The sequence below is a fragment of the Stenella coeruleoalba genome, assembly GCF_951394435.1.
Source record: "Stenella coeruleoalba genome assembly, chromosome: 9".
Taxonomy (NCBI): Eukaryota; Metazoa; Chordata; class Mammalia; order Artiodactyla; family Delphinidae; genus Stenella; species Stenella coeruleoalba.
The window spans coordinates 36227237-36299325 of NC_137155.1; the positions used below are offsets into that span (position 1 = coordinate 36227237).

General features: G+C 39.7%; 2 protein-coding genes across 2 annotated transcripts; one reads left to right on the top strand and one right to left on the bottom strand.

Moving 5' to 3' along the window:
• Positions 1-5423: 5423 nt before the first annotated feature.
• On the top strand, positions 5424-14232 carry AGR2 (anterior gradient 2, protein disulphide isomerase family member; the record flags this gene model as incomplete). Its single annotated transcript, XM_079931769.1, has 7 exons — positions 5424-5695; positions 5958-6021; positions 6140-6192; positions 7521-7594; positions 10533-10596; positions 12919-13002; positions 14183-14232. Exons 1-7 carry the CDS (start codon positions 5557-5559, stop codon positions 14230-14232), a joined length of 528 nt encoding a protein of 175 aa, XP_079787895.1. The 5' UTR covers positions 5424-5556.
• A 5874-nt stretch (positions 14233-20106) lies between these two features.
• On the bottom strand, positions 20107-54382 carry TSPAN13 (tetraspanin 13). The gene is made up of 6 exons (XM_079931771.1): positions 53979-54382; positions 32015-32182; positions 30939-31019; positions 29965-30078; positions 28534-28647; positions 20107-21424 (listed from the first exon to the last, which is right to left on the bottom strand). The coding sequence occupies exons 1-6, from the start codon at positions 54039-54041 to the stop codon at positions 21350-21352; spliced, it is 615 nt and encodes a 204-aa protein (XP_079787897.1). The 5' UTR covers positions 54042-54382; the 3' UTR covers positions 20107-21349.
• Positions 54383-72089: the final 17707 nt, after the last annotated feature.

Below are 72089 nucleotides of genomic sequence, written 5' to 3' on the forward strand. Positions count from 1 at the left end.
CGCGTCCGGAGCCTGTGCTCCGCAACGGGAGAGACCACAACAGTGAGAGGCCCGCGTACAGCAAAAAAAAAAAAAAAAAAAAAAAGTTTAAAAGAATTAGATGTACTGGTATTAAATTTGTAAATGTAGGTAAAGATACTTAGGGGCATTTCATTAAAGAATTTTGTACAAGCAGCTATTTAATATATTAAGTTTAATATATTGAAATGTAATCAATGGATTAAATTTACCTAATTTAGGTAAATTTAATCCATTGATATTCATTTTAATTTCATTTAATTAAACATCAAGAAACAAGTTCTAGAGATCTGATATACAGCATCATGTTTATAGTTCACAATACTGTATTGCACACTTAACAATTTGTTAAGAGGGTAGATCTCACATGATATGTTTTTATCACAATAAAAAAAATTCAGACATTGAAATCCTAACTCCTGTACCTCAAAATATGAGTATATTTGGAGATAGTCTTTAAAGATGTAATTAAGTAAAATATGTCATTAAGATGGGCACTAATCCAAGATGACCAGTGTCCTAACAAGAAGAGGAAATTAGAACACAGATAGGTACAGAGGGATGACCGTGGGAAGACATAGGAAGAAGGTGGCATCTAGAAGCCAAGGAGGGAGGCCTCAGATGAAATCAAACTCGCTGATACCTTGATCTCAGACTTTCAGTCTCTAGGACTGTGAGAAAATAAGTTGCTGTTGTTTAAGTCAGACAGTCTATAGTATTTTGCTATATACCAGCCTAGCAAATGAATGTACCAAGTACTTTCCCAGTTCTTATTTCATTAAAATCTCAACGTACTCAAAACAGACATGTATGGTAATCTTATCCCCGTTTTGTAGATAAGGAAACTGTAGTTTCAGAGATGTTAAATGATGTCTCTGAGATCATCCAGCAAGTGAACACAGGATGCAGGACTGAGACAAGAATCTTATGGAGCCCACATGCTACCCACTTTCCATTCTTAGCAGGTGACAGACTAGAGGACACCACAGGTTTGGTCTCAGCAATGCCCTTAACAAGTTGTGAGATCTTCACACAGTCATTTATTTTTTAACATCATTTTTTTCATCTGCAAAATGAGGGGGTTGAATTGGCTATTCTAAAGACTAAATAGACTGAGTCTATATAAAAGGCTTATCAGTTTTAAAAGTTGAGCTCAAATCATTGCTTTCACTCAAACTCCTAAAGAAATGATCTCTGTAAACTCATTTCTAATGAAAATTTACTGTTTTGGGAATCACTTCATATTTTGCCTGCAGAAATTAAGGCTCTATCCAAAAATTTAAATACTTTAAAATGTTTTGAAATATTATCTTAACTCATTTCAAAAGTTATTTTTATAGGGCTTGCATCCCATTAGTTAATTTTCTGTTGTTAAAGATTTCTCTATTCTGAACTTTTAAGGATTGTGCATAGTTTCAAGAACAAAACACAGGGGGCTTCCCTGGTGGCCCAGTGGTTAAGAATCCACCTGCCAATGCAGGGGACACGGGTTTGAGCCCTGGTCCGGGAAGATCCCACATGCTGCGGAGCAACTGAGCCCGTGCGCCACAGCTGCTGAGCCTGCGCTCTAGAGCCCGCGAGCCACAACTACTGAAGCCCGTGTGCTTGGAGCCCGTGCTCCACAACAAGAGAAGCCACCTCAATGAGAAGCCCACGCACCGCAAAGAAGAGCAGCCCCCGCTCGCCACAATTAGAGAAAGCCCGCGTGCAGCAATGAAGACCCAACACAGCCAAAAATAAATAAATAAAATTTATAAAAAAAAAAAAAAAAGAACAGGATTAAAATTTTTTTACAGAAAACCCAAGTCCAGTCTTAAAATGTTGAGCGAATAATTGTATAACCCTGAATGAGAAAGTAGTTGCAGACCTTACTTTCTAGGTCTGAAAAATTATGTAAATACTTTCCTGCAGGCCTAGCAGGAAAGTCTGCCATTAAATAAAAGAATAGCTGTGAAATACCTTTGAATTCTTTTGAGGGAAGTTGCTGCAAGGTAATTAATAAAAACTCATAGTGTTAGGATATCTTTTTTCAATAAGTTCCTTAGTTTTAAAATATGATGTGAATGCTTGGTTTGGATTGTTTTCATACCTATAGTGACTATACATTTCGTTTGCCAGAAAGAGGAAGTACATTGTGTAAAGTAATTTATACCATAATGGAGGATAGCAGCTTATATCACTGTAGGGGTTAGAATTGTGCATCACCTCTTGTGTGTTTCCAACTAAACAGAGGCAGTCTCGCCAGGAGGGAGAAAAAAAAATTCTACAAACCACAAACTCCATCCAATCACAAAAAGACAAATCAGCCTTCAGGCAAATCAAATGTCTTCAGTTAAAGCTTACCTGGATTTGGCACTCTGCCCATCTTTTCTCAATCTCTTAACAATCTACTTTCACAAACAGTTAAAAACATGCATACTGAAAGGCATTCCTTTGCAACCTTATTCTTAAAAACAAGGAACTCTTTAGCCCAGGGAAGACTTGGGAAAAGAACAGTTCCTCTCGGACTTTGCAACATGTGAATATGGGATTAGTGGGTGGGATTGAGGTGTGCTCAGGTACATAAATACAGGCTTGGGCTGAGCCAGCATACTAGGAAGCTTGGACTGCATTGAGGCCACCTGGCTCACACAGACAGGTGGGTGGGAAAATCCAGGTAAGGCTCCTGACAGCAGTGTCGGAAGGGCACTTATTGAATGAGCTTTGGCCTTTGGTTCCTGTGTAAAGTTGCAGGCAATCCACAGGCAGAGGAGTGCAGGGTAGTTCCATGGGCAGTGAAATGGGATTTGGAGAAGGAATCATGGGATTTCCACCAGAGGCTTACTTTGGCAGAGCTATGCTCCAGAGCTGGTTGAAGGTAATGCTTTCTCGGTCAGGAAATGAAAGGTTTAAGAGTGAGCGAACTCCAGGAGTTTTCAAGCCCGGCACAGGGCCCAGGGTCCCCTGTCTTAGTTACTGAGCCCTGATCACCATCTAATGCTCTGTTTCTTTCCCACTGGCAAAGCAAAGACCCGCAGGACTGTGAAAGCTCAGCTCAGATTGGCTGCTTGGAATTACAGTTCAGAATATTATTGCAAATCAGAAAACAGTTTTCTTTCTGTGTCTAATATAAAGATATCCTTGTTGCTTCTTCAATCTTTAAATTCATGGGATAGGCTGTACAAGGAGAGATCTGGTTGCTTTCCTGAGGCATTCATGAACAGGGACACTGAAACCTCTTGCAAGGCATTCCTTGCTGAAGATAAGAAGACAGAGATATAATGAAAAGTGAGAAGTTCTGGTTTTGAAGGATGTGTGTGTGTGTGTGTGTGTGTGTGTCTCTCCAAATGATCAATGTCCTCGGTGGTTAGCTTTCTATTTTGAGGTGGTTTATGCAGGCAGTTTGCAGATCACAGTCTATTCAGTAATGAAAACTCAGTACAGTGAATCTCAGAAAGTCAGCTCAGAGCAGGATGTTTGTACAGCAGGAGTTTTATTCGGCTCCCTTGAGTCATTCTGCCATAAAACACGTATAAGATATCAATAGCTCCAGGGCTTTCCTGGTGGCGTAGTGGTTGAGAGTCCGCCTGCCAATGCAGGGGACACGGATTCGTGCCCCGGTCCAGGAAGATCCCACATGCCGCGGAGCGGCTGGGCCCGTGAGCCATGGCCACTGAGCCTGCACGTCCGGAGCCCGTGCTCCGCAATGGGAGAGGCCACAACAGTGAGAGGCCTGCGTACCACAAAAAAAAAAAGAAGTCTTTGTACCAAAAAGGCTGGAAGACTTGGAGCACACTTGTTTCTTTAAAATGCTGGATAGGGCTTCCCTGGTGGCGCAGTGGTTGAGAGTCCGCCTGCCGATGCAGGGGACACGGGTTCGTGCCCCGGTCTGGGAAGATCCCACATGCCGCGGAGCGGCTGGGCCCGTGAGCCATGGCCGCTGAGCCTGTGCGTCCGGAGCCTGTGCTCCGCAACGGGAGAGGCCACAACAGTGAGAGGCCCATATACCGCAAAAAAAAAAATGCTGGATAATAAAAATTGGTATTGGCATTTCCATATCTTTATGGGTACAGAAAACGAACAAAGTGTATCCCTGTTTTTTGGCTTTTGTCTTTTTTGAGTGAGATGTTGTGTGGCTACGTACTATAACACAGGTAATAATTGGTCAGTTTAATACAAGGCATCGTCTGGATTTGGTGACTTAGCAATGTCTTTTTTTAGAATTGGCTAATGCTTAACAAAGGTTCCCACTTGCTCTATCAGAACATGAGAAACTTTACTCCCTAAAAATACTAAGCATTGATGGTCCATCCTGCTTCCCTTGCAGAGTTCAGTTGATTTAATTTGAAACATACACGAATATTAGAGTTAGGTGTTTCTTTTTAGGAAATTTCAGTCTTTGGCTTTATTGGCATCCCAAGTATCCAGCTTTGCATGTTATGGTCCCTGGATAACCCTAGTGATTGGCTAGTGCGATTCACTTTGCTAGCTAGCTAGCTCACTTCCTCACTCATTCATGGATCTTACCTTGTCATTCACTTTGCCATTCATAAGCATCTGCTTCACAGTAGTGTAACATTCCCTGAGAATTAAATTTGGAATACTGGGAAGGAAAAAAAAATAACAAAGAGACATCCATGGGGTTGGTTTCTCTGTGTTATGAGTCCCATAGAATATTTTTTGTGCACTGAAGTACATGCCTACAACCACCTACCCTAACAGGCCTGCACTGAGAGTCAAAGAATTAGTTCACTGAAAGAAACCTGCACTGATGTATTTTAACCAATATATAGAATTTGAGTAAATATTACACTAGGGAGAGAGTTTTCTGGGTGCAAGTTTTTAGTTAAAAGATAAAGCTGGCAGTTTCTAAATGAAATAAATCATTTTACTCAGATCTTATTCTTCAATGGCAGTGTCCTCATTTTAACAAAATGTTAAAGAAGTATGTATGTTTAGGGTAATTTTTTCAGGATGGGAAGATGGGAGCCAGCATTGCAAAACGGCACAATCCAAAAGCCTTGGCTCTATGCCCATCTCATGAGTCTTCACTTCTCTGAACTTCAGATTCTTCATCTACAAAATGAGACAATGGGGAGGTGGGAAAAGAGGATATAACCCTTAAGGTGTTTTCCAGTACTACAATTTTTTAAATATAAATTTAAAAGCAAATTCCCTTAGCTATAAGAATATATACATCTATCTACTTATTTTCTTAAAATATATCTATTTCTATATAGATATATATCTATAGAAATATATCTATTTCTATATTGTCGATTTCTATGGAGATCTTCATATTTTATCTATAGCATATAGAGGTAGAAGATGATATAGATAGATAGATAGATGGTAGATAGATATTCATACTATGTATTCTTAGGAAAATTCTGTGGAAGGTAGTTTTTGACTCCAATTGCACGTGTTCAATCTCATCTAAGCCTCAGTTCCTGTTGTATCCCATGGTTGTGCTACAATCTGAAGATTTCGAACACTGCTAATTCTCTTTTGTTTTATTGACTTTTTGCTCATCTGTTTGTCTTCCATATCAGATTTGCCATGGAGAAGATTTCAGTGTCAGCATTCTTGCTACTTGTGGCCCTCTCCTACACTCTGGCCAAAGAAACCACAGTCAAACCAGGAGCTAAGAAGGACACAAAGGACTCTCAACCCAAACTGCCCCAGACCCTCTCCAGAGGTAGGAGTCAGCTTCTTGTCGGCCTCCAGTTATACTCAATTGGTAAAGATTTAACACTCAGAGCCGAGAGTTGTGTGCTGAGCATATTTTTTATGTGTTGGTCCTAGATTGATACAAGTTTATCATTGTTTCTGCTTTCTCTAGAGGTTTTTGCTCTTCTTTAGCATCAAGTACATACTGATCCCAGCTTTACCAGTGCTTTTCAACAGCTTTGGACCTGAGAATATAATCACTTTAAATATACTGGTTCATTTTGTTCTAGGTTGGGGCGATCAACTCATCTGGACTCAGACATATGAAGAAGCTTTACACAAATCCAGGACAAGGTAAAGACAAGTTTTACAGAATTCCCTCGAAGCTCTCAAGAGCACCATCTAGTGATCTTTAGCTACACATGATATCCTACTCATTAAAGATGATCCAATCTCTCTTTGTCTCTTAAAGCAATAAACCCTTGATGATTATTCATCACTTGGACGAATGCCCACACAGTCAAGGTAATTTATACTTCTAAATATAATTTCCTTTATAGGCTTTTAGCTCTAGGGCCAGGGTCCAGCTCACTCATCTTTACATCCTTAGCACCTAGCACAGCTGAATTTAAAAGAATATTTTATGTAGTAAAAACATATTTTAAAGGAACTTCAAATATTTCCACAGTTTGTATTAGCCATTGGTTCAAATTTTGAAAAAACAAGCTCTAGAATTCATCCTTGACTTCTTGTTTTCTCTTTCATCTCATATCCAATACATCAGCAAATACCATTGCTTTATCTTCAGCATCTATCTGAAAGCCAGCACCTGCCTCATGGGCACACCACCTGTGCAGTCACACAGGACCCAGTGCTTCCTATGCTTGTAAAGCTCTGTTGTTGCTGTCTTAAAATTCGTAATCATTTTTGAACAAGAGGCTCCGTATTTTCATTTTGCAATGGGCCCCATATATTATGTAGGTCCTGCCCAAATCCAGCCACCTCCGATTGCCTCACTGCTACTGCCCTCATCCAAACCAAGTTTAGATCTTGCCTTGAGCTGTAACAGGCACCTACCTGGTCACCCGACAGTCAGTTCTCCACACGGAAGCCATCATATCCTAACACCCATGTGCTCAAGTGGCTTCTCATCACAGGTTAAAATTAAATCCAGATTCCTGATCATGGCCCGAATGGCTGGACATGACCTGGCCCCTGGCTGCCTTTCCTTTCTTACCACTCTCGCCGTGTTTTCCCTCCACTGCATCTAGCCTGGCCATTGTGCTTTCCCTCAACGCATCCAAACCCATTCCCAGCTCAGGGCTATTGCTCTTGCAGTCCCCTCTGCCATGTGTGACATATCCCTAACATCTTAGACTGCAGCACCCTCTCATTTCTATGTCACCTCCTCAAAGAAGTCGACCCTAACCACTCTGTAGCTTTTAAACCTCTTGCTTTGCTTTATTTTTCTTCAAAGTACTGTTATCTCCACCTAAAATTATTTCCTTGTTTATGACCTGTCTCCTACACAAGCATTTGAGCTCTATGAAGCAAGCACATTATTTTTTTTTCCCCCACTGCTCTATTCCCAGTACATGAAACAGTCCTGCCACATAGTAACCACTCAGTAAATATAGGTTAAAAAAATTAAGGGATGAATGAATGAATGATTGGATGGGTCAGTAGCGAAGCAAAGCTAGTCAATGGCCTAGATATTACTTCACTAACCATTTGCAGAAAGGGCGGAGTTGAATATTATATTACAAATATAGTTCAACTTCAAATCCAACGGAGAATAATGGTTTTAACTGGTGATGAAATGAATGCTTAACAATCTTTTCTTTACATTATAGCTTTAAAGAAGGCATTTGCTGAAAATAAAGAAATCCAGAAATTGGCAGAGCAGTTTGTCCTCCTCAATCTAGTTGTAAGTTTACTCTTCATCCTGCCATTTCTCTGTGGCTTACAATTTGAAATGGATGGTTCATTTTCCCTATACATCTTAATCATACTGCATTAACGGGGATGTGCTCCAAATATCTCATCTCATAGATTACAATGAGGAAAGATTTTATTTCTTGCATGTCTACATTTTTATTTAGCAATTAATAATTTTAAGTTGTCTGAAAAATACTCTCCTGTGGTCCAGAATTTCTCTGCTGCTGTAATAAGTGGAACGTTTTTGTCATTAAAAATTCCTTGCTGTGCCCCTTTCGCCTGCAGTCCTGGCTGCTCTCCACCCATTCTTAGTCCGTGTGCCGTCTCTCCCCAGAAGAGATGGCTCTCCAGGCGTCCAAATCTAATCCTTCCACACGTGCTGTGGCCTCATGCTTTCCCGTCCTACTTCACCATCACCACCCCTCCTGATGGTCAAGCTTTCTGCCTTTACAAGTTCTTCTGCTTGGTATATAAACGGTATCCACTTTCCTTCCGAGAGCAAACAATCAGTAAACTACTCAGAAAACTACTCTCCCTAACTGTATGTCCCTGAAGCTTCTCTCTGTCATCCTCTTTCCAGGTTGACAAGTTGGCTTTTTCAAGGGGCATCCACGCCAGTGGTTCTTCCTCACCTCCCTTCCAAGGCACTGCTTCCTCTTTCTACCCCTTAATATGAGTGACTTCATGAGTCTCTACTTGACCTACTTCTCTTTTTATATTCTATATTCCCTATGGACAATTTCATCGGCCATTAATCAATGCCTGCTTACCGATAACTCCCACATCTTCCCCAAACACGCAACAGCTTCCAACTTATGCACACAGCCTAGTTCCAGAAATCTCGTAATCAGCTTCAACTCAACACGTTCAACACTGAATTGATCAGCGAGGCCCAGGTTTTTCAAAAAGCTCTTTTTTCTCTATTCCTTATTCCATTAGAGTGTTATTCTAGATGTGAGCCTCCCACTCACCTCCGGCAGTCAAGAAGCCCTGCGGTTCTAACTTCGAAATATTCCTGCTATTGGTCACTTCCCTATCAGTTGAGGACCGCTGTTTTAGCCTAAGAGTTTTTCACCTTGCCTAGCTTACTGCAGTATTACTAAGTGGCTCCCTGCCTACAAAATAAATCCCATCTAATCCCACATGATTGTCGGGGGTAACCACTCTAAAAACCAAACTGCAATCATGGCGCCTCTAACACCCCTCCAGTGGTTCTTTTTTTCTATATACTTTTTCTTTTTATTGTGATAAAAGTCACATAATATACAACATAGTATTTTAACCATATTTAATTGTACAGCTCAGTGGCACTAAGTACATTCACATTGTTGTGCAACTCTTATCATCGTCCATCTCCCGAATTTTTCACCTTCCTAAACTGAAGCTCTGTCCCCGTTGAACACTAACTCCCCATTCCCCCTCCCCCCTCCCCACACTGTCCCCCTTTGTCCCCTGGCATCTACCAACGTACTTTCTGACTCTATGAATTTGACTACTGTAGGTACCTCACATAAGTGGAATCAAACAGTATTTGTCTGCCCCTAATGTATACTGGAATGCATTTCTAAGGTTAACTTAATATGTGTCCTACAAACAGATTGGACCTTCTTTTTTCTTCCCCCTGTGCTATATAGTAGGCCCTCACCAGCCATCTACTTCATACGTAGTAGTGTACATTTTTATGTCAACCCCAATCTCCCAATCCATCCCATCCCCCTCTCCCCACTTGGTGTCCATACATCTGTTCTCTATGTCTGTGTCTCTATTTCTGCTTTGCAAATAGGTTCATCTGTACCATTTTTCTAAATTCCACATATATGCGTTACTATATGATAGTTGTTTTTCTCTTTCTGACTTACTTCACTCTGTATGACAGTCTCAGTGGTTCTTATTTATTTATGAGCAGACATAAACACTGTGGCATGGCGTGCAAGGCCAGTCACAAGCCAGCCCCTGAAGTAGCTTTCTAGCATCTTCTCTCACTACCGCCTCAGGTATCCCTATCCTTTAGTCCCATCCAAACACTTGGTTATATAAAGTGCTAGGCCTTTCCTCTACCTTTGTATAATCTTCCCCCCTCCACTGCCTGGAGTGACCTCCTTTTCTATATAACTGACTCCTATTTACTTTTTAAAGATTCCTCTTTACCCACTTCAGAAAGTCCTAGCGGGACCTGCAGATAAAGCTAAATGTCCTGCTCTGGGCATCCAATGCCCCTGTATATCCTTCATCATAACATTTCACCCCCTGGATCCTAAATATTCCTTTTCCTACCTGTATCTCCCTGTTAAACAAAGAAAATTTAAAAATGATAAATGGATAAACGAATTCTCAAGATAATCCTGTTTTTGCAGATTCTCTAAAAATGACTTTCTTTTTTTTTTCATTATGCTAGCTCCTCCTACCTCATCCAAGCTCCTTCCCCAAACACTGTATTCCTTCCAAATTCTCCCTTACTGAGTTTTCTGGCTCTTTGTTCACCACATGCATCAGCTTTTTACCTCATGTTCTACCTCACAGTCTGCTCTGTCTTATTATTTCATGCATGTAACTTGTCTCCCCATCTATATTATAAACTCTCTGTGTTAGAGATGTGCCTTATAGTGTCTTAAGATGCCTAGCCCAGGGCTTCCCTGGTGGCGCAGTGGTTGAGAGTCCACCTGCCGATGCAGGGGACACGGGTTCGTGCCCCAGTCCGGGAAGATCCCACATGCCGCAGAGCGGCTGGGCCCGTGAGCCATAGCCGCTGAGCCTGCGTGTCCAGAGCCTGTGCTCCGCAACAGGAGAGGCCACGGCAGTGAGAGGTCCGCGTACCGCAAAAAAAAAAAAAAAAGATGCCTAGCCCAGGAATGGACACACTGTTTTAACAAGTTTGAAATAACTGAAGAATATAAACAAACTGAAAGCTGCTTTTTTTTAAATCTTAGTATGAAACAACTGACAAACACCTTTCTCCTGATGGCCAGTACGTCCCCAGGATTATGTTTGTTGGTAAGTAAAAGTGACAATGAGATGAAACACACCCTGAACATTACACAAGTGCCGCCACATCTCTGCCTCTGTCCTCCACACCGTCACGTGCTGCTCCACCATGGCCAAGGCCACGACGAAGCTCTACTGGGGAGGTTTAACTTTCAGCTTCACAACCTATTTTCATTAGGAAATGCAAGCTTCTACCTATTTCCATACATGACATTTTTTCTTCATCTGCTAATTCTAACTTCTCATCTTCTGCCACAAGTACACCTGAGAAAGAAGCACCCTGTTAACTGTTTAAACGTATTAATCATGTCCCCGAATTGTATCAGGTCTGTAAATATTTAATCAGGCAAACTTTTGATTCCTGTGCTGGATTTTTCTTTCTGACATTTTCTGATCATTATTTCTAGGCAAGTTATGAATATGGGCTGAAAGAAACAAAAATCAAAGGAGACATGCTCCTTCCGGCCACTGGTACTTTTCACGTGCCGTTCCCTCTGCTGGAAAGCTTTTCTGCTTACCCCCTCGGTACCCCCAGGTCACCTGGTTAATCACTGTCATTCACTGACCTGCTCAAACTCCCACGATGTGCTCTTGTGGCACCATGTTCCTCTCAATGGTCACTCTTTCCTCAGTCTTAATTTTGTATTTATTGGGTGATTGTTGGATAAATATTGCCCCCCATGTGGCAGGGACTAGATCTTCTTCAGCTCGCCATCATATTTTCAGCATGACCCTGTGGTAGGCTCGCAATAAGTATTTGTTAAATGACTGAACAAATGAATTGAGTTTGGCTTTGATCGAAGTGATACTGATAAAAGGGCAATCCATAATTAAATCCGTCACATAGCAGAGCTCACTCTGATCGAGCAGATCACCTCTGTAAGGCATCCAAGTTCACACTAACCTATAAAACGGGGGCAAGAAAAAGTGAAGGGAGAAAAGGAGGAAGGCTGAACTAGAGCTAATCTTACAGATTTGGTTTTGTTACGATTTAGAAAATTTAGACCCTTAAATGAAAGGGCCCTTATAGGTCATCCAGTCACACCCTGTGCAGGAGTTCTTTTCAGAGTGCTCCTGTCTAAGGGCTTTTTAACCCCTGTTCAATTCCTTTCGTCATAAGAACTAGGTCCCAGGCAGCTTGCTCCTTCCGGCTCAGTAGTTCTCCACGAGGCCTGCACATGTGAATTGCCTGGAAGATCTTAAACATCAAGCTGCCCAGGTTACACCTCAAACCAATTAAATCAGAATCTCAGTGGCTAGGACGCAGGTGGCAGTCTTTGAAAGCTCTGCAGATGACTCCACTGTGCAGCTGAGGCTGTAAGCCAATGCGTGGGAGGTGAAAAAGCTTTTCTGATGTCACTGTATTATGAAGATGAGACCCTGTGTCTGTATCCTCTACACCGAGCAGAAGTAGAGTAGGTCTTAAGTCTTTCTTGAACAAATGAAAGTCCTGTAATTTAAGTCTGCTGGTCCTAGTCCAACATTCTGAAACGACAGGGATTGTCCAGCAGGTTCAGGTGACAGACTTGGCATCCATGTGGCTGGGCCTCATCTTTCCTCCTCATCTAATTCTCAGGACACGGCCCATAGCCTCCTTCAATCACTTATCTCAAGGCAAGGTTGCTAGGCCTTTGCATATCCTACTACCTCCCTTCTGGATGCATCTTATTTATACCTGTTTTTTCCTCATTAACTGATAACTTCAAGTAAATATAAAACACACACACAAAAAAAGGATTTAAACCTTTAGGAATATATGTATAAGGGAAGATGCCTAAATCTCTATTTTTAAAATGCAGCTACTTAACAATAAAGTAAAAAAACTACACACTTACTTCACCTTGGCTGGTCTTAAGGGCTTGCATTCTTTTATTCATTTAAAAAACAAACCAAAAAAAACTTTGGTTTGGAAAACTAGCATTTGATGTGAGTTCCTAATTATCCAGGTTGCTCTTGGTAACATATTTCAATTACAATATAATCATTTCAAAAATTTAAAATAATTCTTTAGTAGAGAATGCCAATGTTTTCACCAAAAAAACAAAACACCATCCCAAGAATGTATATTATCCTATTTTCAGGTTACTATAGATAGGACAGCAGGGTTCTTAACCTTTTCCACAAATAGCACTGCACGGCTGTTGAATGCTCCCAGTTTGGCTTTGCGTACCAGCTGCAGAGGCCAGGTTGCAGACTGGATGGAGTAGAATCTCAACCAGCAGGACACATTGTGTTCTTTTCATGGGATGTGGATAAACATGTAGGCTTCATCATGCAATAGGGGTTATTTTGAAACATAGTACTCCATTCCCTTTGGCTTTTTCTTTGTAGACCCATCCCTGACGGTTAGAGCCGACATCACTGGAAGATACTCAAATCGTCTCTATGCTTACGAACCTTCGGATATGGCTCTATGTAAGTGTTACCTCCTTTGAACATCTGTTTCACTGCTGTACTGGAAGGAGAGCTCACATGGGGAGGGGAGAAAAAGCTGTGCTCAGAGACCCCAGAGAACCAGTCTGACCCTAACTGGCCTTGTGTCCTCCAGCAAATTACATTCAAGCATTGATCTCACTTTTTTAAAAACTCAATTAAAGATGAGTTATTTAGATTACGTATCTTTTCCTCTAGGAGAATCCTAGGACCACATTACCTCCTTTTCAGGTTTCTCTTAGGCTCACTTAACTCCTTCTACCACAGACCTGAGCGCAACAGTAATCGTACCATTACAATAGCAATAGTAGCAATCTCAATGCTTTGTTCAATGCTTTTCTCCAAGTAACAAAAGTGAAATCATTTAGTCCAGCTTATTAAAGTTGAATTCAAGTTCAATTTTAAAGATCAGTAGGAAAGATGGTTCCAAATATTTGCCAAGATACTGACTTCCCCCGGGGTCACCATAACATGAAAAAAAAAAAAAAGTGTGAGACTCAAGGCAGATGAAGAGCCTCAATGGGAGACTGTACCTAGCTGTGACATCTAATTAGTCCTTCTGGGAAGAAAATTGAGTCTTGTCATAAGAACCAATTCACTCAATGACTAGTGACTATGTAGACCTGCACTGCCCAATATGTCAGCCATTAGTCACATGTAGCTGTTTTAATTAAGGTTTTAAAATTCAGATCCTCAGACACGGTAACCACATTTAAAGTACTCAGTGAATAGGCACTGACTATTTTTCATCATCACAGAAATTTCCGTTGGGTGGCACCAACCTAGAACGTTATGCTGGGAAGGATTATGAGGTTGTGTCTGGGCAGCAGGAAAGAATGTCCCGGTCCATTATCAATGTCTCCAGTAGGTTCTGGGTGCGCCAAGGGAAGCACATTCCAAATGTATTGACCATTCTTGAGATAACAGTATAGATCTTAATAAGACTTTGGGTTCCTTAAAGGCAGGTATTCCGCACAGGTAATATCACCGTGCCTTGTAAAAAAAGGCAGTTAATAAACATTGGAAGAGAACAAGATTATAATAATAAAAGCCGTTTCACATACTTTTAGAAAAAAATTTACAAGGTTCCCAACATTCATGCTATATCTATCAATGTGATTTCTGATGATGTGCTGATTCTCATAACTTTTTCCCACATTAGTGCTTGACAACATGAGGAAAGCTCTCAAGTTCCTGAAGACTGAATTGTAGAGAAAAAACAAAATCTGCAAGCTCCTCCCTTTGTGTTGGGCCTTGAGACTTGGAACCAGAGGAGATTTTAGAAGACTGTGGAGAAGGCAGAAGCACTGGTGAACCTACTGATTAGATGATGGGTTCATGTTACAACAGCTTTTTTTAAAATTTTGTCTTAAGTATACATGCATGAAAACAATATCTTATACTACGATAGTGAGCCATGATTTTTTTAAAAATAAATCCTTTTAGGGGTGTTCAAACTGTTCTTTTTTCCCTCAATTTGGTCTTTCACAGAAAAGCTATTCTGTTCGTTCACCAAATAGGATTTTCAGACACACAAAATGTTCCAAAAGAGGACAAGACAAACCTAGTTCAAGCAACAAAGCCCAAAAACAAAGTTATCATCTCATCTCGCTACAGTTTCTCACTGGGTGACTAAAAGTAGACATGAGCTTGAACAACAGAAGTATCAAACAATACGCTCTAGTGTGAAAGAATATCTACAAAGGCATCCCAGGAAAATCAATACCTAATTGAAGACCCCTCCTCACCCTGGCCAGAAACCCCAATGGACACTCTTGAATTTAGCAATCCAGTTTTAGTTTAGATTTTGCTCTCTGAGAAAGCCTCTGGCAGGTAGCTTTCTCCTTCAGAAGACTAATTTTGTAAAAAAAAGTTCATTCAGGGCTTCCCAGGTGACGCAGTGGTTGAGAGTCTGCCTGCTGATGCAGGGGACACGGGTTCGTGACCCGGTCTGGGAAGATCCCACATGCCACGGAGCTGCTGGGCCCGTAAGCCATGGCCGCTGAGCCTGTGCATCTGAAGCCTGTGCTCCACAACGGGAGAGGCCACAGTCGTGAGAGGCCCGAGTACCGCACAAAAAAAAAAAAAGGTCATTCAAAGAACATCTGTATCCTTAAACACACCCTAATGAAATTGTGAAAATTAAACTCATAATATATTTGTTTTCTTAAGGTTTTAGAGTACTGGCCGGGAATAAATTCAGTTGATATGTTCCCATCTTCTTCACCCAAATGTGACCTGCTGGGTCAAGAGCAAAGGGCACTGACATCATGTCCATGGGGTAGAGATCAGAGGTTACTGCTTATCTTTGGAAGAGGTGAGAGAGGAGGTGCCATCAGATAGGGGAGCAGCTAACTACTTTTAACTCTTTATTCTGCTGCCAAAAGTTAGAACCATGTATTCACTACTTCACTACATATTTACTCTCACGTTCATTGTTAGATAAAATTCCTTTATCACCCCAACCCCACTGCCTTCTTTGGTCCCCGAATGGCTGCGACAGTCTGTGCAATGCTTTGTCTATTGGTTATCTATTGCTTGTCTTAATTAACTTTGTTTGTTTGTTTGTTTGGATACAGGCTTTTCTGAATGGCATTATTAACTTTCCCCAGTTAATACTTTTTAAAATACTTTTCCCTCACACAGTACCGTCAAAGAGCTCTGCAACAGAAACCTATGTTGTTGATTTAATGACATATAAATTCTCAGCAAAAATATCACCAGAGGGACTGGGTGCCCTCCTTGTAAGTAGGTAAGCTACATGTACTTAAAAAGGTAAAATATCCCATTTAGAAAGCTCTCTGAGGGTTAACTGGAGGAAAACAACAGTTTCCACGTGTATAAACAAATATTTTGAATGACAACTTCTAAGCTCTTCAGGTTTCCTTTATTGTACAGCAAAATAGTTTTTTTTTTTAATTGGGCTGATGTGAAATAAGATTAAATCCTTAAAATTTATTGAATGACATGCTATTTTAGCCACCCATATACTTTTTAAAATATAAATACATCTCTGAGAAGTCAAATGTCAAGGCTGCAAGGAAAATGAGTCTCCCTTAGAAAAGTGACAGAGCAATAGTCATTAAAAAAAAAAATTGATCAACTTTGACCCAGTCTCCTCTACTTCTGAGAATTTGTCCTAAGAAAATCATTCAAGAGAAACTGTTCTGTGAAGATGCCAATGGCAACATTATTTAAACATACCCAAAGAAAGGGGCCACCTCCAAATCTAATGAATACATAATTAACACAAAGTGCACTATGTTGTCATCTATAAGTTATAAACATCACAGAGAAACAAAAAGGGTAAGTGAAAAAGAACTTAAGAATTTCTATGCTATAATTGCAACTACAGGACATGTGTACTTAACAAAGGTTAGAAAGAGAAGTTGCAAACATAAAAATGGTTGTTTTAAGCTCATGGAAATGTTAACAATGCCTGCTCTTTCTACCAAACCCTTTACTGTCATCTCACAATCTTTCCTTTGTGTTTAAATAAATTTAAGTGAGAGCATATCTTGAGAGAGAAATGGAAGAATGCCTTAAGACTAGAGTATTATTTTGAACAGCTGAATTAAAATGTTGGTAACCTAGGGGGGATGTAAAATGGTACAGCCACTATGAAAAAAATATAACCGTTCCTCTAAAAACAAATACAGAATTACCATACAATCTGATAATTCCACTTCTGAGTAGGTACCCAAAAAGATATCTGTATACTCACATTCACAGCACCATTGTTGACAATAGCTGGGAGGTAGAAGCAAACCAAATAGCCACTGATGGATGAATGTGTAAACAAAATGTGCTTTACATAGAATGGAATATTCCGTAGCCTTTAAAAGAAGGAAATTCTGACATATGGATGAACATGGAGGACATTATGCTAAGTGAAATAAACCAGTCACAAAAGGACAAATACTGTCTGATTTCACTAAGATGAGGTATCTAGAGCAGGCAAGTTCATACAGATAAAGTGGAATGGTAGTTGCCAGCAGCTGAGGGGAGGGAGGAATGAGGGGGTTACTGTTTAACAGATACAAAGTTTCAGTTTGGGAAGATGAAAACCTTCTAGAAATGGATGGTGGTGACAGTTGTGCAACAATGTGAATGTACTTAATAACACTGAACTACCTATGCACTTAAGATAGTTAAAATGATACATTTTATTCTATGTATATGTTACCACCTTAATTTTTTTTTTTATCGGTTTTATCTGAGGGTAGGAGGGAGAGGACTAACTTTGACAAATGAGTAACAAAAGTCATCTGTAAAAGTCATTTACGTAGATGATCAACATACCTGACTAAACCTTTATTACCTGTTTTAGAACCATGGTCTTCTTCAAACGATCACCTATAACCAGCTATCTCTGCTTTGGTTTTTTGCTGGTTCGATGCCTTCAGTAATCCTAAGTAGGTACTGAGGTCCTCGTATTAGTAATCACTGTTGAGAATGGGAGCTGGAGGGAGAAAAGAAAGAGCTCGAAGGCAAGCACGAAACTTTCCAGCACCCCACCAGTGAGGCAGACTTCAAAGTCCAGATGAAGTCAGCCTAACTCATTAAGAGGCCACCTGGCAAGTTGTGACGTCATCGACCTGTCAAAAGCAAGATCCCAAAAGTAAGCAGAAATGGTTTCACCCTCCAAGTGATGTCAAAGTCCGTTCTTTGACATATATTTTCACTCACAGGGAACTCCCTCAAGCCTTTCTTTGAAAATGAATTCCAAAAGCTGAGTTTCCTCAGCAGAGGAGAGGACCGGAGAAGCAGCCTGGCACATGGTATAGGGGGGGCTGCTCTTCCCCTTTCCCATTGTTTCAACGACTACAATTGTGATCATGACATTCCAGATAAACTTCAACATGAAAAGCTGTGGTCTCTTTTCTCTTTCTCTTTCTCCCTCCCTCTCCCTCTGGAGTCAGGTGGAGGTGTGGGGTGAAGGGCACTGCCCCTTTAAAATTGTTTAGAAAACATTCATTGAAAACCCACCTTGTAATTGCATCTGGCATAGAGAGCCTGGTGTAAAAGTGAACTGCTAGACCCAAACATACCAAGTGCAGAACAAATTTACACAAATCCCTTCACTTATCCAGAAACCTGGACAACTTGGTCTTTAACCTTATTGTAATAAAGCAACTGATTGCAATAAAACCTTATTGCAACAAAACAACTGATATGTGAATGATCCTATTGGTATAATCATGATGCCCAAAAGTGGTTTTCCCCTAGAAAATACTATGTAAAAATGTGATTCTAACTTTCTCAGTACCAGCTAAATGGTGAAACAGTTTCATATATTTAGTCAGTGCATTTTCAAAAGGATGAAAAACTCAAACAGGGTTAAACAAATATTTAGAAAAACTGTGGGAGGAGGTTTTTGGCTGAAGAAACTAAGAACTAAAAGCCACCCTTCTGGTTTCTTTTTCTCCTGAAAGGTTCCATTCAGCAGCATATTACTTAGGTTGAACATGCATAACTGGTTTTCACAAACTCACTGTCGCTTAGATAACACAGTACCTGAAATGAATTTAAGCTATATGAGCTTGGATTTCCAGAATTTATAACCTTTTTGTTTCCCTTTGTATTAGCCTTATATTTTCTAAAATTTCAACTTTAACATCAAGGCTGACTGGGTAAATGTTCTGAGAAACATTTCTCTAAATGAAATAAGTCCACAGAGAATGAAAGAATTTTTTAAAATAGGTTTTTTGTTTGTCTGCTTTTTAATAAATGCTAGGTTTAGAAGAAAGAAGCTCTGGAGTCTTGAGTTGGCCTTACAGACATTTGTTACCGCTCCAGGACAGACCCTGATTTGAAACGTACCCTCCTCTGAGGACACAAAACGTGTTTGTGGCAACATTTTGCACACAAGAGGCAGTGGCCCTCCTGTCATCCTGGGATCAGCCTGACCTCGGCAGGCTCACCAGCAGCCATTCGGAACTCGGGACAGTATTCAGAGTTTAGTAGTCCTAAAGATTCTTGCTTCTCAGTCCCTGGTCTGTAACTAGGGTGACCTAAATAAGGCCATTGCAATTAGAGCACAAACCAAGGCTATGGGTTGGTTCTCTCTGGAACAGCCCTTGCCACATAAAATCATTCACACCAAGAAAAGTATTCTAGTAGGAGATTCCAGAACTTCATGGAAACTTCAAAATGCAACAAAGCAAACCGGGAAAATACAAAATGCCTTAAAGGCAGACGGAGTCCAAAAATCTCACTTCTTTCATGAGTCACTTACAATCTCATCTTATGGCACAAGTGGCAACACTTATACGGTCGCCCAGAGCTCAATATGAAATCGAAGGAGGGCAGAATACGCCACCCCACAATATGCCTCTTCGGCATTAAGATTATTTTGAGTTGATTATTTTTGAGAAAGAACAGACAGGAGAAGCTCTGAAAACAGAGTAGAAATTTACTCTCTGTAAGGTAAATTTACACTTAAATCTCCATTTGTGAAGGTGTCTCCTTCTCTGTACCAGGAAGAAAAGGATGATTCCAAATCACAAGAAACTCTTTTATCAATGGCACTGGCTTGAAACTGTTAAAAAACCTTATCCTTATTTACTGTGTCTTTCCTAGTAACCTCCCATAACTGGCTTCCTGACAGCCCCCCTCCCATACACACACACCTTTCTTTTGCCTTTAGCTGAAGATGGTATTTAAGATGATGGCTTGAGCCATCTCGAGGAGTTAATCAGTTTTTCTGGATATTTCCTATGTATACATGAGGTATACATGTTAATAAATTTCTGTTGTTTCTCTTGTTATCTGTCATTTGCTACACGGGGTCTCAGTCAAGAACTCAGAAGAACAGAGAAAAAATTATTTTTCTTCCCCTACAACAGCATGGGAATTGCACCAAGGGAATTTAGTTTTCTTGAAAGATAAGCCAGTCTTCCAGAGCCATGTAAGTGACCCACCCTCAATGCTCTAAAATTCTATAGATTAACTATTTATCCTCTTTCTTGGTCTAAAAGCCATCAAAACGATTACTAATGAAATACCATATACTACATAAAATATAAGACAGGAAATTAGTAATTTTTAGTAACAGGAAAGAACTTTTACATATTTTTCCCCCCAAAATGAGCGACTTCTCTTTTAAAAAACAATTTTCCCTATGGAGAAAATATCAGACACTGAAACATTTCAAGAAAAGATTTTGGGATGACTACTGGTGCTGGAAGTTAATTCCATGGCTGGATTATACACTGAAATAGCAACACTCAGCTCTAGGTCAGTCAAATGGAACCCGAAGCAAAAAAGAGAAGAATTCCACTTCACTTAATTCATTTATCAATCCTTCCATTACGTTCTTTTAATTCAAACATTCATAGACGAAGAAAGGTTTCCATACTTAATTTTTTAACATAATATACAGAACCACGATACTATTTAAATTCCAAATTATGGGAGATCACATTCAAATACGCTTGGATTTGATGACTTGCTGTGACAATACAGAGAAATTTCACGGAAAAGGTATTTAGAATTTGTAAGATAGTCAAATATCTTTTTGCTATGTGGGCCAATGCATTAATAGTAACTTGATTAAAAAGGCAGTCTTTTGGACTTCAAATTATTATAAAAGAATATCAAGATTATACAGATATACTTTCTGAATTTCTCAAACTGATTTCATTTTGAAGGCTGAAGGCAAATGTTACATATTAGAACATTCATGAAACCATTTCTCCTTTGCACTTACCTGTAAAAATCAAAAACTAAACCACAATTTCCTAAAGACCTAGCTATTTCTAGAGTACATTAGTGTAATCAGAAGGACTACTAGAACTAAATTATCACTTTTATGTTAACAATTTTCACCACAACATCTTTCCTAATAAAAGGACAAAAAAATTGGGGAATTTAGATTTCCCTTATTGAACTTAACAGAATAGAATCTCATACTTTCTGGCTTTAATAAACTTCAACTCTTTTTTCCAGTGGGAACTATCTACACAGCACAGTGCCACATACAATTAATTATTCCAGTGAGATGTACATTTAGGGTCACAATATGATCAACAGAATAGTGCCATACAAAGTTTTTCTGCAGGTAAAAACGCTAAGAAAGGCCACAGTGGACAGTGCCAGACACTGTGAAAAACAGTAGATTACAAGGTACCACTGAGGTTCAGAGGAGACCACAAGTTTCAGATTTTTTCAGCAATGGAAAAAGAAAAACATTTAGAGAAACATAAAAATATATCATTCACTGTCAATTATGTAATTTTTCATATACTGTTTCCTTAAACAGGCAAATTAGCTTAACTTAGAGGAAATGTACAAGATCAGAATATGAAAGATTTTTCTTGTTTTCTCATCAAAGGAATGCACTAGGATTAGCACGAGGATCTTTCTGGTTCCTGTATCTGTAGGTCAGCCAAACACCCAGGATCTGGAACGGGAAAAAGAAAAGAAGAAAGAGAAAGTAACAGTTGCGTGTATTTATTCAGTTTATCAGCAAAATAATCTGGAACCTCTGAAGCACTTTGTATTATTTGTTCAAAGAGGAAGAGATTTCTTTTTAAAATGTAGTATGGGGCTTCCCTGGTGGTGCAGTGGTTGAGAGTCTGCCTGCTGATGCAGGGGACACAGGTTCGTGCCCCGGTCTGGGAAGATCCCACATGCCGCGGAGCGGCTGGACCCGTGAGCCACGGCCGCTGAGCCAGCGCGTCCGGAGCCTGTGCTCCACAACGGAAGAGGCCACAACAGTGAGAGGCCCGCGTACCGCAAAAAAAAAAAAAAAGTAGTATGTAACCCAAATTAGAGATCCTAAGAAAAAGTAATAGGAACATTGTGGTAGGCTGAATAATGGCCCTCCAAGGTTGTCCACACCATTATCCCCAGAATCTGCAAATAGTCAACCTTACATGTAACAGGGACATTGCAGACATGACTGAGTTAAAGCTCGTGAGACAGGGAGATTATCTGGGTGGGCTCTGTGACGTAATCACAGGGGTCCTTAAAAGAGGGAAGCAGGAAGGACAAAAATCAGAGATACAGCCAAAAGGTGATGTCATGACAGAAGCACTGGGAAGCAGATTCAGAGAGAGAAGATGCAACACTGCTGGCTTTGAAGATGAAGAAAAGTCAAGCCAAAGTCGAGCCAAGGGGTGCAGGCAGCCTCTAGAAGCTAGAAAAGGCAAGAAAAGAGGTTTCCTCTAGAGCCTCCAGAATGAGTCTCCATTTTAAGCTTCTGACCTCCAGAAGTATAAGACGATAAATTTGTGTTGCTTTAAGCTACTACATTTGTGATTACTTGTTAGAGTGGCAATAGGAAAGTGATACAAGTTAGCTAATAAGACTGAAATGTCTTAGTAGCTAAAAAATCATAGATTTTGCTAAATCAGAAACAGAGTTTGGCAAAACTTAAGCAATAACAAAAATCCTACAATAAATACATTTTCCAACACAGATCATAAAAAATGTCATAATTCCTACCTCTCCAAGGGAGGGGGACGTATACTTTTAGAAAAGTAATAAGTAGTTATCGTGCCATTTCTCACACCACTTTCACTAACGAGTTAACCAATATAACCTGCCTTTTTTTAAATTGAGAAATGTGTTCATTCTGGTTCTGCTACCTCAAAGTTGATTTATTTAAAATAATCAAAAACTCTTAGACTGAATAAGATGCAAAATTTTAATGGAACAAAATGAATTTCAAATTATATTTCCCGTTTCAGACCTGTGCCAACTTTTAACCTAAATTTTGTTCACTTGACTTCATAACTACTCATTAGCTCTTGAAACTACGTATAGAGAATTGTGGTAAATCTAAAATTTTCTCCATTTACCACAATAATAATTTCTGAGTTACTATAAAACTCATGACTGGCAATGTTTATTATAACATGTAAGGGCTGATGGAACTATGCTTTGTGTTGAATCAAGGAAACATAAGTCTAATTTAAGGAAGTGGAAAGTCTGGTTTGGTGTCTGTATGACGGGGGTTAGGGGGAAGGAATTTACTTAAACCTATGAAGAGTACTTTGTGACTGGCTCTATTCTTCACATTTCACAAATTCATATAATTTGACCAAAAACCCTATATGATACGAACTGTGAGGGAATTGAGGCATCGAGAGGTTAAATAACTAGATAATAGCTACACAGGTCACAAGTGCCAGAACCAGGATTCAAATCTTGGATCCAAGCTCTTCATTACGTATGTTGTTTCATATGAGAATCAGATGTGTTACAGGCCATTCTCAAGCTAACAACATTCCACCTACCGTTTCAGCCATACTTGTTATTACAGTACTGAAATACTTACACACCTGTTATCAAGCAGCTACTTCTCTGACACCTCTCAGCCTGCCCGAGCATCATTTCCCTGACCCTGCCTCAGAAATACCGGCACACAGGGAACTTCTGGTTAGAATTTTCGAGTTTGTTAAATATTTTTATAATCACCCCAGAATACGTGCCGATGGTGTAAGTTACAGTTCTTAGGGGAAACAAAGCTATCGGGTAAATAAAATACTCATAATCTGGAGTCACGTTTTACCAGAATTCCTCCAATTAAGCTGTGATAAAATGAAACAACCTCTTCTTGTGTCCCATTGCTGGACCACTATCTCCTCACACCCAGAGAGAGCATGAAAAGGTCATGCCCAAAATGCAAAAAGATCAAAGTTAGATAATTACTGGATTTTTAGCTTACAAAGGTGCTCATGATTTAAAGATTTTTAAGGGTAACTTTGACCCGATCATAAACTCTGCTGACTCTAGAACCTACACCCAGGATGCAAGAGGTCACCAGAGTACAGTTCTATGAAATGTCTACACGGTGTGCAAAAGGCATGTCCTTTGTTATTTATTTTATATTTATTAAATATAGAAAGGCAGAAGGTAATATGACAAAATATTAATGATGATTTCTGAGGAGGTAATTTTAGTTAGTAGATACATTTACTCTTTCAGCTTCATAATTGTCTGTATTTTCTAAATTTTCTACAAAGCACATGTACTAATTGTTACAACTTTTTTGGGGGATTCTAAATCAATGTTTCTTTGATGGTTTAAATTTATTTTCATGTATTACAATTAGTTCAAAGGAAATCTTTCTATTTCATCTATGTCAGGAAATCACCAGCTAGTTAGTCTCATCCCTTCAAACTCTGAGAATCGCTGATTCTGTGAAATATTGAATAAAATAAAAATTTAAGAAGTGAGAGAGCCTATAAAATAGTCACTATCCAAAAAATATCAGGTTGGATAAATTACTGTTAAAATCGCTAGCTAGGGGGCTTCCCTGGTGGCGCAGGGGTTGAGAGTCTGCCTGCCGATGCAGGGGATGCGGGTTCGTGCCCCGGTCTGGGAAGATCCCACATGCCGCGGAGCGGCTGGGCCCGTGAGCCATGGCCGCTGAGCCTGCGCATCCGGAGCCTGTGCTCCGCAACGGGAGAGGCCACGACAGTGAGAGGCCTGCGTATCGAAAAAAAAAAAAAAAAAATCTCTAGCTAGGTTTCAAAAGGACATGGTGTATAAATTCAGAGCAGGACTCCATGAAAGAACACCTTACAAATCTAAGATCCATGAGTTTATATTCTTCAATGATTAATATTTTAGAAGACAGCGGGGGCTGGGAGGGATGAATAGGCAGAGCACAGAGAGCATTTTTAGGGTAGTGAACATACTCTGTATGATACCATAATGATGGAGATATTTGTCCAAACTCATAGACTGTACAACACCAAAAGTGAACCCTAATGTAGGTTATGGACTTTGTGTGTCATTATGTGCCAATGTAGTTTCATCAGCTGTGACGAATGCACCATCCGGTGAGTCATGGTGACAGTGGGGAGGCTATGCTTGTGTGGGTGCAGGGAGATACTGGAAATCTCTGGACCTTCCTCTCAATTTGGCTGTGAACTTAAAACTGCTCTAAAAATAAATAAATAACCTCCTTTTAAAGTAATTTATGCATAGCTGAAGGCAGTGAGATCTGATGAGAAGAAAATGGAGCTGCTCAAAAGAACTAAATTCTCAAAATAAATCCCAGATATAAAAAAGAAACCATGTGGTGAAATTCTGATCATTACTGACTCTGGCTAATGGAGATTGCTCATTCTGGTTTTTTCCCACCTATATTTTTAAATTTTTATGACAAATTCTTTTAACTTTTAAATCCATGTTTTATTTTAAAAGAAAGAAAGGGAAAATGCACAGGATTGTTTTCAAACGGTATATGCATTTTCTTGAATCAATGCCATGACCAACCCAGAAGTAAGATGACTCCTTCCTGAGAAAAAGTGAAGTGAAAATATGCTTAGAGTAGGAAGGGATGTCAGTGAAAACTTCTTTTGAAAAGTGAATACTAATGAGAATTCCTGGGAGGAATTGCAGGGGGCCCAGGTTCAATCCCTGGTCCGGGAACTAAGATCCCGCAAATGTGGTGAGGCCAAAAAAAAAAAAAAAAAAAAAAAAAAAGTGAATACTAAGCTTGGTCTTTATCTCCAGTTTGATAATAACAGCCATGTACGGATTTTTCATTCTCAAAGGGAGAAAAAGAAACTGAATTAGAATATACAATATACACAAACATCTATGTATATATAATATGCTATCTTAATCATACATTTTATACATATATATGTAATGTATACATTATATACACAAATTCAATACATGTCACACACACACAATCAAAATGAGAAGATCTAATGTGTAACGTGGTGACTACAGTTGATAACACTGTATTGTACAAGTGTATTGTACAATCCAATATTGTACAAAATACTGTATTGTACTGTACAATCTACTCTCTTGCTAAGAGAGTAGAACTTAAATGTTTTCACCAAAAAAAAAAGGTAAATATGTGAGGTGATGGATGTGTTAATTAACTTGATAGGGGGAACCCTTTCACAATGTGTATGTATATCAAATCATCATGATATACACTTTAAATATCTTACAATTTTATTTGTCAATTATACCTTGATAAAACAAAAAATACATTTTTTTGTATTTTTATATTTAATTATACAGAGAGAAATAAATTTCTAGGCCCAAGATGAAGCTGCTCTTATCCAGGGTGCCACATCAGCAAACCGAAACTTGGGTAACCTTTGTGTCCCTGTAAATGCTCCTCTTGACCGGAAGTGCAATATATTCAGTCAGCCAATCCCCAAAGGCCAAGCCAGCTCTGGGCCTTGTCACCCCAAACAAGACTGACTATGTGGCCCCAGCCAATCAGATATTTTCTATTATTCCCTTCCTTATTCTTTAACCTATAAAAGCTCCTCGCCTTCGGCCTTATTTTGCAGTTCTCTGAAAGGAGACTGTCCATGAAGTGTTAAATTTTGTTTGTATCACCTAAACTGCTTTCTTTAATCATTTTTAACATATATAATCAAAATGAGAAAAGGCCTTCTAAACATAAAAATCAACTGGATAAACCATATAGGCAAAAAGCAATAAACTGAACCACATAAAAAGTAAAACCTATACATTTTATTTAAAAACCATGAAAAAGTTAAGTAAATGCAAAAGAAATTGAAAGCAGGACAAAGAAGCCAAGTAGAGTGAGTGATGAGAGGAGGAGGGAGCCAGGAAGGGAACGGAGGAAATAAAAGGTGAGTGGGCAACTTTCTGGGGAGCCTGGGTTTCTAAAAGCACCCGGTGAGCCCCAGCCTTGAGGTCTCTTTTCTAAACAACCTTCTACCCCTGAGGCCCACTCTCCTATTCTTTTACAAAATTCCCCTTTTTTGCATAGACTGAGTTACAGGCGATCCAAAGGTCCTTGATCAGGACAGACAGTAGGTGGGCAATTCACAAAAGAAGTAATACCAGTGGTCCAAAAACACATGAATACATGAATATTTTCAAATTCACTAGTCACATTTCCAAAAGAGCAAAGAGAACTGTAATACTATTTTTACCTATCAAATTGGCAAATATTTTGTAAGATAAAAATATCGAGAATTAGTGCTTGAACCAAAAGTTGGTAGAATCTCCCCCAAAAGGCAATTTGGCAATATTTATCAAACTCTTTTAAAATGCCCATATACTGAATGTCATCTTTTACTTCTGGAGGTATACTCTAAAGAAAAACTAGGGAATATAGATTAAAAAAATATATATACAAGGAAGTTGACCATGAAATTACTTATTATAGGGACATACTGATGGGGAAATCAAATGTGCAAGAAATTAAATGACACAGTAAACTTCAAATATACAAAATACTTCAGATTTTTCTGATTTCCTTTTAAAGATAAATGCTCATTCTTACAATAGCCTACCATATACTTCCACAGTTATATGCACAATCTTACTTAATAGCATTATTCTACACATGCTATTCTTTGTTTAAAACAGGTGTGACGTGGGCAGTTAACACAGCCATCACAGGGGTCTCATCATCTTTTTATAAGGGGGTATAATATGGGGACTTGTACATCAATAATTTACTCATGTCTACAAAATGACAGCTAACACACACAGAGCTTGCCATTATGTCAGGCATTTTTCTAACTATTACAAGTTTTTACATATACAACTCCTTTAAGCATCAAAACAACTCTATGAAATAGGGGCTTTCTATTATTATGCCCGTTTGCAAAGCCGAAACAGCAGCACAGAACGATTAAGGAACTTGCCCAAGGTCACACAGTTAATAAAGCAGGAGAACTAGGTTTCCAACCCAGACGGTGCATTTTTTAACTATTTGCTCTTGTCTAATAAACTCTAGTTTCACCCGCTCATTATTGACAAACATGACCTGGCCCAAACGTTTGCTGTTATAAACAATAAACATTCTTGTGTATTCATTTTACATAGTTATATAATTATCTCCATGAAATAAAGCACTGCAAGTAGAATTGATGAGTTAAAGAAAAAAGTTTTAATTTAAATACATATTGCCAATTCAGATGCATCAAAAATGTCCAGTTATTGAGTGTTTAATAAAGACGAGGACTTAGCATTCCTCAAGAATTATCAAAATAATATGTGTGTGGTTTTGCTTAGACATTTATATAAATGTATTAATATAGTAAATATATTAATATAACAAATATATGTTATATAGGTAAGAAATTAATAACAACGATTACCTACAGGTTTTAGAAGGCTAGGAACAAAGGGGAGTGCGGATAGGGTTGGAAGGCAACTTTTCAAAGCATACCTACACATAAATGTGTGTATATTACACATTAATAGATATATTAAACAATGTGAATGTCCTACCTATTCCAAAATTATATCTAAAATTATAATTTATCATACAACTCTAGAAATAGAAGAGACCCAAGAGATAACCCAGTCTAATATCTTCATTTAATTTTACATAATTTAATGATCAAGCACTTCACCCTGTATAAACTTAGTGCTAAATCTGTGATGTCTGATTTCAAGCCACAGCTCCTCCTATTATAGTACTAGCTCCCAGTGAAAACATCCATTGATACATTCCGAAAGTTAAGTGCCATGCCCTCTTGCCCTATAAAACAGAATCTCATGACAAAGCATGGAAGATATCGAGTTATCTGTACATACCTCTGTAAAACTGAAGAAGAGGCCAATGCCGCCAACAAATCTCAAAACTTCTCCTGCGTATTTTCCTATTATTGGAGCACAGGGTGAGCACTGGTGGCTGCTCTTCACACAGCTCTGTATCGATTTTCAAAAAAGAACTCTTATTTCAAAGTACATTTATAATGAGCAGATTAAAAAAAAAAAACACCCACATAAAAATTGCTGTCTGGAATATCACATCCAACTTGGAGCCATGGCTCTTTAGTAGCGTCCAAAATCGTAAGGTGGCTCCTAAGACTCCCACCCCCAGGGTACATGCCCTGAAGAACCACCCCTTGAGAGTGGATGGGATTCGTGAATAAGGATGCACTGTCACTCTCCTGTTTATGTGGCATTACATAAGACACTGTCTTAATAAAGTGAAGAGATTTTCACACTGCCTTTGATGCCATGTTGTGAGATGGCTGTATAGTTAAGACCTGAGCAGCATCTAGGAACTTAGAGACACCAGAAAGAAAATGGGACTTCAGTCCTACAACTACCAGAAGCTGAATTCAACCAACAATAGCTTGGTAGAAGACCCCAAACCTGAGACGAGATTGTAGCCCTGGCCAATACCTTGACTTCATTCTGGTGAGATCCTGATGAACAGAGGACCTAGCTAAGCTATATGCAGGCTCCTGACTTAGGGAAACTAAGACAATAAACGGGTGTTGTTTTAACCACTAAAATTGTGATAATGTATTATATAGCAATAGAAAACTAATAACCCACAAAAGAGGACACAACGAGGGGATGTCCAGCTCAGGGCTCAGCGAGGGGGTAATAGGAGTTTCCCCAAAATATGAACCCATGTAAACTTCCCAGGAGAGCCAAGCTCCAAGCTCCAAGTCCATCCCCATACGGGATTGGGCTGGACTTGGGAGGTCAGTGGTCTGGCCTGGGGCAACAGGAAGGTTCTAATTGATCTATCGCTAGCTCAGCTCCCAGAGAGAAAGGGCATGAAGTTGTGATGGGGAAGAAGGGAGAGAGGAAAGAGGGTGGTTCCTTGTGTCCTCCACCCTGGGGATGTTTAGCTGGTTGAGAAGCCCAATTTAGTACAGACCACTCCCCTCCTACCACCCTGATAGGCTTCCAAACCAAGATATTTACTTGCTGATCTGCTGTTATTTCTCTTTCACAACTTGTTCTAGGAGGATTTGACTGGGAAGGAATTAGGGGCAAAGAACCAAAAGCATCCGTGTCTGGCTGGGCCCTGGAATATTCAGTATCCTCAGGATGGATATTTGAGAACAGATAATTGATACAATAGTGTACACGGAATGTAATGCTGGTATATAAAAACCACTTTAAAAGTACAATTCAGCATCAGAAAGTCCACTTCTTCCATGTTAACCATTATTCATCTGTATGCAATACATCTCCAAAAAACATTTCATACTTTGTACTTACAGCCAGACAGGTGTCATTTGGGTTAAAACTTCGGAACCCACAGCAGTTTAAATTTCTCTGGATGTCATTTTGAGCACTTGCTGTACTGTTCCAACCAACTTCCAAAAGCTGACCCTAGAAAACGCATTTAAACATACATTAAAATGTGTCATCCCTGGGACTTCCCTGAAGGTCCAGTGGTTAAGACTTCACCTTCCAAGGCAGGGGGTGCAGGTTCAATCCTTGGTCGGGGAGCTAAGATCCCACATGCCTCGTGGCCAAAAAAACAAAACATAAAACAGAAGCAATATTTTAACAAATTCAATAAAGACTTTAAAAATGGTCCACATAAAAAAAAATCTTAAAAAAAGTGTCATCCCTGCATAAAATGTATAAAGCTGGAGCCTGCAACTCTTAAAACAGAGTGCACCTAATATAATACTCTTTATAAGAGCATCAAAACTTTTCAAAGGGTTACACTTCAATCTGCAACAAAAAGAAGGCGTGATTTCTATCCCAAGAATAAAACGTCTTCACGTTCACATGTGATTTAAAAGAAGCACTTAGGTCAAAGTACTAGTTTTCAGAGTGTAGCAAGACAAATTTTCCATTGCCCCAAAAGAGAGACCCATATTCTTCAAACAAATTAGAGTTTGAAGAGAATAATTGCCAGAATGAAACCACAAACATTCTGGAGCAAATGTTTCATTGCATAAAAGTAGGGAAAGACTGGGTGAATACCCATTAGCAGGAGCACTTTTTACCCAGTGAGGGCAAAATCCTACTTCAAGGATGCAGAAAATAGCAACACGTGGTGTTTTAGGGCTCTAAGCAGCCCCACTAAAGCAATGAGGAACAAAAGACTTCAGCTATGTGGAGTGAAATGGCATCCTGAACGAGAAGAAATTATTTTATATTCCAATCATTCCTCCCCCTTTCTTCCTACATGTACTATGTGGTATAATAAAGTAGAAAGAAAAAAAATCTTTGCTTACCTGTTGCTCCTCGTTCAGGGCTAAACAAGCACATGATACGGAAAACTGGACAATAAATACAAGTAAGAGAATAATCATGTACTGAGAATCAAAGTTAAGGATAGCTCTGGAAATGCTTAAAATAACATAAAACAGAGTTACTGGCAACTTCACAACTCCCTAGAAGGAAGTCACCCAGAAAACAGAACAAATGGCACTTAGAGAAAGTGCAAGAAGAATACACGTAATTTTTATTTTGATAATACACTGTAGGTATAATTATATAGAAAAATACTAACAACAATAATTATTTAAATGCTGATCTATTATAGAGAAAAGACTTGTGGTTGCCAAGGGGGAGGGGAGTGGAGAGGGATGGATTGGGAGTTTGGGATTAGCAGATGCAAACCGTTATACATAGGATGGATAAACAACATGGTCCTACTGTATAGCACAGGGAACTATATTCAATATCCTGTGATAAACCATAATGGAAAAGAATATGAAAACAATATATATGTATAACTGAGTCCCTTTGCTATACAGCAGAAATTAAACACAACATCGTAAATCAACTATACTTCAATAAATTATTACTTCAATAAATTATTAAAAATAAATAAATAAAAATAAAAAGCTGATCTATTATAATTTCATTTAGATTAAAATAAAAATTCTTACATAGATAAAATAGGAAATAAGTAGAGATAAATGTAAGCTTTCTTAATATCAACTCTTAAAAAAATCATTGTGAAATTCTCAACCAAATATTAATGACTTGGAAAGGACATAGAAGTCTCTGAATCAGTTCAATGTAACTCTGAACTTGCAACACATAAATAGGATGATACTGAACTTGCAGAATACATTCGTCATGATGTGAAATGGAGAGAGAATACGTAAACATACAATAACTTAACCCTAAGAAATGTTCCTAATGTTGGCTGGACAAATACGCATAATGCTTGCCAGGAGTTGCTCTCTGGCAATTAATTTCCTAATGGTTATTTTAAATTAGTTGTAGTTATCACAGGAGTAATCAGTAAGATAAGAGCAAACCCAAGTGGGGTATAAATCCCACCTGTAAAACAGGATACAAAAAAAAGCAACACCTGATGGTGTTTCACGGCTCCGATCAGCCCCACTAATGCAATCAGGAACAAGAAGATGCCCACTGCGATGACCACACCGACCACCCGGAGACTGGAAATCAGCCCGAAGCCGATGCCCCACGCTGCAATTCCAATGAGCAGCAGACTAACCAACTGCAAAAACAACCACACAGGGCAGTGATGGGGGTGGGGGGAGGGAGAGAAGAAAGAGGGGAAAAGCGTCAATTTATGTATTAATATCAAGAACATTTTTCAGGCACCTACTTAGTTATCTTACAAATGATTGCTAACACTCAATACTAGAATACACACATGATCTCACAGATAGTATTGTCTTAACAAGTTATATTAATCCTTGGCCGTGTTTTTGTTTTTTGTTTTTTTGGTACGCAGGCCTCTCACTGTTGTGGCCTCTCCCATTGCGGAGCACAGACTACAGACGCGCAGGCTCAGCGGCCATGGTTCACGGGCCCAGCCGCTCTGCGGCATGTAGTATCTTCCCGGACCGGGGCACGAACCCGCGTCCCCTGCATCAGCAGGCGGACTCTCAACCACTGTGCCACCAGGGAAGCCCATTGGCCGTGTTTTTAAAACACAAACAATAATCTATAAAATTATTATGGAGCCTCAGAGGCCATCTGGCTTACTAAACCTAAACGATTTCTACTTAAGCTTTTGAAATAATAGCGTATGTAAAACTTTTAGACACCAAGACATCTCAGTCCGACATACTGGTTTCTTCACGTGGAAATCACATATCTTTCCTTCAAAGCCTCAGACTGGGGCTTCCCTGGTGGCGCAGTGGTTGAGAGTCCGCCTGCTGATGCAGGGGACACGGGTTCGTGCCCCGGTCCGGGAAGGTCCCACGTGCCGCGGAGCGGCTAGGCCCGTGAGCCATGGCCGCTGAGCCTGCGCGTCCGGACCCTGTGCTCCGCAACGGGAGAGGCCACAACAGTGAGAGGCCCGTGTACTGCAAAAAAACAACAACAAAAAAAAGCCCCGGACTGTAACCTTCTCCGTGCTGCCTTCCCAGTCCCCAGCAAACTAAATTCATCTCTCCATTCTCTGAGCAATCTCTGTTCTTCAAATATGGTTCCACTGTTCCCTTCAACACATTAACATTCGTTTCCAAGCCTGTCTCTCCTAGGAGTCTCTCAGCAACTTAGAGACCCCATCTTTTCACTTCTCTTTATCCCCAGAACCTATCACAGAACCTCGCCTTTGGAACAGTCAAAATATCTCACAATATTGTTGATGAAATGAATTGCTTTAGATATCACTGGCTATTCTGTGAGAATTCAAACAGAGAGAGAGACTATTAAAACTTTTAGGATGAAAAGAGTATAAGAGATTTTAGCTACTCAGAGTAAAAATGGCATTCTGAGCAAGAAGAAATTACTTTACATCCCAATCATTTAATTTATATTCTTATAAAACAAAATCAAGTGTAAGAGGTAAAACACATGCCTCAATCAGTTATTACCTGTAAAACTCAAAGTTACAGTTACTTCTTTAAAATAACACTTAAATAGCATGCCATATAAAGATTATAATCAACTGATAGAAGATACAACTTAAATAGGTATGGGGGGGCGGGGTGGAGGGTGGAACAGGGAAGAGACAGTATCTTCAAGTCAATCGAGAGTCAGCCATTTCCTGGAGCAAGCTGACAGCTTAATACCTTGTTGGGAGGAATCAAAGTATGTAAAATAAACTTTCTAGCACCACTTCAAGGCTTAATAAACTTTGTTTTGAGATACAAAATAAATCATCACTCACTCAGATGGTTCTATACTCAAATGTGTAATTTTTTATAAGTGTAGTCATTGTTTACCAGACACAATTTTTAAATGCCTTGGTATGTAAAACTTCTTATATGTATAGACATACAAGTAAAATGGCTAAATATGGACAAATACAGCAGCTATTTGTTTTTTTTGGGTTTTTTTTTTTTGCGGTACGCGGGCCTCTCACTGTTGTGGCCTCTCCCGTTACGGAGCACAGGCTCCGGACACGCAGGCTCAGCGGCCATGGCTCACGGGCCCAGCCGCTCCGCGGCATGTGGGGTCTTCCCGGACCGGGGCACGACCCCGTGTCCCCTGCATCGGCAGGCGGACTCTCAACCACTGCACCACCAGGGAAGCCCAGCTATTTGTATTTTTATCCATTTATTATAAAGCAGCAAAATTGGAGAATGAAAGCAACTATCTATAGCATGATAGGAACAAGTTATGGAGTTATATGGACTTGATGTTCTCCACTGAATTAGTACACAGAGGAAGTTTTTCTTTTTAGAGGGAGAAGAGGAAAAACTTCTCACAAATACTGCTACCCAGAAATTAGTCCTCCTCATTTTCTCAAATGCTTCTTCTCAGCAGATCCATTTGCTTCTGTCTCATTTTTATCAACTCACAGTCTTCTCACAACTTCAAACAATCTTGGATTGAGAAAAAGTCCTTGGGCGCATCACAAATGAGCTTATTTCTGACTTTGTTATACCCGAATATAACACATTTCCTTTCACGAGGTGTAAAAGGCAGAAGCCTGAAGGAGGTGTCAAGGAAGGAGAGGAAGATAATGCCAGAGGGGCCTCACCTCAGTGAGGGGAGAGAGCGATGCTTAGCATAGTCAACAAACACTGAAGATGGTCCACAGTCTCAACACATCAGAGCAGCTTGCTGTATCGGTCAGGGTTCTCCAGAGAAACAGAACCAATAGGATATATATTGAGAGAGAGTGAGAGAGAGAGATTTATTTGAAGGAACTGGCTGATGGAACTGTGGGGTCCACTAAGTCCAGAATGTGTAGGACGGGATGACAGGTTGGAAATTCTGACACGATTTCAGTGATACAGTCTTGAGACAGAATTCCTTCTCCTTTAGGAAACGTAGTCTTTGTGCTTAATGCTTTCATGTTTCATATCGTACATGAGGCCCATAACTACTTAAACTCAACTGAGGGTACATGTTAATCACAACTAAAAAATACCTTCAGAGCAACATCTAGACTGATGCTTGAAAAAGCATCTTGGCATCACAGCCCAGCCAAGGTGACATATAAAATTAACCAACACTTGGCAGCTTCAAGTCCTGGGTGTGATGACTATTTACTAACTTAATTGAATTCAGGGGCAGGACATTTACCCTGTATTTCTTTGAGTCTTAGGGCCAAAAAGGTCAGAAGCGTGCATAATATGACACATAAAATTCTTCTAACCCACCGTTTTAAAGAATCCTTTGGGAATTATACCAAATCCTTAACAACATTAACGAAATTCTTATCATGAGTTAAATATTCATCAACAAATGGTTGGTGCCCACTACACATGGAAGCCAGAGACAAGCTACCCCTAAATACTGAAATTTAAATTCTTATAATTTTCATATGAAACAAAATATGTTCCTTTGATTTTTTTTTCAACCATTTAAAAATGTAAAACCACTCTTAGTCGGCAGGCTGTACAATAATAGGCAATGGAATGGATGTGGTCCATGGGCTGCAGCTCGCTGCCTCTCATTCTAGAATTCAATGTAGGAGATAATGAAAAACTACAATGGGACAAATCATTGCTATGTCAGAGATTTTTACAAAGTGGGTCAGAGTAGAGAACAATAATCAAAAATATCCAGATAAACAGAACACATCAAAGACTGCAAAGGAACCATAACAGAACACATAGTAGGCTGAAAAGTGACCCCAACTGAACATTACCGTATACAGCAAAAGAATGAATGCTATATCACATGGCAAAAGATGTGACTCAATTAAGGGTCTAAAAGGGACAAGCTTATCCTGGATTATCAGGCAGCCTCTAAGTGTCATCAAAAGTACCCTTACGAGAGAGGCAGAGGGAGAGTAGAGACAGAGAGAGGAGACAGCAATATCAAGACAGAGGCAGAGGGTGATGTGACCGCAAGGCAAGGGATGCTGGCAGCCACCAGAAGACAGAAGAGACAAAGTGGCAAGGAGGCAAGGAACAGATTCTCCCCTAGGGCCTTCAGAGGGAGTGCAACCACTTACTTGATGGTGAACTTCTGGCCTCGTGAACTGTTAGAATAGCTTTCTGCTGTTTTGAAGCCACCATGTTTGTGGTAATCTGTCACAGCAGCCCACACAAAACAATTCTCGCATTTGGAGATGAACAAGTCAGGAATGCATGTTACAGAAAGCTGCGTGATATTTTACCATCAACGTAATCCCTACCATGTAGCTGGAGTGAATTATTCAGGTATCCCTTGTCAGTACCCTCCCAGCAAACCAAATCCTTTATTGACAACAGCAGCATTTCAACAAAAGGAGAAAACTGCTCTCTGCTCTCTCAGCTACCCAAGTTACAGGAGTATTAATAATGAGAATCTTTTCCCCTTTGAAAAATAATGTCTATAACTAAAAGGGGGGTAGGGCACTTTATCACTTCTATAAGAAGTTCTAGCTTCCAGACTAGGCTTTATGCTGTTATTGAAAACATTATCTAGAACATTCACAAGTATCTTTCCTCTGATTTTTTTCTTCTAGGTAAGAGAAGAAAAAGGTTACACCCTTCTATGTACCTCTCACTCGAGAGTATTCCTCACCAAGTTCGCTCTGCTGTGTCTCTAATATAGTTTTAGTCATCCCCATCAATGATACTAGGCACCTCTCCTTCAAAAACATTTGAGAGGATGTATCACTTTCTTATTGCCATTTTAACAAATTAGCACAAGCTTAGTGGCTTAAAACACCACAAACGTATTCTCTTGTAATTCTGGAGGTCAGAAGTCCAACATGGGTCTTACTAAGCTAAAGTAACAGTGTCAGTAAGACTTCATTCCTTCTGGAAGCTCTAGGGGAGAATCCATTTCTTTGCCTTTTCTAGCTTGTAGGAGTCACTTGCACTCCTTGGCCGGTATATCCCCTTTCTCCATCTTTAAAGCCAGCTGTGTTGTATCTTCAAATTTCTCAGACTGCAACCTGCTTCTCTAAGCACATCACTTTCTCTGAGTATAAGCCACTTACATCCCTCTTATACAGACCTTTGTGATTATATAGGGCCCCCAGTAACCCAGAATAATCGCCTATCTCAAGATGCTTAATTTAATCACATCTTCAAAGCCCCTTTTGCTATATAAGGTCCCATATTCACAGGTTCTAAGGATGAGGATGTGAAACTTTGGTGGGAGAAGAGTATTACTCATCCTACCATAGAACTTGGGCAACTGAGTTATCCACGTAACTGAGTCCTTCCTGCTACTCATACTTTAAAATATTGAAAAAGACAACATTTTATTTAAATATTTAGCTGAGGGACTTCCCTCGTGGTGCAGTGGTTAAAAATCCACCTGCCAATGCAGGGGACATGGGTTCCAACCCTGGTCCAGGAAAATCCCACATGCCGTGCAACAACTAAGCCCATGCACCACAACTACTGAGGTTGTGCTCTAGAGCCCTCGAGCCACGACTACTGAAGCCCGTGCGCCTACAGTCCACGCTCCGCTACAAGAGAAGCCACCGCAATGAGAAGCCCGTGCACCGCAACGAAGAGTAGCCCCTGCTCGCCGCAACTAGAGAAAGCCCGCGCGCAGCAACAAAGACCCAATGCAACCAAAAATAAATTAATTAACAAAAAAGATAAACAAATAACTTTTAAAATAATATATATTTATTTATATGTATATTTATATATATATATAGCTGAGTGCAGAGAAACTATGGTAAATTCCCACAGGCCAGAAAGGAAAGGAGAACTGAAAGTCAGACGGCAAGCATACAACTGGCACTGTGTGGCCATGAGAGGATGCAAAGGAATTCCCAGATCAGAACTGTCCCTAAAGGGGAAGGACTTGGGTTTTAAACCAGGCAGAAGCGGGAAGCTGAACTAAGACCTTTGCATGTCTAGACCTCCAGAAAGCTGTATTTCCAGTGTAAAAGGTCACAGAAAGGTCACTATACAAAATCAACAGCATGCTGATGCACCTCCAAATCTCTTCATGCACTTCCTTAAAAGCAATTGGTAATAGGTGCCCAAAATATGACGTACATATAAATAAATCTAAAAGAAGTATTACGACACATCCATGGAGAAAATTATAAAATGAATTGAAGAACATGGAAAAGACCTAAATTAAATGAAGAGATTTATCATGTTCATGGTGGGAACACTCGTTATAATAGAGCATCAATTCACCTCCAATTTAGCCTACAAACTTCACGTATTTCTAGTCAAAGTCTCATGGTTTTGGGTAAAAGTTTATACAATGATCCGTTAAGTTACATGGAAGAATAAATGTCATCAAAGAGCTAGGAACATTTTTAAGAAGATTAAAGAGAAAGGCCTGTGTCTGCTGCACTTTTTCTCAGCCCAGCTACACTGTCACTAGCACCCTGCATAAGAAATGCTCCTAGTGGCAAATCAACCTTTGTCAGTGGTCACATTTAACTGTCCCAAATTCTGTCTTTGTTATTGCTTTCACCATGCTCTTCAAAACCTGAGCCTGACTCTATAGCTTTTGAATGTGTTTTATTTTTTTTTAGTAAAATTAAATATATAAATAAAACTAAAAGAACTAAAGAAGTTAAAAATAATCCAAACAAATATCAGAATTTATTATAATAGTTTGGTAATTAAAATCAAGTAACTAAACAAACCAACAGTGTGGGCTTGATGAGATATGGAATTCTACATCAGTAGAGAAAGAGCAGTCTTTAATTAATAGCTCTTCCACAACTACCTTCCCATTTTGAAAAATAATAGTAGTAATCTCTACCTCATGCCATAGATTTAAAGCCTAAATATAAAAAGCAAAATTTTAACTTTTGGGGAAAAAAATACAGAAAGATATTTTGCCTTTGTGGTTAAAGAAACACTCTTAAACAAGACCCCCCAAAAGCACATATAATACAAATATGTCATTTACTACATACAAGAAGTATTCAAAATGTTTTACATTTATTAACTAATTCAGTCTTCTCAACAACCCTAAGACGTAGGTAGTACTATTGCCTCCATTTTCCAGATGGGGGAAGTTGTGCACAGAGATGTTAAGAAATTAGCTCAAGGTTACACAGCAAGGAAGGGATAGAACTGCGATATGAATCCATGTTCTAACCCACCAAACTATACCTCACATTAAAATTTTAAATTCTATATGATAAAAAAAAACAGAAAAATGTCAGATATGCCTAGGACTAGAAGATATTTCCAGCACAGAAGTATATATTAAAGAACACTTACAAATCAATTTAAAAGGACAAAAAGCACACTGAAAAGTGGTCAAAGGTAATGAGAGGCAGTTCACTGAAGAAGAATCCAAAAGGCCAATAAACAAATGAAAGATGTTAGATCTCATTATATATCAGGAAAGCAAAAATTAGAACAATGAGGTACTCACTAGTGAACCTCAGAGTGGATCTCACATTCACTAGATTGGCAAACATTAAGCCTGATGACACGAGGATGCAGAGAACCTAGAACTCACATTCCAGTAGAAGTGTCAACTGTTGCAGGCACTTTACAGAACAATTTGGCAGCACCTCAAAAAGTTACAGATACGTGTCTCTTACTAACCCAGCAATTCTGCTTCTAGGTTAATATCCAAGAAAAATGCCCATGTCCCCAGCCAGACATACATGTATTAGGATTTTACTGCAGCCTTGGTTGTAATAGTAAAAAATGTAAAACAACCTCAAACACCATGACTAGGGAATTCACAAACTCTGGTGTGATCACACAGTAGTATACAAGTGTTAATCTATTTCTATTAAATCTATAAATTCCAAACATAAAAATGAAACAAATTGTATAAATATTGATAAAACAGACCATTTACATAAGTTTTCAAACACAAAAACAACACTTTAGGACTTCCCTGGTGGCGCAATGGTTGAGAGTCCGCCTGCCGATGCAGGAGACACGGGTTCGTGCCCCAGTCCGGGAAGATCCCACATGCCGTGGAGCGGCTGGGCCCGTGAGCCATGGCCGCTGAGCCTGCGCGTCCGGAGCCTGTGCTCCGCAACGGGAGAGGCCACAACAGTGAGAGGCCCGTGTACCGAAGCAAAAAAAAAAAAAGAATCCACCTGCCAATGAAGGGGACATGGGCTCGAGCCCTGGTCCGGGAAGATCCCACATGCCACGGAGCAACTAAGCCCGCGAACCACAACCACTGAGCCCACACGCTGCAACTACTGAAGCCCACGTGCCTAGAGCCCGTGCTCCACAACAAGAGAAGCCACCGCAATGAGAAGCCCGAGCACAGCAAGGAAGAGTAGCCCCCGCTCTCGGCAACCAGAGAAAGCCCATGCGCAGCAACGAACACCCAACGCAGCCAAAAATAAATTATTAAAAAAAAACCCACTATATTTTCTCTGTGGTTGATTACCAGATCAAATTGTCATATATAAACATGCATAGAAATGACGTATGTTGATTTTAGGATAGTGAGTATGATACTTTTGGTGGGGATTGGGAAAGGGAACAGAGGGGGCCCTTTATAACTTTGAACCTCTTAAGAAGAGACATAGCAAAACACTGGCATTTGTGAAATCAGGCTGTTGGGATCACATGAGTCCACCATATTACTTTGCGTGCACATAAAGCATTTCCAAGTTACAAGTAGCCTGAAAATGTAACAACCCTTTTCTTACTGGAACACCAATACTAAATTCTTCCGCTTTGCTTTCCTCTGTAAATCTGTCCAACTTGCCTCATCCAGCCTTTTTTCCCACAATTCCCCAAACATGGCTACTTGCATCAAGATATTCTCATTTGTCTCTCAAATATTTCACATTAATTCCCAACTGTGCATCTCCAGGTACTGCCCACATTCTCCCCTACAATTTGCACCCACTTAAGAAAAAGGAGAGCTTTCAAATGAAGGTGGTAGAGACCTGAAGACAGTAGGCAGTAATTCACTGACTGTCCACTTGTTTATAACAGAAAGTGAAGCTCTAGGTCTGTCATACTTGGGTAGACTCACGTGTGCATCTTGACACCACCCTATCACCTCCTTCTGGTACCCGACTCCTAAATACACATTCTCATTTGTAACGTAGAAGAGAACATGATTTAACTGTCCAATCAAAAACAAATTTTGCATTTATTACCACACAGAGAAACTGTCCAAACATAAACTTACTTAAGTGACTCAATTTTATGATAAACCCCCAAAATATGTTTGGGTTTTTTGGGGTTTTTTTAAACATTTATTTATTTACGGCTGCACTGGGTCTTCGTTGCTTCTTGCGGGCTTTCTCTAGTTGCGGTGAGTGGGGGCTACTCTTCCTTGCGGTGCGCAGGCTGCTCATTGCAGTGGCTTCTCTTGTTGCGGAGCACGGGCTCTAGGCACACGGGCTTCAGTAGTTGTGGCACAGGGGCTCAGTAGTTGTGGTTCGCGGGCTCTAGAATGCAGGCTCAGTAGTCATGGCACACTGGCTTAGTTGCTCCGCGGCATGTGGGATCTTCCCGGACCAGGGCTCGATCCCGTGTCCCCTGCATTGGCAGGCGGATTCTTAACCACTGCACCACCAGGGAAGCCCTGTTTGGTTTTTTTAATAAAGCAAAATTGAAAACAACATAAATGTTTTTGGGTGTGACTGCTGTCTCTAACACACTGTAACAAAAACCCCCAAGTACTCATAATTAACTTTTTAAATTAGAAACAACACCTAAAGTTTTATGATATGCCTCTAATTAGATCTGATTATCAGTGTTTCTTTAACTTTTACTAAGAAGGAGCCTTTTAAAGGTAATAATGAAGCAATTTATTTCTGAATAGTGGTAATTGTATGTTATGGCTGGTTTGTAATTTTGAAGAGAATGGGATTATGTGAAGTCTTCCAAATGAGTGATATAAAAATTATGGATTCCAATAAGATTCTAACTGTATAATTAAAAAGCCTGCTTGTAACTAGAACCTGGTAGACAAAGAAACTGCATGAATTTTTTGTTTAATAATAACAACAGTTTCCTTATGAGACCAATGGTAATAGAAAGTAAATTTAGACCTATGACAAATAGTTTCCTTCCTTTGGGAGACAGAAGGCTGATAAAAACAAATTATGGATCTGTTAACTTGTTGATAGCAATGTTATTTATGAACAGGAAGCGCCAACCTTTCCTGTTCTCTCTTTAAAACAAAGAAAAGTGAATCATACAAAAAATGAGCTTTTAAAAGAGACAGTACAAAAGCTGAAATTTCTGAAAAGCCACGCCAAGGCAAGATTATAAAAGTGTCTATAACTGGTATTGCTTCCCCAAGCAGATCCTTAAAAAAGGAGGTGGTGGCAAAACTATTAGTACGCACATGGATAGATTCTTTTCTTAAAAAAATGTATTTATTTTTATTTTTGGCTGCATCGGGTCTTAGTTGTGTGGGATCTTTCATTGTGGTGCCCTGGCTTCTCTCTAGTTGAGGCTCGTGGGCTCAGTAGTTGCGATGCGTGGGCTTAGTTGCCCCGTGACATGAGGGATCTTAGTTCCCTGACCAGGGATCGAACCCGCATCCCCTGCATAGGAAGGCGAATTTTTAACCACTGGACTGCCAGGGAAATCCCATAGATTCTGATGAAGGAGGGCACTAGCGGCACAAAGCTATCTGGCCAGTGACCCTAACCGAGTCCCCTCATTTTATAGGTGATAAATCAGAGTAGCAAAATGACATACCCAATGACAGAGGCAGAACTGTGGCAACCTTTCTGTTTGGTGCATTTTTTTCTTCCTGTAGGACCATATCATAGTGCCTAGCAACATAGTTAAGTAATTTTTAACATCGAGATATAATAGTAAAGACAATATTATAATGCATAAGAAACTGTAGTTCTTGCTTTGTAGCCAGATTGATATAGGTTTGATTAGCGTCTCCTTGACTTACTCCCTATGAGATCTGGTTGCACAGTCATGTATAAACGAACAATAAGGTCCTCACTCATACAACTTTGCTATTAGTTAACTACCAAATCCTTGCTTATTCATTTTGTGCTTATTTTTCTTTTACGCGACCTAGAAAATTTGTCACATATGCCAACATTCATACACAAGCACACAGTGCACTTCCTGGAGGAGGGGAGCAAGAAATCCTAGTCGGGATGCACAGTCTTTATCTTTGAGATCACTCTAGCAAATAAAATTATTTAAAACTAATAAACATGTATTTACGCACTTTTTGGATCAATTACACACAATGCCACTCCAGAAGAAAGAAAAAAAGTGTTGTGCATAATGTTCTTTACAATCTGGCTTAAGTAGGTGTTGAAGCATTAAACCACTACAGTAGGCCTTTCACATGGTGGAGTTGCTAGAACATTCTAGAATTAGGAAGAGAAGATTCAAATTCCTACTCAGAGGACAAGTGATCTCTGTAGGGGACATACGGTGTTTTTACAACCCAGCACATACATTTCTTATAAAACCCATAATCACAGCGTCTCACTGGCCCCCTCTAACCACTGCCAGCAGCCATCATGGTTGCTCATCCTCCTACACACAGTGATTGGTTCATGGGTTGGGTCCATAAACCAACAGGGTTAATTAGTATGTCCCATATGATCATACAGGAATATTGAAAGAGAAAAAAAGGGTTCCTCTGGTATAGCAAGCCATAAGGACAATTAAAATTGATTCTGCCAGTGGCCATCTTGCACATGGAAAGTTCTGGCCTCAAAAAGAATCTACGCAGAGGCAAGCTGGGCTGAGAAGTGGATAGAAGGAACAAGAGAGTTCTGACCTTTTCTGAGCCCCTTGATCCAGCCATACTTGATGATCCAACTACTGAATCTCCCAATTATATCCTTCTAAGAGTTTGTGCTATCTCGCCAACACATTCTTTTAAGTTCATTTATAACTTATAAAGAATTCTGGTCAAGGCAAGCTTCATCTTGCAAGTGTTTATCGTAACATTTTTAATACTTGCAAACTTGCAGTGACCCTGTCTACCTTCCCCACTGTGACCACCTTCCCCGCCTAGACTAACTCTAAATCCTTCACTTTGTCAATGGGCTTTTACAAAACAGGAGCACTCCCTTTTAGCCTAAAAGACCTCCCTGAAACTTTTTACTCTAAGGACCACACGAGAAGTGACTCAGTGGGCCAGAGAAATGTCCTAGGCCACCTCCCTCCTGCAACACCCTCCCCAGGCTTACCAAATTGAACTCCAGCCTCAATTTTACTGCTAAGCAGGTCAGTGGTTGCCTGCAAATTGGGAGCAAAGGTTATGTGCCAGGAGAGAGGGATTACAAAGGAGGATAAGGAAACTTTGGGGGTTGATATGTTCAAGGTCGTGAAAGCAATGATGGCTTCACAGGTGTATATATGTGTCACAACTTTATCAAATTTATACTTTAAATATGTGCAGCTTATTGTATGTCATTAATACCTCAATAGAACTATTCTAACACACACACACACACACACACACACACACACACACACAGCTTTATGAGGAAAAGCATTTTACAGCGTTATCCTTCTTCCAGCAGGGAACAAACCCTAATGCCTAGAGTTGCAGATGTAATTGGGTGACAAAGAAGAAAGTCACATACCAAGGATGGTAGGGCAGGATAATTGGGACCTTGATAACATGCTTGCATTGTGCACCTTCTCTAGATTACCTACTTCTAGACATCTTGCTACATGAAAATAATACAGCTTACTATTCGAAGCAGCAGTAGCTGCGTTTCTCTTACCAGCAGCTGGACTCTATTCCTAATATGGTAGTCTTTGATGGTCTTTAACTTAAAGCCAATAGATCAGGTGATTCCCATGCCGGCTATCTTTTGTTTCTAATCTCAGAATAAAGTCCAAATACCAGGCTGACAAATCCAAGAATGCGAAGGGCCTGGCTTACCTCTCAAGGTAACTCATTAGCCACTATTCCCCACCTCCAGTCATACTTCGAATTCTTCTAATGAGCCCTCTACACTTTGAGAGCCATACAGTCAAAGCACGTGTTGACCTGATATTCCTAGAATGTGGCTAAGTGCCTGGTACAGAAGAGGTACTCAAAATACACTGCAGATGGAAAGAGCTCATGATCTTGTTCATTACGCTTTAGGGATAGGGAAATGCTTATTCCCTAACGTAATCAATATTTGGGGTGAAGAAATCCAGCCTCATGTGTTCCAGATTATTCTTTCTCTATATAACCTATAAAAGAGAGTTTCATTCTTTCACCAAATATCCACCACACTGCAGAAACAACATGCAAAGAGAGAGCATTTCTAGAGCAGCTACACTTTTTGAGCATCCAAATTCTACCAGGGTAAGTGAATTGCTTTGAGGACGAAAGAGGAACGTAGAACTTTGCAAAAACTGGATGCGATTCTGCAGTTAAATCATTCAAAAATGTTTTGTCAGCACTAAAGCAAGAGAGAAGACGTGATGATAGTGGAGGGTAAGAAACTTAAAACAGTAATAAGATTTAAAAGGACTATACCACCAAAATGTAACGCAGCATCCACCGATACATTAAAAACTAAGTCCCCAGACCTCTCCATGCTTCAACAGTCATAAGAGTAATTACACGTGACACTGAACTCTCCCTCTGAACTTCTGCCTAATGTGAACAATTGAAGAACAATTCAGTGATTATGAAGCATGTGTTTCTCTGATACCAAACATCTGGATGGAAATTTGAAAATTCTGTAAATAATCTGGATACTGCTAAATATCCAGACATTTAGTGTTGAAGCCAAGACCGCAGTTCTTCGTCTCATTTTCATTCCTCAAATGATACAAGGAAGGCTCATGTGCTGTTGTCACATATTTTTCTTCCCTGTGTTCTCCTTGGTGCCAAGCAGATTGCTTTATACTTACAAGGCACGGAATACATAATATATAATATCTGCTGGGAAGAAATTATATAAAGAGAATCAAAAGTAAGGCATCCTGACTTGCCATTTTCCAAGGATAACTGGTTTGAGGTAGCACTCACAACTGCCAACAAAGTTTCAACCCCACCCTACGTCTTCCTTCTTCGGAGCAGTTTTGGGAGAGAAGAAGTGGAATTATGGGTGAAACAGCCCTGCACTGCCTCCTTCTTTCAATCAACTAAATGTCAACCATATGGCAAGGCTGTGCTGGGCATTCAGGAAAGCCGGAGTGATTGGGACACGGTCCTTACTGTTGAGGGACATATAGTCTATCATATGACAAAATAAAAGGGAAATTGCTTTTTTCAGTGACTTCTTCATTGATCAACTTAAGAATCATAACTTAGTCCTCATCTTACTTGGCAGCATTTGACACAGATGTTCAACTCTGCCTCCTTAAAATGACGTGCATTTGGCTTCTAAGACACCCGCCTCTACCAGGTTTTCCTCCTACCTGACAGGCCATTGCTTCTCAGGCTCCTTGGCTGGTTCCTCCTTGTCTCTGAAAACTGTTATTATAAGAGTGTCCTGGGCTTCCCTGGTGGCGCAGTGGTTGAGAGTCCGCCTGCCGATGCAGGGAACACAGGTTCGTGCCCCGGTCCGGGAAGAGCCCACATGCCGCAGAGCGGCTGGGCCCGTGAGCCATGGCCACTGAGCCTGCGCGTCCGGAGCCTGTGCTCCGCAACGGGAGAGGCCACAACAGTGAGAGGCCCACGTACCGCAAAAAAAAAAAAAAAAAAAAAAAAAAAAGGAGTGTCCTTTATTAGACTACCTGCCATCTGACATCTCCACTTGGGTATCTTATTGGCATCACATCTAATACTGAACCTCTTATGTTCCTTCCAAAGCCTGTTCCACCCAGTCTCCCCATTCCCGTTAACAGCAGATTCAGCAAGCCAGTTGTTTAGGCCATAAACCACAAGTAATCTGTGACTGGTCGCACTCCATATTCTCATCCATCAGGAAACTATGTTGGCACCACCTTCAAAATACACCCAAAAGCTGACCATTTCTCTTACTTCCATTGCTATAATATTGGTCCAAACCTCCATCATCTTTGCTTAAATTACTGCAGTAGCCTTACAGGTGATCTCACTGTTTCTACTTTTGCCATCTGTAATCTACTTTCAATTCAGGAGCCAGACAAACGTTTAAATGAAAATCATGCCCAAAGCCACCAATGGCTCCCCATTTCCCTTGGTGTAAAAGTTCAATTCCTTCAATCTGGGTCCCAGAAACTCTCTGACTCATTTCCAACCACTCCAGCCACCGCTTGCTCACTCTGTCCCAGCCACAGGCGTCTTCTCTGTCCCTTGCATAAATCAGAAATACTCCTTCAGGATCTCTCAAAGGCCGTTCCCTCCACTGACTTTTTCCAGATGTCTGTCCTTCACCTCTTTCAAGTTGTTGTTCCACTGCTATCTTACCGAGAAGGCTAATCCTGACCACCACACATAAAAGTATGCCCTTATCCTCCCCTACCCCCCCCCCCCACTGCCCCACTGTGCTTCAGCCTTCTTACTCCATTTTTCTCCATAGCATTTTACCTTCTAACATGATGTATAACTTATTTGCTTATTTGCTTATCATCTACCTTCCTCCCCAAATGTAAGATCCATGAACGCAGGACCTTTTGGTTTGTTTCGCTCACTGCTGCTCTTGCTTAATTAACATTATTGGAATGAATAAAAGAAAAATTATTTGGGTTCGTCTTAACATTTATGTTAGACTAATAATAATAAATTAGACTAATAATATAAAGAACCCTATCCAACAATGATTCTAGTACAATTTTACGGAAAGCTGATTTGTTCATGGGAAAGGTTACAGGAAAACCTCAGATGCACAGGAGAGCTTGGCCAACAATGGGAGAGAAAAGAGAAAAGAGTATTTCAAGAAACATATTAGATTCTACAGTAGACAGATAAAAGCAATTCCTATTTATTATTTTTAACCCAACGCTAATTTTCATGTCTTAAAATATTTGGCTGCCTTCTAGATTTAATTTTGATCAAATTATCCTGTTTATGCAAGCTTTCATTAGGTATGTTTTACCTCTGTTGAAAAGGGAACAGCCAATTCTGCAAATTCCATTCAAGAAGTATTTAGAAAGTATAAGCTCTGTGCTAAAAAAAAAAAAAAAAAAAATGCTACAAACCAAAGGATGCAACAAAGAGAAAGCTATGATCTATCTCCGCCAATAAACGGTGGATAGTCTAGCTGGGGAAAAAGCAAACACAAAGCAATCTATAGTATGGAGCATTGGTATGGTTAATGGCAAAGACAGAGTAAAATAAAATCTTACAACACTGACTCTCAGCCCTCACTGTAATTTAGAATTAGCTAGGAAGATTTTAAAAAGGGTTTTTTTTAACCAAAAAATCACATGCCTCTCCCTGTCTCTGAATACTGATTGAATTAGTCTGGGGTGGCACTCAAGTAGTAAGATTGATTCCCAAGTGAAAATTTAAGGAAACAATTCTTTCTGACTTAAGAAACGGGAGGCTTTATTTGAGTAGTTTTACAAAGACAGAACAAGGTATTATAGGTCAAGAGCAGAGGATCAGCAAAGACAGGCAACAAAGGGCAAAATGTCTGGAGAACCCTCTGTGGCTGAAATATATGAAGACATGCACACGGGAAGAGCGGATGGTGAAAGATCTTGAATGGCATGCTAAGGAATTCGGGTTTATTCTCTGAGAGTTTTCATCCACTATTACAAGTGCGTTATTCATTTTACAGTGATAAGATAATATGGAGGAACAATTCAGGTGAAATGTGATAAGAAGGAAGACGAACTAAACCTAGCCTGTCTTCACCAGTAATTCATATGTGTTTGAGGTGATGATGGCCCACTTTTAAACTACCTAAAACTGTATGCAAATTAAACCACTGAGATGTTCAAATCTCACTTTTCAAACGTAGGCTGAAATACAATTATTCCCCTAATAAATTTTCTTTCTTTCTAAAAGCCTCTTAATTATGTTGTTAAACTTTGTGAAAGAAAATAACCTCATTTCAAGTAAGAAATGACATAAATAGCACATTTCGGTAACTGTTTTAAAATCAAAAGTTGGGAAATTTCACAAACACATTTGGCACAAAGGCCGACTATGAACACCAGCTCAACAGCATCACGTGAAAATTCCAGGTTCTGTAAACAGTGAATCATTTTTAAATTCAAAATCCAAGTAAATATTCAGCAACCACTTAAATATTTTAAATTCATTCAGTAGTTTGAACAAGGGCTGAGAAATAACATAAGCCTAACCACATATTAAATAAGAATAATTTGAAAAATAATGATCAGAATTTTGAAAAATGTCAAATACAATAATTTGAAGGCAATTACAAAAGTAGATTTTTTTCTTTGGCTGAAGTATTAGCGTTTTTCATTTATTTTGGAGTAGAAACTGAACAAAATTATACTTTTCCAGCCCTCTAATTACCAGAATAGGATTTTTAAAAATGTACAGGAAAATCGTTCCAAATTTATACCCACCATACCTCAGTCATTTTTTTCTTACAACTGAAAGATTAATATTACTGCTTTGAGGGTATGAACTCTTGCCCCCGTAGGGGCTGCTTGAGTTAACACCAGCCTGTAAGTGTTAGAAATCCCAGTAGCTTGAAAACCTTTCCATTGTAACTTACAGGTTTGTAATTCAGAAATTTAAAATAATTCAACTTTTTCCACGAAGCTGTAACAACTTGCTCTTTTTTCTATAGCACATCCAAAGCATTTATCCACATTCTCTCCTTTTATCCTAACAACTCCACACGGGAAGAATGAAAAATATCATCACCAGTTTATAAATGAAAAAAGTGAAACTCAGATGGAGACGTTTGCCCAAGGTTAAATTCCAAGCAAGCTGTACAGTTGGTATTCAAATTTAGGTTTTCTTCCGAAACCCAGCTGTTTTTCTCTCCATAGACTGTACAGATATATATATATATATATATATATATATATATATTATATATATATATATATATATATTTATCTGCTATGTTTTACCTATTTTAAGACAACCTCAATTTCAGAGATACCTAAAACGCAAATAAACATATGCCTTAAAATGAATGTAAATTGGTATAATTTTTGACTGCATGGAGATTTTTTTCCCCAAAGCAACCAAAGATATAGAAAAAATATTGCAAAAAACCAACAGAAGCAAACTTAGATTTTAGAAGAATAAATACAGAATAAGAAACAAAACTGAAACTTCTGAAATGACCCTTATTTAAAGACCATGAGTTATATTCTGTTCCTTACGTTCTTAATTAAAACTATTCATACACACACACACACACACACACACACATACATATAAACAGCAGTCGATTCCTAGAAGTCTTTTCTTCTCTGCTTAAGAAGCACAAGGAGACATATTCAAAACGTTACATATTTTAATACAACACTTATTTCATACCTTCTAAAATTCCCCACAAATCACTAGGAATAATTAGAGTTATTTTTCACTTTTTTTCAAAATACTTTCAATCAAAATTATTTTAAAATAAACGATTAAAAATAAAATAGACCGTTTTCCCAAAGCAGTTTTCACTTGTGTTTATATCCTGAACAGTATCAAAAAGACCAAGCTATTTCCACACTTCCTCAATTCAATCATACCTTCTTCTCCAACCCACAAAGACCTACCCTAGTCCTAAATTTTGTGGCACCTAAAGTCAGTCCTTCCCTTATATAACATTAATTTTTCCACTCCATAAATCCCCACTAGATCCTGTCTTCACAGAGGAGGTACTTGCCTTTGTATGTGTTTATTATTTCCCACAGTTCTCAGCAGAATGCACACAGTAAGCAAATGTTTATTGACTGAAGAAAGCTCTTGAGATCATATGTAGAGAAGATAGTGAATGAAAAGAGGCTTCATAAGGCATGTTGATTTCAAAGCCCAGTTTGGTTCACTGCTGTATTCCCAGACAGAACAGTGCCTTGCACACAGTAGACACTCAATAAATATTTGTTGAGTGAAGAAACATTCAGTTTCTATAAATGTAGGAAGTTCTAGAGCAAGTCACTCTCTTTTGTATAACATCATGAAAGTGCATAAAGAAACCATAGCTTCTCCCTTTCCTCCCGTATCTATAAACTGTTGATATTCACTACACTAACGTAAAGTTGTTCATTACTAGGGATTCTATTAATTAAAACAACCAAACCATAACCAACAACAAAAATCAGCCCCGCCTCTGGCTAGTGATCAAAAATCCATGACAAGTTTGGGGGATGTTCCATCCAACCTATTTTAATGACATGCTTTCTGGACTGGTCACGAATTCTGCCCTAATCTCAAGGTCATAAGCAGGCCACCTGAGCACGTGGACAGTCAGGCTGCCCTAAGTTCCTCAAGAAAATGCTTCAAGGCAAGAGTGATGACTCAAAGCAGACCATGGCCTTTACACCTACCACACCCATATGCAATCCTGGATTTACTAACACTTTTAGAAATAATCTCAGATCCAATCCCACAACTTTGAGCTTATTTCGGAGGCAGCGACCCAGGTGGGATTGGAACCTATAAAGGGTCCTCCTATTCATGCCTTAAAAAGAAATGTCTCCCAAGTCTTCAGCCTTAACCCTTCCCCCAACCATCTGACATTTCCCATCTTAAAATGCTGAGGTGAAACCAGGGAAGATACAGAATCTAAATAATAGCAATGGCACATTTTCATCATCTATTTGAGACCTGGTTCAATGTTTACCTTTCATTCATTTCCAGTTTAAACTGCTGAACTCATCTAAACTTGTTCACAATGTATAAGCAGTAGACAGTAATTCATTTTAAGAAATATCCTCTTTCTAAAAAGCCTTAGGGCTTCCCTGGTGGTGCAGTGGTTAAGAATCCGTCTGCCAATGCAGGGGACACGTGTTCGAGCCCTGGTCCCGAGCAACTAAGCCCGTGTGCCACAACGACTGAGCCTGCACTCTGGAGCCCGCGAGCCACAACTACTGAAACCTGCACGCATAGAGCCCGTGCTCCGCAACAAGAGAAGCCACCGCAATGAGAAGCCCGCGCACCGCACAAAGAGTAGCCCCTGCTCGCCGCAACTAGAGAAAACCCGCGTGCAGCCAAAAATAAATAAATAAATAAATTTTAAAAAAAATAAAAAGGTTTAGATTTAAAAGGGCCAACCATCTTTACAGTCCTGTGAATTTCCAATTAATTTTTACTACAGTGCTATTAAAATCAATAGAATACACTCTGAAGGTCAATAATTTAGAACAGATATAAAAGTCTTATATAATATGTTCCTTCAGAGTTACCTTTCTCTTTGCTTTCCTAATACACAAGAGATTCAAGCAGAAATGACACGTCTCAAAAGCAACAGAACCAGACTTAAAAATAACTTGCCTTTAGAAAAAAAATATATACGGCATATTAATCTATATAGACCTCCTCAGTGACGTAAGTATGCAACACAGACATTCTACTGTGTGTAAGCAGATACTATAACGTTAAATGTCTGGCAAACAGGTAGCTAAATCATGAGGGGGAGGGGCAGAAGTCAGCATAAAATGGGGAATGTGAAGTTCTAAACAGGCCATTCATGCTAACAAAAGAAAATACCTGGAGAATTGGTCAGCTTTTACTTAATAAATAATCAATGTGATAGGCATGTTCAGGTGAGACAAAGGTGGATTCTCATCTGAAACTTGACATGGATCTCCGATTACAAGTACCTGAATCACCAGGTGGTCTAGAATTTTTCCCAAATCTAGGATTAGTGACATGTTGATTAGATTCCTACTAACTAGTCAGAAAGACATACTTTTTACAGGTTTATGTCTTGCTTTCAAAGCTTTGCAACCCTGTTCACATACAAGGGAACAGTAATGCTAAAAGGACCCAGCCTCTCCCTCCTGCTGGGGACCACAGGCAGACTCCGCACTCCAAGGATGTAACCTAAGCTTGCACAGATGGCCTAGCTCTCTGCTAATGCACAGGAGCTGGGTTTGTTTTCAGGGTGGATGCTGCAAAACAAACCCAGGTGTATTTATAGACAGGAGCAAGACTATGATGGAGGGATGATGACAGAAGATGAAGTTTCTTCTGCATGGTAAAGAAGCCTGTGGAAAGATCTGGATCCCACAGCCTGGGTTCCACTTCTTGACTCGCCAACTATCAACTATGTAAAGTTATTAAAGCCCTTTTCGGTCTATTATCTTACGTATAAAATTTAGACAATGCCCCTTGCCTCGGATGATTGTCAGAAAAAGGAAAGTGTATGTAAAATCTGGGACGTGGTAGGCCATTGGTAAACGGCAATCTACTCTCCCATCCTCCTGTTCACCCTGAATTGCCCCTCAAAAATTACAAACATACACTGCAGGGTTAAAACTAAAAAGCCCAAGCTGGTTGGCAGGAAAAGAAACAACCTGGGTGGAGGCTCGCTTATTTACTGGAGAATTTAGCTTAAAATGGATTTAGGATAATGATAAGAGGGGAGATACATGGAAAAAGCATCAGGTATAAGCAAAACTCCCCCCCCCAACTCCCGCTCCCCGCAAAAAGACATTCCTTTATGTAAGCACGAAACAAACTTCGGAAGCTGCGGATATCCTGTGAACCTACACGGTGGCCTCAATTAAAATCACAGGCGCACGTAGAGCTAAACACGACGCACACCATCCATATGCCGCCTTGTCAGTTTCAGATCACGCTATTTTTGCAAAACTGTCCTCAAACCCGAGGCGGCTCCCGCCTCCAAATCCGCCCCAGATGGATTTGGGAGCCAAGAGCGAGTTGCAGAAGGTATAAGGATGGGAAAGTGAAGAGGTCTGGTCAAATAACTGAAAAACAAGGCGGTGGGTGAGGGGGCGGGGTAGAGCAATGGGGAAGAGACGCGGCCAGTGAGCCAGAAAGACGGCGGCTTCACAATGAAAGGAAGAGACTGCGACAGTCGCCGGCTCCTGGTCCCCGGCGGGGACGGATGGCGAGGCCGGGCGGGGGAGGCCAGAGCGTGGGAAGACAGAAAGGGGGTGCGGGATGAAGTGAGAGTCATTGGCCAGACAGGGAAGTCACGGAGCACCCGAGCAGGTGCAAAGCCCCCAGGCGGGGAGGAACGGGCTCGGGATACTCACGGTGTAGAGTAGGTTGAGCGCGCACAGGCAGTTCTTGGAACACGCGAAGCCCCCGCAAACCATCTTGGAGCCTGAGGTTCCCGGCAACTGCAGGTAAAGTCTGGCTCCGGCGGAGCCTCCAGGCAGCCTCTTTGTCCTTGCCTTCGGGGCCTGGCCGAGGCGACGCAGCAGCGGGGACGCGGTGGGGAGCCCGGGGCTTGGGAAGGGGCTGCAGCGCGCGGCGCGCCCGCGGCGGTTCCTACCCGCTCTGGAACCTGCGGCCGCAGCAGCTGAAGACAGAGTCGGAGCCCGAGCCCCGCCCAGACCCCCGCCTCGCCCCGCGCGCTGATTGGCCGCCGGCGGGGAACAAAGGTAGAAATATGCAAATAAATGCGCTCAGCTAGCTGGGATCCGGGAGGGGAGGGGAGGGGAGGGCAGGGGAGGGGAGGGGAGGGCAGGGGAGGGGAGGGGCGGGGCGGGGCGGCCCCTGGGAGAGGGGGAAGGGGCGAAGGCCTTGAGGGAGAGTGCCTGAGGCCAGAGTGCGTGGCAGCGACCTCGCCGCGGGTTCCTGGGGAGCAGGTGAGGAGAAGAGGGCGGGACTCCACGGAGATCCACGCTGGCAGGGAGAAAGATGACAGCACCTCTCGGTTCTTGGCCCCAGCGGGTGACGTGGCACCATTTTGAATGAGATTTTAAAATTAAGCACCTGGCCTTGTTTGAATGAAGGAAAAAAGGAAGGAATGAAGCAATAAATGAATGAACGTGAACGATTTAAAAGAGAGAATGAAGTGGGGGAAAATGAAAGGAAGGAAACAAGTGAAAGAATAAACGGAGAGATGAAATCTCTGCTTTTCTCAGAAAATAGGTAAGGTATATGGCCCATAATTGTGACTCTTGTCAGGTCAGATGTATCCTTCAGGGATTTGCAAAAATGCTGATAAACTTTATCATACATGCAAAAGAAAATCAAGAGGTTTTTTGTCTTCCAATCTTGCATTTCAATAAGCTGAGGGGTTTTTTCCCACAAACAACTGTGAAAATTTTTTAATGACACAGTCTCCACCTCTGTCAATTCATTATCATTTTGAGTGTCTATTATAGAAATGCTTCATGTATCCTCAGATTCCTCACCTATAAATTGGGATATTAACAGTATGTCAAGCACTCTTTGCAGAGCGCCTGGCACAGTGTAAGGACTCAGCTAGTCCTTAATATATGTCAGCTAGTATTAATATATCTAACAGTTTTTGAAAACCTGCTGTGTTCCAAGCACTAAGCTAAGCCAATAAAGGTTTGGTTATTTCATGGTGCCTTCTACCAAAGAAGGTTCTTAGACAGAAATATTCAGGTACTTATATGAAACCTAAGGGTTCATGCTGAGTAAGTTATGTGATAGCAAATGATACTGTATATGTTAAATAAAATATTGCAGCTGATAAAAATAATTTGTCTTCTTGGAATTGTCTGCTTCCTCTTCTAATCTCTCTTTACCTTCCCATACCAAGAAAGCCACATTAATTCTTTAGCCTTGGTATTCCACATTAACCTTTTGTATACACCCAAATGAGTTCCTTTTTTTTTTTAATTTTAATCTGGAAAATGACCCTCAAACCCAAATAAAACTTTGTGGCTCAGCTTTCCATTTGAGAAGCCAGAGGCTTATTAAAGAAGAATTAGGGGGGAAATCTATTCTTTCTCTTCTCATTCGTGGATGTCACCAACGTTACTACCACTTCAACATAACTCAACCAACTGTGACAATTCTCTATTTGCTTTCTTCATAATACACTCTACTATCTGCCTGTGGGTTGAATCTCTTACTTTTTCTCATAGGAATGTGCCCTATCAGTCAGGGGCCCAGCAGGAAGGAGGTGGCTCATTTCAATGACTGAGAAGAGTTTAATAAAGGGACTGTTCTGAAAAATATGGACAAGGTTAAAGGAAGCCAACAAAGGATAGTGAAGCAGCTCAGAGCTAGCAAGAGCAGGTAGTTATTATAATTCCCCTTAAGTCTGGGGGGCAATTTAAGGGAGCAGTTACGGAAACCAGGCAAGAGCTAAAGTTGTAGGAGGGTTGCATTAGGAGTTGTGGCCTTTAAGAGAGAAAACCAAGAAAGTACTGCAAATTGGAAAACAAAACAAGTGAACATAGTGGGATTCCACCTTAGAATTTGGATGTAGAAATTTGCAAAAGACCATTTGCTCCCACCCTAACAAGAATGAGCTAGAAAAGCTACAAAACTATCGTTTTTTTAAAAAAAAAAACCTATCAGAAAACAAAACAAATGAACAAACAAAAAACAAATTCACAGATACAGAGAACAGATTGGTGGTTACCAGGGAGGAAAGGGGTGGGGAGGTAGGCAAAGTGAGTGAAGAGGATCAATTGTATGATGATGGATGATAATGAGACTTCTGGTGATGATCACTTTGTGGTGTATGTGGATATAGAATTATAATGTTGTACACCAGAAATGTATGAAATGTTATATATCAATTTCACCTCAACTAAAAAAAAAAAGCCTCTCATGGAACTGAGGAACCAAAGACATCTAAAGGAACTAAAATCCAAGAAGTAATAAGACATTCTTAGGAAGAAAAAGCCCACAGTGTTTTTATCTCTTATGGATTAGCTATAGAAAGAAGACTGCCATAGAGAGGGATAAAGAGAAACTAGCTGATCATTTAACCATCTTTTAATGTGGGTGTAGTGTGACAGTTTATAATCCAAGGATCAAAAGCCACAGAGTGAGTGTACAACTACTTGCCAACTCTAACCCATGGGCCTTCACATAGTACAAGGATTTGAAGCTCTATAGGCTGTGGTCAGGCAAGAGAGCTCCCTCCCCAGCTATCTCAATGGGCACAAACATCCTCAAGTATGACAGTGGCTAAAAACAGATTAGGACAGGAAAGACAAAGCAATCTGGGTCTTTACCTAATCCAAAGCAGTGGCTGCCAAAGGCTAAGGAATTAGCAGAAGAGAAAAATCTCTTTACAGTATACTGCAAAAGCCCTCCAAAGCTGTTAAAACAGCAGGAAAGGGAGAGGACTCATAAGGACATGAGTGAAAGCCAAGGACATGACAGAAGAGCAAAGAACACTCCCCAGCAAAAAAAAAAAAAAGTAACAGCCAAGTTGTAAAGCACATCTGAGGCTGAGAATGCTGGTGACTGAACTGTAAAGTACAAAGAGATCTGTATGAGGTCTCCTTCCTATAAAAGGAAAATCTTGATTGTGTCCTTAAAAACATTTGAAGCCAATGCTGAACTGAACCTAACTAAACCTGTAACAAATCCTGACCCAGCTCAACTATAGTGCAGACTGACTTAGGTACCCATAGTAGCAGCCTGGCAGAATAAAGGATGTACCCATTTCTGCTGGTAAATATTATTTACTTTGCTCTCAGTGTTCTTTTATACACACTACCTGACACACAATCAAAAATTATGAAAGACTTGGATGATCCAAAAAATTGGATCTATGGTCAAAAGAAGAAATGGTCAGTAGAAGCAGAACCAGAGATGATCCAGATATTAGAATTATCAGACAGGTCCTGAAAACTCAAAATGATAAATGTGTTCAAGGATTTAGTGGAAAACATACAGGAGCACACGGAGAATTTCAGCAGAAAGATAAAGATTACTAAGGGGAAAATGAAAATAAAATGAAAAATATAATCAGAGATTTTTGAAAATGTGATTTCAGCAGACTGGACACAACAGAAGAAAAAAGTAAACTTGAAGATAATTCAAAACTAAAACACAAAGATGAAAAGTGGAAAAATGGATCAGAGCATTTGATACCTGTGAGACAAAAATCCAGTAATGTGTGTGTGACTATAGTTCCAGAAGGAAAAGAGAAAGAACACGGGGCAGAAGAAATATGTAAAGAGAAAATAATGGTCAGGAATTTTCCAAAGTTAGTAAGAGATATCAACGCACAGATCCAAGGAAGATCACCTCCACCATTCTCTACTAGTCAGGAGAACCCAAGCCTGACAAGTTTCAAAATGAGGGGAAAGCAGAGCCACCTCTTGATGGGAGGGTTACAAGTCACACTGCAGAAGAGCACAGAGGATGCCAGGTACTGTAGTGTATCTTTGGAAAATAAAATCTGCCACAGGTAATGTCCTTTTTCCAAATTATGCTTTGATGTTGCACCTTTGTTGACAAATTGCTGTTTTTGAGTGAGAAAAAAAATAGGACATTGGTCTGTAGTTCTTCTCAGAGAATTATATTGGAGACTAAGGTAAGAGACTGTTTATTTTGCTAAGTGGAAGAGGAAGTTTTATTTTTATAAAAGAAATTTGTCGGGCTTCCCTGGTGGCGCAGTGGTTGAGAGTCCACCTGCCGATGCAGGGGACACGGGTTCGTGCCCTGGTCTGGGAAGATCCCATGCCGCGGAGTGGCTGGGCCCATGAGCCATGGCCGCTGAGCCTGCGCGTCCAGGGCCTGTGCTCCGCAACGGGAGAGGCCACAGCAGTGAGAGGCCCGCGTATCGCAAAAAAAAAAAAAAAAAAAAAAAAAATTGAGTCTCCTAGAAAACGGCTTTTTTAACTGTTTTTAAATAGGAATAACAATGACAAACTAAATCTAATCAGTTTTACATATAATTTCTTAATCCTTAAATAAATCTGTAATATGAGATGAGTTTCTAACAATTTAGGAGATTACTATACTCCTTTCTCTTTCTCCTTTGTTTTAAATGTGTTTTGTTTTGTTTTGTTTTTGATCTAATTCAAACAGAATTCTCGTGCATTAATCCAGATTCTCTGAGAAGCAAACACCAAGACTGGATTAGATGCACAAGAGATTTATTGGGAGAAACATCTGTGAGGGAAAATAGGAAAGGAGCCATAGGAGGCTAGGAGAGCTAAAAGAACACAATTCAGGTCTGACCTCTATGAAGGACAGAGGGAAGGAAGGATAAAAGAGAGGGAGGGATAGAGGGAAGGAGGAAAGGAGGAGGAAAGGAAGGAAGGAGAAAAGGGAGGGAGGAAGGAAGGAAAGTCTTAGACTGCAGTGCACTTTTTAAAAGCTTTGGCAAGGAAAGCAGGGAGTCTTCAAGCCAAAGCCAAATGTCAGAGACATCCAGCACACCCTCCTGTAATGAGCCTGCCTTGGTATCTCTGCCACAGTAATTGGCTAGAAACATCAGCACAAATGCTGTGATGAATTTCAGAGTATAGCGTTGGGGCTGGCTTCAGTTATGCTCCCACGAGAGATCTGAGAGGTGTGTTTTCCTGAAAAATAATTGTGACTACATATTCCCCTTCTGTCCTAAAAATATTTCTCTAGTCACATTTCAAACGATCTTTCAATTTTTCAGTCTTCGTCATTTTACCATGGAAGGAAATTCTCTCACTTCATCTGGGTAATCTATTGCATGTTTTAACAATCCTCATTTAAAAACTCTTTATTTGTGGCTTAGGTTTAGCTTAACATGATCTTAATTTTTTTTAATTCTGTTTTTCTTTTTCTATCAGTTCAGTTTAAGGTCAACATTTCTTTTTTAATAATTCAACACCAAGACTTGATTGTGTTCAACAAATCCTAAGTAAAATTACTCCTAAGCTATTGTACAGAACTTTTAACTATGTTACCAAAAGACTTTCTAGACTTCTCAGAAATATAATATAAAATATATAAAATATAAAATAAAATTGCTCATGCACAATTTATAGTCAAATAAAATATCAGTAATACTGCAAATTTTAAATTGCTTCAACTATAGTACACTTTGCTATATCTAAACCCCACTGTATTTTCCTTAGTCAATAAAATATCCTTAAATAAATTAAACGCCAATTTTTTAAATGTCTCTCAGTGATTTTACTAGAATTGATCCAGTTAAATTATTTATAACGATTTTCTTTTTATTACAAATTTCTTTGTCATCTATTCCTCTGATACTCTTGTGTCTCCAGGGAAATAAAGGAAAGAACTGTAGAAACTTTCCTTTGTAATGATTTGCAGCTTTTTGCATTGAATGAAGCTTGAGAAGGGAGTTTCTTGGCCAAGAAGGAGACGAAGGAGCTGATCAATAACTGTCTGTCTCCTTCGGAGTCTATCTCTTGCTCTATTTTCTCTGTTATCCTTTTTGATGTTTTGCCAAACTTTAGCAATTAAATGCAACACATTCATCCCTCCTACAATAATATTCAGACCCCCTTTTGCTATGTAGGATGTTTCACAATTCATGCTAAAAGACCTCAAATCATAATTCATTTTCAGAAAATGTTTTTCTTCTAACCACAAATTAAACTTGAAGTTTTTATTGCTTTTACTTGCTTTATTTTCCCCTCCATATGATGCCAAGAAGACTAAAACATATAGATATATATGACTATCTTCTCATATATGACACTAAAATCTCAATTCTAAATGTCTGTAAGTGACTATTTTTGGTGGCATATTCAGCTATTACAAAATTACATACAGTTCCAGGGCCTAATGGGCAAATTCAGCTTGATGGCCAGACAAATCCAACCTGATCAGCTGACTTTAAAGAGGTGGGACAATCAGCTTTAGTGATGGGATAATCCTCTTGGCCCTTTGCCTCTTTTGTCTCCACATTCTCCCTTCCAATTTTTCTTTATTCACTATATTAACAACATACCAGTGAGATTACAATTTAGAGGGAATTGATGCAATTTATTAATATTCCATCACACCTAAAAAAATCTTTCTGGAAATCTACCCTATTTCAATTCTGAGGCCTGAATGTGTTTCATTTTAAGTGCTGTAGATCAATATGTGTTGTATTTATTTAGTCCAATGGCTACTTCAGTAAATACATTATTTTTATTTGAAAGCAAATAATACTGCCTTAATTAATACAAATATATTAGAATGAACAGGAAAAGGTGCAATTAAAGCGGTCAACAGCTTTATAGCTTATTTAAATAAGCTATCATTATGTTTGAGAAAAATGGAAGGAAACCTAGCATTTATAAGGGTGACTAAATGTTCTTAATTTGTATAAAAATGTATCTTTCTGCCTCACCTATAAACAGTTTATGAGTTCTAAAAGTGAGATTGATATAGTCTAATGCAGCTTCTGTTGCACTGGAAATCGTCCAAGCTGGAAACAACTCAGATATCCATCAATACTAGAAATGGATAACTAAATCATGGTACACTCACATAGTGGAAACCTATCCCAAACCAAAAATGAACAAAATCCAGCTAACTCAACAATATGGATGTGTCTTACCAACGTGGAGTTGAGTGAAAGAAACCCAAATGCAAGAATGTAGATTTTATAATTCCATTTATATAAAACTCAAAAACATAAATTTAATGACAGTATTTAGAGATGACTTAAAAACTATAAATAAAATCGAGGCATCGATAACCATAAATATCAGGTAGTCGTGCATTTGAGGGAGTGTGTGTGGAAACAGTGATTGGGAAAGGGTGAGCGGGGACTCCCCGGGCGCTGACAGTGTTCCTGGATGATCACTTTGGGATTAGACTGTGAAAGAGTTGAGAGCGGGGAGAGAAATACTTACAGCCTAAAGTAGCAGTAATCTGATATTTTATATTATATAAACAATGGTATTCTAGGAAAAAAATAGTAAAACCGGGCTTCCCTGTTGGCGCAGTGGTTGAGAGTCCACCTGCCGATGCAGGGGACACGGGTTCGTGCCCCGGTCCGGGAAGATCCCACACGCCGCGGAGCGGCTGGGCCCGTGAGCCATGGCCGCTGAGCCTGCGCGTCCGGAGCCTGTGCTCCGCAACGGGAGAGGCCACAACAGTGAGAGGCCCGCGTACGGCAAAAAAAAAAAAAAAAAAAAAGTAAAACCACCTGTGTATTTTTCAAACTTAGTTTCTTGCACAAATTTTTCTTTAAAACAATAACTGTTTATTAAGGAGTACAGTTCGTAAGGTGACTTTTGTCATTTCAACTCAGGGGGTTTTGTATAGTAGCTGTTACTGCCATAAAATGCCAACTGTGTCTTCAGGATATTTTTGGCACTCTACCAGGTACTATTTAGGGCAAAGACATAATTTTGGGAAATAAAAGTGTGTCTGAGTTAAGTCATATCCTGTTTACAAGTTCAAATATACTGGAACACATTGTTTAGCACTTTCCTAAAATAAAGGAGCATGGTAAATTTTTTGAGACTTTATACAACTGGTCAGAAAATATTTCTATTCGTCTCTCTCATTTTATTGAAATTGCCCAGTGTATTGATCTAGGTTGGAAATTATTTCTCCTTAGAAGTTTGAAGGTCTTTATTAAATTCTCTTTTGCAGTGTTGTTGAAAAGTCCAAAGCCGTTATGATTCCTGATACTTCACTCATGACATTTTGTATTTTTTTGATCTTCTCTTTGAAGATTCTATTCTATTCTATTCTCTTTGAAGATTCTATTCTCTTTATAGAATCTTCTCTTTGACCTCAGTGTTCTGAAAATTTGGAGGAACACTTTAAGAGAAAGAATAACAGTGCAAAAAATAAAATTTGGTACAAAATTAAGTAATTGTCTAGAATAGGGAAACACAACAAATTATAAATTTTTAAAATGATCAGTCCTAAAATCTCACAAAATCTTGAAAAAAAAACATAGCTTTTATTAATTTACTGACTTATATAACTGTATAATACATTTTTTCTTTTTGGCTACTTACTTTTGATCTCTTTTTTATGTGGTAAACGTTTTATAATATTTTCTACAGAGAAAATAGAAAAGTCATTATCTTCTCTCTAGTATGATTAATTGAAATTTATTTATTATCAATAATTTAACTTTTTTTTTTGCTCTACAACTTACAGTCACAATGCATTATTGGTAATGTTACATAAATTTGGAGAAACCCCTGATCTCCATTATCTATTTCTGCATAATGTATTACATTACCCCTAAATTTAATAGCTTAAAAAATAATCTCTTGGGGCTTCCCTGGTGGTGCAGTGGTTGAGAGTCCGCCTGCCGATGCAGGGGACACGGGTTCGTGCCCCGGTCCAGGAGGATGCCACATGCCACGGAGCAGCTGGGCCCGTGAGCCATGGCCACTGGGCCTGCGCATCCGGAGCCTGTGCTCCGCAACGGGAGAGGCCACAACAGTGAGAGGCCCGTGTACCAAAAAAGAAAATAATAATAATAATCTCTTTATTCTATCTCATAATTTCATAGGTCAAGAATTTGAGCAGGGCTGAGCTGGCCAATTCTTCTGCTCCCTATAACGTTGATAGGACTCTTAGGTGATATTGAGGTGGCAACCAGGTTGGTCTGCAGAGTCTGTTTTCACATCCTCACCTGTTGGGGTTCAGCTGAGATGTTCTCTCTCTCCACTTAGTCTTAGGGACTATCCACATGGTCTCTGTGTGAATTTACCACATAACGTCTTTGTGCTCTAAGGAACAGAGTGGAAGCTTACAATCCTCTCAAAGACAGGCCTCAGAACTGGCACAGTATCACTTCTTGTACTCTGGGCAGAGAATTAACTGGTCAGGCCAGATTCCAAGGGAGAGGAAATTAGACCCAATCTCTTGATAGGAGTGTGGAAAAGATTTTTTGGGGGTGTCTTTACTATACCACAGTGATTCTATTTTAGTTACCTATTGCTACCTAACAACCCCCTCCCAAAAAAGAGAGGCTTAAAACAATAATCTGGTATTATCGCCCATGGTTCTGTGGGTTTTCTGGACTCAGTCTGGCATTTCTCACTTGAGGTTTCTCAATCTGTTGCAGTCACATGGAGGCTTGAATTGGCAGGACATAAAAGTGGCTTCTCACCAAATGCCTGGAGCCTCAGCTGTCATGGCTGAAATAGGTGGAGGATGCAGGCCCTCTCACATGACTAGCTTGAGCTTCCTCACAGAATGGCAATCTTAGGGTAATTGGACTTTTTATACAATGTATTGCTTCCCCTACAGTACATGTTTCAAGAGATCCAGGCAGAAGCTGCAAGACTTCTTAGGACTTAGCCTCAGAATTCACCTACTAAGGTGAATCTACTACTTGGTAGGTGAATTCACCTACTAAGAATCCATCACTTCTACCACATTGGTCAAAACCAAGCAATATGGCCAACCCAGACTTAAGGGAGGAGATTGTACAAGGGCATGAATACCAGAAGGCATTGGGGGTATCTTTGATGTTAGTGGTCTCACCCTAACAAATTTCTTTCATATATATTCTCTTCCTTTCAAGGCATTTCATAATCTTAAATACTCTTGAATCGACAACTCCGTAAGTTTGCATTGATGTCCATAAGTAGTGACATATTATAGGTTTTATGCAATTGTGCCTGATATGAGAAAACTTCCATTTTGATGAGATACATACAGTTGAGACAGAATCTTCCATTTACAATTTTACATATCTAATGATTGAAAGAATTTTCCACAGACTTCCTTTTGGCTCTGCAAATCACAATCTTTCTCCTCCATGTTCTTTTTGTGCTGGGTTCCACAGGATAAATTCATAAGAGGTTCTGATTCTGGCACTGCACCTTTGTGTTTCATGGAGTGGATTAACATGGTAGCAATATGAATTTTCCTGGAAGACATTCCTACATGAAAATAGCTAAACTATATATGGAATATATATATGGAATATCTGTATATGGAAGTGACTTCAGGCTACATAACTATATCACACTAAACCCAAACTAAATATATCCCTAGCTTAATTCAAATATGTGGACAGCCTCTACAAAGCCACCTGACAGGAGGGAGAAGTGTGACAGAGGAGAAGTTGGAGCAGAGAATGTCAGCTGATTAGGGTTAAAATATCTTATGTTTACATGTTTTACAGAAACATTGGACTATTTGAACACATTGCTAGAACGCATTCCCAAAGCCTTTGTAAAGGCTTATTTACACTCTTTTCCTTCACCTCCAGTCTCCCCAACACTTGAGGATAGCTTTCCTCTGGCTTGCTGCTACAGGCTCTATTAACATGCCTCCTTTCCTCAGATTTTGTCCTGCTTCAATCTACTCCCTATCCTGCAACAAAAATAATCACTCTAAAACATAAATTTGACCTGTTTGTCATTCTAAATTAAAATTCTCAATGGCTCTTTGCCATTTGTCAAATTCCTTAACATGGTTTACAAGGCTTTTCAAAGCCTGGACCTTTCATGCTAATTCTTCTCATTGGCCTTTCAAGCATTCTTTAATCCAAGCACACTGAACTATTTTAATTCCCTGGTATTCTTTTCACTCTGGGCCTCCCTAATTCCTGAGTCTGGGTTACGTACTCTATTAGATATGGTAGATTATGCTGCAATGAAAATGGGACCCTGAACTTTCATAATTCTAACGAAGGTTTATTCCTCACACATGCAAAACTGAAAGTCAAGACAGCTGTCTTTATGCGTTGACCCAGCAACCCAAGCAGCTTCTATCTTATCACGTCAGGGTGAGGGCCTGCAGAGTGCACACTTGCTTATAAAGCTTTCAGTCATAAGGGGTCCAAACACCTTCTGGTCACAGTCCCTGGGCCAGAATAAATTGAATTGCTGGAATAATTGGTGAACAACACTAACCAGGTGACACTACCCATCTAAGCTACTCTCATCACACCTTCTACCAACCCCATCACACCTTCTACCAACCCCATCATCATTTTTATCACTCCTTTTGCCCAGGTCTTTTCACTTATCTCTCCACCTATTTTTCTTTTGAATTTTTGAATTTTATATATTTTTTTGTACAGCAGGTTCTCATTAGTTATCTATTTTATACATATTAGTGCATATATGGCAATCCTAATCTCCCAATTCATCCCACCACCACCACCACCCCCATGACTTCCCCCACTTTGTGTCCATACATTTGTTCTCTACATCTGTGTCTCTATTTCTGCCCTGCAAACCGGTTCATCTGTACCATTTTTCTAGGTTCCACATATATGCATTAATATACGGTATTTGTTTTCCTCTTTCTGACTTACTTCAACTCTGTATGACAGTCTCTACATCCATCCACATCTCTACAAATGACCCAATTTCGTTCCTTTTTACGGCTGAGTAATATTGCATTGTATATATGTACCACATCTTCTTTATACATTTGTCTGTCGATGGGCATTTAGCTTGCTTCCATGACCTGGCTATTGTAAACAATGCTACAATGAACAGTGGGGTGCATGTGTCTTTTTCAATTATGGTTTTCTCTGGGCATACGTCCAGAAGTGGGATTGCTGGGTCATATGGTAATTCTATTTTTAGTTTTTTAAGGAACCTCCATACTGTTCTCCATAGTGGCTGTATCAGTTTACATTCCCGCCAACAGTGCAAAAGGGTTCCCGTTTCTCCACACCCTCTCCAGCATTTGTTGTTCGTAGATTTACTGATGATGCCCATTCTAACTGGTGTGAGGTGATACCTCATTATAGTTTTGATTTGCATTTCTCTAATAATTAGTGATGTTGAGCAGCTTTTCATGTGCTTCTTGGCCATCTGTATGTCTTCTTCGGAGAAATGTCTATTTAGGTCTTTGCCCATTTTTGGATTGGATTGTGTTTTTGATATTGAGCTGCATGAGCTGCTTATAAATTCTGGAGATTAATCCTTTGTCAGTTGTTTCATTTGCAAATATTTTCTCCCATTGTGAGGGTTGTCTTTTCATCTTTTTTATGGTTTCCTTTTCTGTGCAAAAGCTTTTAAGTTTCATTAGGTTCCATTTATTTTTGTTTTTATTTCCATTTCTCTAGGAGGTGGGTCGAAAAGGATCTTGCTGTGATGTATGTCATAGAGTGTTCTGCCTGTGTTTTCCTCTAAGAGTTTGATAGTGTCTGGCCTTACATTTAGGTCTTAAATCATTTTGAGTTTATTTTGTGTATGGTGTTAGGAAGTGTTCTAATTTCATTCATTTTTTTGCATATAGCTGAACAGTTTTCCCAGCACCATTTATTGAAGAGGCTGTCTTTTCTTGTATATTCTTGTCTTCTTTATCAAAAATAAGGTGACCATATGTGTGTGGGTTTATCTCTGGGCTTTCTATCCTGTTCCATTGACCTATATTTCTGTTTCTGTGCCAGTACCATATTGTCTTGATTACTGTAGCTTTATAGTGTACTCTGAAGTAAGCAAGTCTGATTCCTCCCTCTCCATTTTATTCCCTCAAGACTGCTTTGGCTATTCAGGGTCTTTTATGTCTCCATACAAATTTAAGATTTTTTGTTCTAGTTCTGTAAAAAATGCCACTGGTAATTTGATAGGGATTGCATTGAATCTGTAAATTGCTTTGGGTAGTATAGTCATTTTCACAATATTGATTCTTCCAATCCAGGAACATGGTATGTCTCTCCATCTATTTGTGTCATCTTTGATTTCTTTCATCAGTGTCTTACAGTTTTCTGAGTACAGGTCTTTAACCTCCTTAGATAAGTTTATTCCTAGGTAATTTATTCTTTTTGTTGCAGTGGTGAATGGGATTGTTTCCATAATTTCTCTTTCTGATCTTTTGTTGTTAGTGTATAGGAATGCAAGAGATTTCTGTGAATTAATTTTGTATCCTGCAACTTTACCAAATTCATTGATTGGCTCTAATAGTTTTCTGGTGGCATCTTTAGGATTCTCTATGTGTAGTATCATGTCATCTGAAAACAGTGTCAGCTTTACTTCTTCTCCAATTTGGATTCCTTTTACTTCCTTTTCTTCTCTGATCACCATGGCTAGGACTTCTAAAACTATGTTGAATAACAGTGGTGAGAGTGGACATCCTTGTCTTGTTCCTGATCTTAGAGGAAATGCTTTCAATTTTTCACCATTGAGAATGATGTTTGCTGTGGGTTTGTCATATATGGCCTTTATTATGTTGAGATAAGTTCCCTCTATGCCCACTTTCTGGAGAGTTTTTATCATAAATGGGTGTTGAATTTTGTCAAAAGCTTTCTCTGCATCTATTGAGATGATCATATGGTTCTTATTCTTCAATTTGTTCACATGGTGGATCACATTGATTGATTTGTCTATATTGAAGAATCCTTGCATCCCTGGGATAAATCCCACTGGATCATGGTGTGCGATCCTTTTTCTGTGTTGTTGGATTCTGTTTGCTAGTATTTTGTTGAGGATTTTTGCATCTATATTCATCAGTGATATTGGTCTGTAATTTTCTTTTTTTGTAGTATCTTTGTCTGGTTTTGGTAACAGGGTGATGGTGGCCTCGTAGAATGAGTTTGGGAGTGTTCCTTCCTCTGCAACTTTGTGGAAGAGTTTGAGAAGGATGGGTGTTAGCTCTTTCTAAATGTTTGATAGAATTCACCTGTGAAGCCGTCTGGTCCTGGACTTTTGTTTGTTGGAAGATTTTTTATCACAGTTTCAATTTCATTACTTGTGATTGGTCTGTTCATATTTTCTATTTCTTCCTGCTTCAGTCTTGGGAGCATATACCTTTCTAAGAATTTGTCCATTTCTTCCAGGTTGTCCATTTTATTGGCATAGAGTTGCTTGTAGTAGTCTCTTATGATGTTTTGTATTTCTGCAGTGTCCATTGTAACTTCTTTGTCACTTCTAATTTTATTGATTTGAGTTCTCTCCCTCTTGATGAGTCTAGCTAAAGGTTTATCAATTTTGTTTATCTTCTCAATGAACCAGCTTTTAGTTTTATTGATCTTTGCTACTGTTTTGTTTCTATTTCATTTATTTCTGCTCTGATTTGATCTTTATGATTTCTTTCCGTCTACTAACTTTGCGTTCTGTTTGTTCTTCTTTCTCTAGTTCTTTTAGATGTCAAGTTAAATTGTTTATTTGAGATTTTTCTTGTTTCTTGAGGTAGCCTTGTATTGCTATAAAATTCTCTCTTAGAACTGCTTTTGCTGCATCCCACAGGTTTTTGTTTTGTTTTCTTTGCGGTACATGGGCCTTTCACTGTTGTGGCCTCTACCGTTGTGGAGCACAGGCTCCGGACACGCAGGCTCAGCAGCCATGGCTCACGGGCCCAGCCACTCCGCAGCATGTGGGATCTTCCTGGACTGGGGCACGAACCCGTGTCCCCTGCATCGGCAGGTGGACTCTCAACCACTGCACCACCAGGGAAGCCCCCATCCCATAGGTTTTGGGTCATCATGTTTTCACTGTCATTTGTCTCTAGGTATTTTTTGATTTCCTATTTGACTTATTCAGTGATATCTTGGTTATTTAGTAATGTATTGTTTAGCCTCTGTATGTTTGTATTTTTTACGGTTTTTTCCCTGTAATTGATTTCTAATCTCATAGCGTTGTGGTCGGAAAAGATGCTTGATATGATTTCAATTTTCTTAAATTTACCAAGGCTTGATTTGTGACCCAAGATGTGATCTATCCTGGAGAATGTTCCATGCGCACTTAAGAAGAAAGTGTAATCTGCTGTTTTTGGATGGAATGTCCTATAAATATCAATTAAGCCCATCTTGTTTAATGTCATTTAAAGCTTGTGTTTCCTTATTTTCATTTTGGTTGATCTGTCCATTGGTATAAGTGGGGTGTTAAAGTCCCCCACTAGTATAGTGTTACTGTTGATTTCCTCTTTTATAGCTGTTAGCAGTTGCCTTATGTATTGAGGTGCTCCTATGTTGGGTGCATATATATTTATAATTGTTATATCTTCTTGGATTGATCCCTTGATCATTATGTAGTGTCCTTCCTTGTCTCTTGTAACATTCTTTATTTTAAAGTCTCTTTTATCTGATATGAGTTTTGCTACTCCAGCTTTCTTTTGATTTCCATTTGCATGGAATATCTTTTTCCATCCCCTCACTTTCAGTCTGTATGTGTCCCTAGGTCTGAAGTGGGTCTCTCGTAGACAGCATATATATGGGTCTTGTTTTTTTATCTATTCAGCGAGCCTGTGTCTTTTGGTTGTAGCATTCAATCCATTCACGTTTAAGGTAACTATTGATATGTATGTTCCTATGACAATTTTCTTAATTGTTTTCGGTTTGTTTTTGTAGGTCTTTTTCTTCTCTTGTGTTTCCCACTTAGAGAAGTTCCTTTAGCATTTGCTGTAGAGCTGGTTTGGTGGTGCTGAATTCTCTTAGCTTTTGCTTGTCTGTAAAGCTTTTGATTTCTCCATCAAATCTGAATGAGATCCTTGCCGGGTAGAGTACTCTTGGTTGTAGGTTCTTCCCTTTCATCACTTTAAATGTATCATGTCACTCCCTTCTGGCTTGTAGAGTTTCTGCTGAGAAATCAGCTCTTAACCTTATGGGAGTTCCCTTGTATGTTATTTGTCGTTTTTCCCTTGTTGCTTTCAATAATTTTTCTTTGTCTTTAATTTTTGTCAGTTTTATTACCATGTGTCTCAATGTGTTTCTCCTTGGGTTTATCCTGCCTGGGACTCTCTGCACTTCCTGGACTTGGGTGACTATTTCCTTTCCCATGTTAGGGAAGTTTTTGACTATAATCTCTTCAAATATTTTCTTGGGTCCTTTCTCTCTCTCCTCCTTCTGGAACCCCTATAATGTGAATATTGTTGCATTTAATGTTGTTCCAGAGGTCTCTTAGGCTGTCTTCATTTCTTTTCATTCTTTTTTCTTTATTCTTTTCCGCGGCAGTGAATTCCACCACTCTGTCTTCCAGGTCACTTATCCATTCTTCTGCCTCAGGTATTCTGCTATTGATTCCTTCTAATGTATTTTTCATTTCAGTTATTGTATTGCTCATCTCTGCTTGTTTGTTCTTTAATTCTTCTAGGTCTTTGTTAAACATTTCTTGCATCTTCTCAATCTTTGCCTCCATTCTTTTTCCGAGGTCCTGGATCCTCTTCACTATCATTATTCTGAATTCTTTTTCTGGAAGGTTGCCTATCTCCACCTCATTTAGTTGTTTTTCCTAGGTTTTATCTTGTTTCTTCATCTGGTACAAAGTCCTCTGCCTTTTCATCTTGTCTATCTTTCTGTGAATGTGGTTTTCCTTCCACAGGCTGCAGAATTGTAGCTCTTCTTGCTTCTGCTGTCTGCCCCCTGGTGGATGAGGCTATCTAAGAGGCTTGTGCAAGCTTCCTGATGGGAGGGACTGGTAGTGGGTAGAGCTGCATGTTGCTCTGGTGGGCAGAGCTCAGTAAAACTTTAATCCACTTGTCTGCTGATGGGTGGGGCTGGGTTCCCTCCCTGTTGGTTGGTTAGCCTGAGGCAACCCAGCACTGGAGCCTACCTGGGCTCTTTGGTGGGGCTAATGGCAGACTCTGGGAGGGCTCACACCAAGGTATATTTCCCAGAACGTTTGCTGCCAGCGTCCTTGTCCCCACAGTGAGCCACAGCCACCACCCACCTCTGCAGGAGACCCTCCAACACTAGCAGATAGGTCTGGTTCAGTCTCCTATGGGGTCACTGCTCCTTCCCCTGGGTCCCAATGCACACACTACTTTGTGTGTGCCCTCCAAGCGTGGAGTCTGTTGAACTCCTGCAATCAAATACCACTAGCCTTCGAAGCCTGATTCTCTAGGAATTCCTCCTCCCGTTGCTGGACCCCCAGGTTGGGAAGCCTGATGTGGGGCTCAGAACCTTCACTCTAGTGCATGGACTTCTGTGGTAATAAGTGTTCTCCAGTTTGTGAGTCACCCACCCAGTGGTTATGGGATTTGATTTTATTGTGATTGCTCCCCTTCTACCGTCTCATTGCGGCTTCTCCTTTGTCTTTGGATGTGGGGTATCATTTTTGGTGAGTTCCAGTGTCTTCCTGTCGATGATTGTTCAGCAGTAAGTTGTGATTCTGGTGCTCTCGCAAGAGGGAGTGCTCTCTACCCATTCTTAATATATAATAACTTCGGTGAGAGCAAGAAGCATGTTAGTGAGTTTTAACATTTTGTTCTCTCCTAGTACCTAGCAAATTCTAGGCATTCAATGAATGTTTATCAAATGAATAAATGCATTTACACTATCATATGTTTATTATGAAGCTCCTATCCCCAAATTACCATAATCACTTGAATAAATTATAAACTATAAGAGTCCGTTATACACATTCCTTCATTTTTTTTTATTATACTCCAATGAGATCATTATGGTTTCCTATGTTATTAACATCATTTTAAAGATCACAAAGTTGAGGCTTAGGGATCACAAGGGATTTGCTATTGGTCACACAGCAGAATTGCTTCTTCCTAATTCCAGGTCCCATTCTATATCTCGGCACAAAAGTATTCACTTTTTTGAGCAGGCCTGAGTTACTCAAACCCTGCACATTGCAAAG

Excerpts from the sequence above, each read along its gene's own strand:
- TSPAN13 (XM_079931771.1), bottom strand. The coding sequence starts at position 54,041 with ATGGTTTGCGGGGGCTTCGCGTGTTCCAAGAACTGCCTGTGCGCGCTC. Across the intron at positions 32,183-53,978 it reads CGCTCAACCTACTCTACACC|TTGGTTAGTCTGCTGCTCAT; the intron begins GTGAGTATCCCG and ends TTGTTTTTGCAG. Across the intron at positions 31,020-32,014 it reads ATCAGGTGTTGCTTTTTTTT|TACATGATTATTCTCTTACT; the intron begins GTATCCTGTTTT and ends TTTGATTCTCAG.